We start from the raw sequence: 61,294 nt of genomic DNA, 5'->3' as shown, positions 1-61,294 counted from the left end.
GTTAGAAGGATCATTTGCTTACATATGTATTATCATGTGCAACGTCTCCTATTTGGAACTCTAGAACCTTTGTACACTTGAGAAAAGTCTAATATCTATATTCAAACATATTATTGTGATTTGTGAATAAGGTACTGCAAGTCCAAGGAAAAATCAAACACTGAATTTTCATTATTGATGAGTTGGTTTTTTTAACTTTTACGTTTGATTCATTGTTTCTAGATTTATAGATGTTCATTTAGGTGATTTTTGTGTAGTTAGTTCAGTTTATAGTTGTAGCAAATTTTGAAAATATTTCTCTTATATTTGGTTAGAATGGTTTAGATAATCCCAACTAAAAAGTGAAGCGTTGAGATTTTTTTCACTCTCTCACTATTTCCATTTCTCTCTTCTTTCTCACCATACCTCTTCTATCTTCTATTGACTCTTTCTCTTCTTTCCCTACACCTACAACACTGCCGTTCACCCCTAAGCCATCACCGACTCTGTTCACCTCACATGTGCCTCCTCCGCATCCCCTTCATTCCCTGCTAATGATGTCGCCACCAGTGGCAATGGATGCCTCCCAAACCTTTTTTTTTTTTGTTAATCTTTTTCCCATTTGTATCCTTTTTCCCATTTGTTTTCTTTACACCATACTTTTAGGTACGGGCATACACTAAATTTTCTTTACACCGTGCCTCCCAAACAATGTATGATGCTAAATTTTCTTTAGGGAATTGACCCACAATGCCTAAAATATTGTTCTGTTGCTATACATGGTGTAATTGGTATTGTTTATGCATTTGTATTTGTTGTATAGGTACTTTAACTCATTGCAGAGTGAATGCTTTTCTGCCTATTTCCAATCCGATGTAAATATGGTCATTTCAGCACCAACGAGAAGCGGAAAAACAATATTTTTTGAGCTTTGCATTTTGAGACTGCTCTCAAGGTTCATCTCTACAGAGGGAAGATTTATTCACTTAAAGCGAATGCTTAAAACAGTAGGCTTTCTACAATTTTGTATATGAAAAATTTTTAGATGTTTATTTAAACACTGAAAAGTGCAGAAGATTATTGATTTCACACCTACAGATGTTCTTTATTTCATTAACTTTGTATTGTTGGTTGGTTTTGGGAATAAACTCCTCATGTTGCGGAAGGAATTTTGTTATTATTTGATTTATATACAGATATATAATATATTTTTAGGGTCTATTATACCTTATTGTCTGACTGATGAGGTCTATTATAATTGTTAAATCCATAATTGCTTCAACAGTTGAAATCTTTTCCTGTATGCATTCACATTTATCAGTGATTAGAAAAGGGATGTACCTTACAAAACATTTACAGTAGTATTTAGTCCTTACATAGGTGTTTCCATGATTTTATATATCTGTTGTGTTACATAAGGTTTGAACAAAATATATATGGTCTCACTGCACCATTAGTAAGTTGTTGTACTTGATTTTTTCTTATTTCCATGTGGTGTAGATTGTGCTGAGAATATATTTTTTAAAATCTCATGTGACCATGTAGGCAAGTTAAATTTTTTTTTTCCCCTTATATTTTTTCTCGTGTAGTTTTGGGTTTATAATTTGCAAAGAACTATTACAATGTTGAGTTGTGGCAATAGCACTAGCAAGTGTGCATTGCTTGGTGTTTAAAATTAATTTTTTTTAAATTACAAAGTATTGGTTGGTGTGCATTTCAATTTTAATTTTTTTATAGATTATAGAGCACTGGCTGACATGCATTGTTTGGTATTCAATTTTAATTTGATTTTTTTTTTTGTAATTGTCAAGCATTGGTTGGTGTAATTTTTTTTGGATTATTGTGTTAACAAATGTACAATATCTTTGGTTTGTGAGTTTTATTTTGTATCTATAAATGTTTTTTTTTTTTTTTTTGACTTGCTTGGTAAGGATGCTTTTATTTTTAATTTTTGTGTTGATATGAAGTTTATGCTTTAGAGTCATAAAGTTTGTTAATAAAATCAAAATGTTTATGATTGAGTTACTTGTCGTACTTTAAATAGTTGATTAAGAAATGTTTATTTTCAAGTTTTTTAAAAAAAAAAACTTTTCAAAATTAACCAGACCTTGATTTATATTTTGACTTCAATTTTTTAGCAACAAATGGAATAAATTATATTTTAACCCAACAATTTTATATTCAATTACATTTTGATTTTATCATTATTTGCACCGTGCCTTTAGGCACGGGCATACACTAGTATTTTAATAAAGCATGACGATTTTTGAATCTTCAACATATTTTTGTCTTATTAGGACATTTGGATGGCTCAGATCTGTTCAAATTATAAAATAATGGCTGAGATATATTTTTCTAAAAAAATATCCTACATATACATTTTATATTTTCCCGCTTTCTCTCTCTTACTTTTTCCTTTTCTTACCCATATTTCCATGATCCCATGATGTCACCTTTCTCTCTATTTTCTTTTTATTTTCTCCCATTTTTATTTTTCTCTCTATTTGTTTATTTGTTTATTTTTTTATTTTCTCCTTTTTATTCAATATATTTTATACATATTTCCATAGAATGTATGTATGCCCGTAATACACTAGGACATTATGGGCATACATACAATTTTCGTATAATTATATAAGCAAAAACAATATTATATGTATGCCCGTGGAAATTGTATGTATGCTAAGCACATTTATCTATCTAGTTATATATTATATAAGCAAAAGCAAGTTTTCATGAAGAGTTTTGTGAGAACTCCAAAATTTTATAATAAATTTGTGATTTTATCAAATTAAAAAATAAATTTAAATAGTGTTGGGATTACAATTATATTCTAATCTTAACATTATTTACACCGTGGCACGGGCATACACTAGTAAATAAATAAATTACAAATATTTTTGGCCCAAAAAGATAGATATTGAGCCAAATAAGCCCAACCCAACCTCACACCACGCACCCAAGCCCAGGCCCAGCCCAGCCCAACCCGCTAGCCTGTCTGCCTGACCGGATGGACAGACGGCGGCGCGTGTAGTTTTTGTTTTGGGTCCATTGGGTCTAGCCTACTTTACCCATAACCTCACCTTTCCACAAACTTGTGTACTCCTTGGGGCCCATCTCAAGCATCTCAAGCTAGAGTATATAAACCCGCACATATCCATAAGCCTTTCCAATATGGGACAAGCACATTTCACAAATGTGTAAGAAACCCATTTAAAGCCATTTTCACGAACCCAAAAACACATGTTGAATTCTCATTCATCTGGAAATGATTTTGAGTAACAAAATACACGATTTTATTCACTATGCAGGATTAAATATGAATCTAATGAAAAACGTTAAAAATAACGCTCGGGACTCACCTTAATTAATGCTCAAAATTAGCAAAAAATAAAAAATTTTCAAAACCATTTTCCAACAAAATGTTATTGTTGGACACAATATAGGTTTAGTATGAGTTCTATTGGAAAACATATCCAACATGTACCAACATATGTGCGCTTTTTATTTTTAAACTTTAAAATTATATAACTTTTGATTTAGATGTTGGTTTTTAATAAAATTAATATTTTTAAAATCCTATCATCAAAATCTATCAAACAAGATTTAGGTTAACTATGAAATTCTTAAAAAAAATAAAACAAAATACCATCAAAATTGACATAGACAGTAAAATTTTATTGTCATTACCAGAGTAAGGCAAATTGTAGTGTCATTCAGGGTAAAATTTTACTCTGAAGTAGTGTAAATTTTACTATGATTCTAAGTAAAATTTTACTATCGTTAAGCAAATCGACAATCAAACTTTATTTTCGTTCACCAAAGTAAAATTTTATTGTTACGAAAAACAGAGTACATACTAGATAAAAGGAATTAGAGTTGAATTTTACTTTAGATCTATGAACAAACAAACAAGAAACTCTCAATTTTTCATTGCAATCTCTCAATTTAGCATTTTTTTGACATATCTGAGGTCATTTATCTCATATATGAAGTCACTGACCTCGAACATGAGTTCATAGGCATCAAATCTGATATGGTGATAGTTGACAATAAAAATGGTGGTCGTCGGCCGACAGCGAGGATGAGTGACGCCAACCAATGATGGAGATGGTGGAGGTGATAAACAACCATCAGCAGTGGAGTTGGCACAAAGAGAGAGAGAGAGAGCTTCTTTGACTTGTGATGGTTGATTCAAAAGAAATGACCGGTAGAAGATGATGAAATCGTTCAATAAATTCAAAACATTCGACAATGGTACTTGAAAATCTCTCATTATGTTTCAATTTTTGTTCAATTGAGAGTTTTCGAAGAAGGGTTTTTGAACTTCAATAGTTTTCAAACGAAGAAACAAAGTAAGAGAGACAAACAACTTAATTACTTACTATTGCCCATATTTATGCAAAGTTATTCCTGTCTTTTCATCTTATTTTTCAATTCTAAGGGGTTACAGTATTAGTTTATTTCATATCTTTTACACAAAAAGGCCCAATAAGAGAGGGTTCTCACCAAAAAACCTGACATAATGATAAGGCCCGTATGGGGCATTTGTCTATATATATATATGGTGACAGAGATTTTCCTTTTCTTTTCTTTTCTTTTCTTTTTTTTTCTTTCGGTAATGATACATCCCACTAAAAGTGATGCTCTAAAACACCACTAATGAGTTGGCAAGCACTTAAAAAAAAGAAAAAAAAAAAAAAACAAGACACAAGCAGTGGGTCCCGTTCATTGCCACATCACTAGTGGCATTTTTAGAGCACCACTTTTAGTCGTCTCAAGCATTATTGTTTTTCTTTTTTCCTTTTTTTTCTGAGTTTAATTGTTTTTATGAAAGACGTTGCTTTTGTGTCTGTCTCTTTTTGTTTTGAATGAAATAGAGAGCAAGATATAATGAGGATGGATAAGAGAAGTTTTGTTTTCACATGTATGAAATGCAAGTACGAGAGGTCATTCTACCTATTTTGTTTGTTCACAATTTTATTTTGAGAGCTGTTTTTATTAAAAAATGAGTCCTTTTGGTGGGGTCATAGGTGAGCAATTAAGTTGAGCCACGCTCTGGATTTTTATGGGGAGAGAGAGAGAGAGAGAGAGAACTTCATTCCACCTAATTCATCATCTGTGTATCCTTAATTTGAGACAGCACAAATTGCAGGACAAAGAAAGAAAATTGTCTTTGCTTCCAAGGTATAGTCATGATCCCCTCACTAACACTTCTCTTGTGGAACACAACAATACTGTTCCCAACATAGCCGGAAAAGAACTTAGATCTCCATATATGTATGTTCTGTTCAAGAAAATAAAGAAAAATTGAATTGTGGCTGTTGATGATCACTCAAAAACTATGGACACCCATGACCAAAACTTCAGATTTAAAAAAGCTTTTTTGGTCGCAGTTGCTGTGCTTTTCACCCAAAATTTGAGCTACACTGTTTCTGGGGTCTACGGAGATCAAAATCTGGAATTCATGGTGGAGACTTCAGACCATGGGTAGTACTCTTCAGAAACTTCAGTTCCATTAGAATTGTTGTACTTTCTTGGTATTCATATATGTACATATTCTGATTGATGTAGTTTATGGAGCAGCTTATATCTATATTTTTTAAAGCGGTAAAGATATGTGGACCATACATTAAATATTCTCGGTATTTTTCTAGATACGAATTTTGTGAGCATACCATTTCCTTTTTGATAATTTGTGCCAGAATACTTGGTATAGTTACAACATACGAGACAAAATAGTTTAAATCAGCTGGAAAAGCTGATTATTGAGAAGTTGAAGGAGAGATGTTTTTTAACTTTTGTTCAATGATTACAAATTTGACACATACTTCTTTAACATTGATATGTATTTGTTTATTGATGTGTGTAGGATATGTGGATTTGGCAAAACGGAAGATAATGATGATGATTCGTGGGGTATGGTAGAGAAGAAGGGGAACCAGTTTGTCGTAAATGAGAAACAATTCTATGTGAATGGATTCAACACATACTGGTTGATGGTATTTGGTGCAGATCAAGTGAGTGAGGTGTTTCAGCAAGCATCTTCTGTGGGTCTAACAGTTTGTCGTACTTGGGCTTTCAACGATGGCCAATGGCGAGCTCTTCAAATTTCACCCTCTGTCTATGATGAAAATGTTTTTAAGGTCATTCTTTTTCTCAATGACTGTAAATGTAGGCAATTAAGTAAGCATTTACTATGGAGTGAGTATATAAATTCCTTCTTCATTTCTTTTCTTTTATTTTTTCTCAATGAATTACAGGCCTTGGATTTTGTAGTCAGTGAAGCACGGAAGTACAAGATCAGACTCATATTATCATTAACCAACAACTGGGATGCATATGGTGGCAAAGCACAATACGTGAAATGGGGTAAAGCTGCTGGCTTGAATTTGACTTCAGATGATGACTTCTTCACTCATCCAACTCTCAAAACCTACTACAAGGCCCATGTCAAGGCATGTTCCTTAATTACTACTTTTAGAATAAATCTAAGTTTGCACATCAAGATTTCATAGAATGAGATACATATCTAAAACAAAGGTTCTTTGAATTTTGTGTGTTCATAGCACAGTCGCTGCTTTTATAACCATCCTTCAGTTTTTAATGTCAAATAAATTGCCTTGAAATTTAAGCTTGTCGTAGACATGTTCAGTGAACAACTTTGCAATAGTGAGGTCACCTTTGTGTTTTCAGTGTGAAGTCTAATTTTGCTCCCTCTCTCCCTCCCAATAGTTTGACTTCTAGATAGTGCTGAATAGAGTGAATACAATCCGCAACATTACTTACAAGGATGATTCGACAATTTTCGCCTGGGAACTAATGAATGAATCGCGGTGTGTCTCAGATCCTTCTGGGAATAAACTGCAGGTTTGTTTCCTTCACCAGTTAGGATTTTGCATAAAAGTTTCAGGTATCTGCAAGTAACAGAATCACAAAGATTGGTTAAACTTGTATGCAAGAAAATCACACTTTAACATGAAATGGAAATATGTCTTATGCTTATACTCGGTAATTGAACTATAATGTTTAGGAAATTAATATATTAGACGTCACTGTTTTGCAGGAATGGATAGAAGAAATGGCAGTGTATGTGAAGAGCATTGATCCAAACCACTTAGTTGGGATTGGGTTGGAAGGATTTTATGGTCCCTCAACACCTAACATGGTTCAATTCAACCCAAATACATTTGCTCAAGAAGTTGGAACTGACTTTATCAGGAACCATCAAGTTCTTGGTGATGATTTCCTCGTTTCGAAATGTAACATTACAAAATTTTAATTTGGAAGAATATGGATCACTTTATTTTGGCTGCAACTTATAAGTTGTGTATTTTTTAGGCTTATTTATGTCTTTAATGAAACAAAAATAAGCCAGCTAAAAAATTGAGCCAAAGGACTAGAATATGCAAACAAGCATGTTCTCCTGCGGGGCCCCCCACACCCCCCCCCCCCCCCCCCTCTAACATGGGAGAGGCTGCTTCTGATTAGAATATGAAATGTGTCATGAAGGATTTCAGAATCGATTTCGAATGCTCATATCCCATTTGTCGAGTCATGGATGCAAGCCCACATTGAAGATGCTGAGAATTTCCTCAGAATGCCAGTGCTGTTTGCCGAGTTTGGTGTATCTGCAAATGACCCTGGCTACAATTCGTCATTCCGGAACACCCTTGTCAGTACAGTGTACAAAATATTATTGGATTCTGCTAAGAAAGGAGGGAGTGGAGGTGGAAGCCTTCTGTGGCAGCTGTTTCCTGATGGAACAGACTACATGGATGACGGGTATGTTGGAAAAATAGTTTAATATACGCAAATTTGAGTGGGCTCCAAACGTCTTTTGGGGTGGGTCTGAAGAGGTGACGTGTTCCTTGTCGCGTGGCAAGTCACACGGTGAAGACGGAATGTCAAAACCATTTATGAGTAAATGTAAAGTTGACGTCGTTTTCGGGTCTAACATTAATTTTTTAGATAAAATTCTTTTGAATTTTTTCAATAAAAATTATTGTGAGAATTTAATTTAATTCTAAAATTCAAATTTTGGGTTCCTGAGTGGTTTCCTAAAATTTGTAATTGTGGGAATTTAATTTAATTCTAAATTCAAATTTTAGGTTCCTAAGTGGTTTCCTAAAGTTTGTACCTTTTCATTTATTTATTAAACTATTCAATTTGTTTAATATATATATATATATATATATATTCAAATGATTTAATATATATATATATATATATATATTCAAAATAGTTTATATAATTGACATGGACAGGCCCACGAGGCATACGGCCCACAGCAAACCACCCCGAACCCATCGCCTAGGACCCATAGCATAACCCGGTTGGCAAAACCCAGGGCAGCTGGAGGCCATTTAGACACGGGGGGCCAATGGTATTCGGGCACATGGCAGGTGAAACACGGGCCACATCAGCAGACAAAGATCTGCAGAGTTATTACCACAACACATCACCATTAATGCAACCCATCACAGCATTTATTACGACAACACCTCCCCGTCGGAACAGAGCCCCCCTCACCCTGAACAAGGTAAGCTACGGCACAGGCTTTCGGCGGAAAGGGGGCACGTCACAAGGGACAGTAAAATGATTACCAAAGGATATAAGCAAGAAGAGAAGCACAAGAAAAAGGTTAAGCTCTTTATCTCTCCATCTTTTTCTCTACATTTTCCTGCTTCCTCTACTAATTCTCTCGCCGGAGGGTTCACTGGGGGACTGCCCCGTTCCCCTTTGGACTTGCATGCAGGTCATTTGACGGAATCACCACCCGAAACCGGAACCTGAAGAACCTGGGCCAGCCTGACCCATCCACCCGGGACGGATAGTATCATCAGTTGGCGCCGTCTGTGGGAACCTTGTGGTTTATTCGCGCGCTAGTTGTGTTCGCTATCGCCGGAGCCCTCCTTTCTCACTATCATCTTTTTCCTCTCACCCGTCCAGGTGTATGGTCACGACTAGGTCCGTGGCCTCCCACCATAATGCCACCGATCATCAAACAAACCCTTCCCATCCAAACAACCCACCACAATACATCATCGAGCTTACCAACAGCATTAACCGCATGGCCGAGCAAAACCAGGCCCTGATCAATGCTTTGCTCCAAAGAAACCTCCCTGCTCCACCCCCAGACATTCCACCCAACCAAGAAAGAACCTCGAACCACACTGCTCCACCATCCCTTTCCCCCAACCCAGAAGGTTTACAACCCCCTCCTCCTCCACATATGAGCCTACCACCTCCGTCTCCACGCCCGCCAGTCGTGCCACTACCCCCTGAGGGGGAAACCAGCGGTGTCCAGCCCCCATTGACCGACCATGGAGACAACATTCCCCTCTGGGACGCAGAACTCCGAGCTATGAAACTCCAACTACAAGGGGTCATCCAGAACATCCAACACAAGCCCTCAACCACCGCCCACTCGCCTTTTGTTGCCTCCATCCGCGACAAACCGTTGCCCGCCAAGTTCAAAATGCCTACCATTGACTCATTCGATGGCACAACAGACCCCGTCGACCATCTGGAAACCTACCGCACCCTCATGATCCTCCATGCTTTCCCTGACGAGATCATGTGTCGAGCCTTTCCAGTGACACTAAAGGGATCAGCTCGATTGTGGTTTAGCCAGTTACCGGCGGACTCCGTCTCCACCTTCCAACACCTCAGTGACTCTTTCCTGAGCCACTTCATCGGGGCCCAGTGTCAGAGACGCCCAGCCACCCAACTCCTCAACATTCGTCAGACCGAGGGGGAGTCGCTCCACAGCTTCGTCACCCGCTTCAACACCGAGGCCCTTCAAGTAGTGGAGAATGACGACAAGGTCATCCTCACCGCCTTCATGGCCGGCCTGCGGTCGTCGGATTTCCTTTTCTCCCTCTCCAAAAACCCTCCAACCACCATGGCAGCCCTACTATCCAAAGCCCAGAAGTATATGAACGCTGAAGATTCCCTGGCCGCTCGACAAGAGCCCACCCCTAAAAATCCGACCCCTAGAGACAAGAGGAAAGACTCCAAACCAAGAGCCGCCCAGTATAATAGCCAAACACCCCACTATAATGACTGACCCCCCCGTGCCGACCGGACGACTCCGACCAGACCGCCCGGTCGGTTTGAGCGATACACACCTCTCAACTCCCCTCTGGAGCACGTCCTCAATCAGATCCAACGGGACTACCCCCTCAAGTGGCCCCTACCTTCACGAAACCCTTCCACTCGAAAAGATCAGTCCAAATACTGCCGCTTCCACCAAGACCATGGTCATACCACCGACGAGTGTATTAACCTCAAAGATCAGATTGAGACCTTCATACGCCAGGGCCGCCTCTGCCGATTCACAGATAACCGCCCTCCACAAAGACAAAGAACCGACCTCACCAGGAACAATCACCGACCAACACCACCCCGCAATCAAGGCCCACCTAACCAAGGCCACGATCGCCCACCACCACAGCCTCGGCCTCCTGGTAATCCCCCTCCACCAGTCGGAGAAATCCGAGTTATTTCAGGCGGCCTTGCTTGCGGGGGACCATCCCGCTCGGCTCAGAAGGCAGAACTCAGAAAAATCAGGCAGGGCTTAGACAAAGCAGTGGCGACGGTGGACCGACCTCCCAAACAGTCAAAACAATGGATCGAACCCATCACCTTCACCGACACCGACTGTGCAGGAGTCCGTTACCCACATGATGACCCCCTTGTCATTTCCGCCATCCTCTCCAACTACAAAGTCAGACGAGTCCTCGTAGACAACGGCAGCTCTTCAGACATTATCTTCCTCAATTGCTTCCGCTAGCTCAAGATTAGGGAAGAGAGCTTGTCTCCTCTCCAAACCCCTCTGGTCGGCTTTACCGGCGACCGCGTTACCTCCATCGGCTCCATCGACCTACCTATCACCATTGGCGAGCACCCGCGGTAGACCACTAAGTTGCTCACCTTCCTTGTGGTCGACTGCCCCTCTGCTTACAACATCATCCTCGGCCGCACAGCCCTCAACGCCTTCCAAGCCATCACATCTACATATCATCTTGCCATCAAATTTCCTACCGATCTCGGTGTCGGAACTGTCAAAGGAGAGCAGACCGTGGCCAGGGAGTGTTATATCGCCTCACTCAAGGAAGTCAAGCTAAAAGAGGCCATGATCATCGAAGGGCTTGACGTCCGAGACGAGGACGAGCTGGTCAGAGGTGAACCTGTAGAGGAACTTGTTGAAGTTAACATTGATCCCACCGACCCAATCAGAACCGCCAAGATTGGCAGCCAATTACCTGCCCAAGCCAAGGCCGACCTTACTGCTCTCCTGACCGAGCACAGAGATGTATTCGCCTGGACCCATTCTGACATGCCAGGCATCGACCCCTCCTTCATAACCCATCGCCTCAGCATCGAACCCCACTTTCGACCCCATCGCCAGAAGCAACGCATTTTCCATCCGGAGCGCAACACCCTTATAGCCACCGAAGTTGACAAACTCCTCGAGGCCCACTTCATCAAAAATGTGGACTATCCTAGGTGGTTGTCCAATGTGGTCCTCGTCCGCAAACACAACGGCAAATGGCGGCTTTGTGTCGACTACTCTGACCTGAACCGAGCTTGTCCCAAAGACAACTACCCCCTTCCCCGCATAGATCTGCTGGTCGACGCCACGGCCGGTCATCAAATGCTCAGCTTCATGGATACCTTCTCAGGGTATAACCAAATCCTGATGCACACATCTGACCAGGAGCACACATCCTTTATTACCGACCGAGGTACCTACCACTACTGTGTAATGCCGTTCGGATTGAAGAATGCTGGGGCCACTTATCAGCGGCTGGTTAACGCCGTCTTCCATCACCAAATAGGTCGGAATATGGAAGTCTACGTCGACGACATGCTAGTCAAAAGCAAATACTCCTCCGATCACCTTACTGATTTACGTGAGACCTTCGCCACCTTGCGCAAGTACCAGATGAAGCTTAACCCAGAAAAGTGCGCCTTCGGCGTAGGGTCTGGCAAATTTTTGGGCTTTATGGTCAGTCAGCGCGGCATCGAAGCTAACCCTGAGAAGATCAAGGCTTTGGTTGAGATGCAGTCGCCAAGGACGGTCAAAGAGGTTCAGAGACTCACCGGCCGAGTGGCGGCCCTCAACCGCTTCATCTCCCGTGCGACAGATAAGTGCTTGCCCTTCTTCAAAGTTCTTCGGCAGACTTTTGAATGGACAGCTGAATCCGAGGAGGCCTTCCAACAGTTAAAGCAATGCATGGCCAACCCCCCATTCTCTCCCAAGCAATCACAGGCGAACCCCTCTTTCTCTACCTAGCAGTATCAGGAACCGCAGTCAGTGCAGCTCTCCTCCGAGAAGATGGCTCAATCCAACGACCGGTTTATTACATTAGCCGAGCTCTCAGGGGCGCGGAGCAGAACTACCCCTTGCTGGAAAAACTGTCCCTGGCCTTGGTCATTGCCTCTAGACGACTCCGCCCATACTTCCAAGCCCACTCCATAGTGGTCCTCACCGACCAGCCCCTGAAGAAAGTCATGCAGCAACCAGAACTCTCAGGTAGACTGATGCAGTGGTCCGTAGAACTCAGCCAGTTTGACATCTCTTACCGCCCTCGGACAGCAATCAAGGGGCAAACTGTAGCTGACTTCATCATGGAGTTCACCAGGCCAACCCCAACCACTACACCTCTGCCCCTACCAGCTCCAACAGAGCCAGAAGATCCTCATTCTTGGACCCTTAATGTCGACGGTTCGTCCCGAAGAGAAGGAAGTGGTGCCGGCCTCATCCTCACCTCCCCTAAGGGTGGCTACTTCAAATGTGCCCTCCATTTCTTGTTTGAAGCAAGCAACAATGAAGCCGAGTACGAGGCATTAATAGCAGGACTCCACCTTGCCAGGGACATAGGGGTCAGCCACCTCCGAGTATTCAGCGACTCCCAACTCGTCGTCGGCCAGATGACGGGAGACTTTGATGCCAAGGAAGACACGATGCGAGCTTACAGGGACCTGGCACTCCCCCTTACTCGCCTCTTCAATACCTTCCACATCAGGCAAATTCCTCGGGCAGAAAACTCCAAAGCAGATGAGATGGCTCAGTTGGCCTCTGCTGACCATCCTACTCTCAGCCATGATGTCCGCGTCGAATATCTACACCACCCAGCCATTTCACCCGATCTGCAAGCTGTACAATACATCCAGAGCGAACCCATCCCTTGGGCATCCGACATTCTCCTATTCCTGACCACAGGAGCACTCCCAGATGACCAGCAGCAGGCTGCCAAAGTCCGATCCCGAGCATCCAATTACGTCATTGTCGACGGTATATTGTACAAGCGCGGTTTCTCCCGGCCATATCTACGGTGCCTCAATCCAGCGCAAGCAACTTATGTAATGTAGAAGATCCACGAGGGAATTTGTGGTAATCACTCAGGTGGCAGGTCCCTTGCCCAGAAGATACTCCGTACTGGGTACTTTTGGCCAACCCTTAATCAGGATGCGACCGACTTCGTGCTCAAATGCGATAAATGTCAACGCTTCGCCAACATCCCTCATGCTCCTCCTACAGAGTTAATCACACTCTGCAACCCTTATCCGTTTGCCAAGTGGGGGATCGACCTGGTTGGTCCACTTCCCACCGGTCGAGGTCAGACCAAGTTCGCGATTGTTGCCATTGATTACTTCACCAAGTGGGTCGAGGCTGAACCCCTTGCCACAATCACCGAGCGGAACACCACCAGGTTTATCTAGCAATCGATCATTTGCCGATTTGGCATCCCTCAAGCCATCATCTCTGACAATGGCAAACAATTCAATAACGCGAAGTACAGAAAATTTTGTGCAGATCTCCAGATCCAACCGTGCTTCTCCTCCCCCGGTCACCCCCAAGCAAACGGCCAAGTTGAGGTCACCAACCGTTCCCTTCTGAAAATCATCAAAACCAAGCTTGAAGCTGCTAAAGGCCTTTGGGCTGAGGAACTACCAAATGTACTTTGGGCTTACCGAACCACTGCTCGCACTCCCACTGGTGAAACCCCTTTTCGCTTAACATATGGCGCTGAGGTGGTTATCCCGGTAGAAGTCGGTTTGCCCACTCCCAGGATCTTACATCCGGATCTGGCCACAGCCGAAGAACTCCATCGAACAGACTTGGACCTCGTCGAAGAGCTCAGAGAGACCGCTGCTGTCAGATTGGCTTCGTACCAGCAGAAAATGAGAACACACTACAACCGCCGAGTCCGACCACGAGAGTTCTCCGTAGGGGACCTTGTCTTACGAGAAGTGATTCCTGCCACAAAGAATCCAACCGAGGGCAAACTAGCAGCCAAATGGGAGGGGCCCTACGTTGTGAAAGCCCGACCACGACCAGGCACTTACCGACTTCAAGACATAGAAGGCCGAGACCTGCCTCATCCCTGGAATGCGGAACATTTGAAGCATTACTATCAATAAATTCGTACTTCTGTATTGTCAATATTGTTGTATTCCCCTTTTATACATAATGCAAACCCCGACTGGTGACTTAGACTTTCATAATTCAACTGTCTCTATGTTGCTCCCATAACTTTTTCACTTGCAGCATTCAAAAGCCTCGGCCAGACCGAGCACTTCAAGAGCCTCGGCCAGACCGAGCACCTCAAAAGCCTCAGCCAGACTAAGCACTTCAAAGCCTCGGCCAGATCGAGCACTGCAAAAGCCTCGGCCAGACCGAGCACTTCAACAGCCTCGGCCAGACCGAGCACTTCAACAGCCTCGGCCAGACCGAGCACTTCAAAAGCCTCGGCCAGACCGAACACTTCAAAAGCCTCAGCCAGACTGAGCACTTCAAAGCCTCGGCCAGACCGAGCACTGCAAAAGCCTCGGCCAGACCGAGCACTTCAACAGCCTCGGCCAGACTGAGCACTTCAAAGCCTCGGCCAGACCGAGCACTTCAAAAGCCTCGGCCAGACCGAGCACTTCAACAGCCTCGGCCAGACTGAGCACTTCAAAGCCTCGGCCAGACCGAGCACTTCAAAAGCCTCGGCCAGACCGAGCACTTCAAAAGCCTCGGCCAGCTGAGCACTTCAAAGCCAAGCAGAACCACATTTTCAACACTTAGTCACATTCTGCAGCTTCTTCACGGTTCCAGGACCACGTTTTTACCTAGTTAAATTCCTCACATACTCTCACGTATTTTATTCACTAATTAGATTATTTGCCAACTATTTAGTTACAATTTGCAACCTGCCTCTTACTCCAATTTTTGAATTATCCTTTCAATTTTCATACAACTCCAATCGCACTCCGCAGGGAGAAATTTTTAACTTTCATTTTACACGATATTTTTATTGACCCAATCTTTACGACCAGTTTTTATCACAACACTTCATTCATTCTGGCAACATAAGCAAAATAAATAAAATTCAACTGGCAACATAAGCCACATAATCTTTGTACACAAATTCATTACAAGTAAATTCTTCATACATTCATTCATTCACTCACTCCTTTACAATGTGTTCACAAGTTCAAAAAAAAAAAAAAAAAAAAAAAAACATAGAGCACGCACAGCTTTCCTTCTCCTTGGCTATTCCTCCTCGCTAGATGCCAGATCCTCTTCTTCAATGCCTTCGTCCAGGGGGGTCTGGGCCACATCATCTTCCCCTATCGTCACACTACTAAGGTCCAAGTGTGGGAACAGCTCTTCAGCTCTGCGCTTGAACATTTTCCAACCGCTGTCCCAGAACTCGGCCATTTCGTGCTTATAGAAATCTGACTGCTGGAAGCTTTCAATCACCTCTGCCTCTGTCCTACCTCCAACAGTCTTCCTTGATGGGCCCACCCCCCCGACTCTTGACCAGCCAGACTCCTGGCGACAGCGGCGTCCACCACCATCTGAAATTCGGGGGACCTCTTATATTGCTCCACTGCTGCGACGCACAGATCAGGGTAGGCCGCCTTTTCAGACGCCGCCTCCGCCTTCGCCCTCTCCTTGTCCAGCTCTCTTTGCAGGGCCCCCCTTTCAGCCGCCGCCGTCGCCCTCTCCTCCTCCACCCCCTTCTTCAGACTCTCCAGCTCTGCCACCGCCTTCGCCTTCTCTATCTCCCACTCCCTCAGAAGCTTCCCCTTCTCCTCCTCTGCTCTGGCGCGCTCCTCCCCCAACTCCTTCAACAAATCTCCAATTCTAGAATCCGCTTCATCCTTTTGCCTGACCAGCTCTTCATTGCTGGTCATGGCCTCTTCATGCCGCTCGACTGCCACGGCGCAGGCCCTTTCAGACTCTTCCAACTTTTTTTGTTCACCAGCCAGTTGGAACTCGAGCGACACGACCTTACGGCGTGTGTCCTCCAGCTCCAACTTGACTGCTGGCAGATCGGCATGGGCAGTCTTCCAGTCGGCACTGTCCTTCCTCAATTTGGCCAACTGGGCCCTAGCCTCCTCAGCCTTCAACTTGGCAGCCCCCGCCTTCCTAAGGAGGGCCCCTGCCAAGGTAGTTACCTCCATTTGGGCGGAGCATAACCCCCTCAGCAGGTCGGCCTCGTTATACCCTGATGCCGCGCGCAGAGCCGTCTCCTCCACAATCTTCACCAGGCGGTCTGCCCCCGCCCTGGCTGGGCCTTCTTCTCCCTCCAACCTTCCAGCTACCGCGCGCGCATGATAGATCACCGTAGCCAGACGAACCCCTCCTTCCTAAGGGTCAGGCCTCTTCTGGACCTGTTCCCTTCCGCTCGGCACTGCCTCAGTCGACCCAGCCTCTACTTGCACTGATGGAGCAATCTCTACAACCTCCACCGTTGGGATGATCTCCACTACCTCTGGGGCGTCCTTGGCCACAGGGACCTCCACCTCAGTTGGGGCCACCTTAGCCTTCTTGGCCCCAGACGCATCTGCGGCTTCCTCTGGGGCACTCCTCTTCTTCTTCTTCTTTTTTAGAGCCTCCACCCCCTTTCTAGCCTTTTCCTTTACAGGGTCTACAGGCGGTGGCCGCGGCTCAAAACTGCTTAAGTCTTTTTCACCCAACGGCCTTGGGCGCGGTCGGATCCTCTCCCGCGCGATCGGTTGAGGCGAACAGTCCCTCTGCGCCTCCGTGAACTTCGCGGCCTTGGCCAGAATGGCCCGATCCTCTATCTCCTGAGCTTTTCTCCTCGCCTCCAATTCCGCCCGGCTGAGGTCTCCGCCTTCGGCTGCAGCCCCAGCCCCGCCTCAAACAGTGCAGACGGTTGGACAAGCTCGTCCCATCTGGCCTTCTCTCTCTCTCTCCACTCCTTCACCCTCTTCACCCTCTCTTCCGCCATCGCCCCCAGTCTCGACTCCATCGACCTGGTTGGCACCTTCCAGATGGTGCGCACCCCCATCCCCCCATTAACAGTCACGTAGAACCACCGTGGCCACCACCCCTTGATCGACGTAGGCAGCCCCGCCACCAATCCCCTCCCCATCACCGCCTGTAGGGTGACCCAAGTTTCTTGCTGCCCCGACGCCTTGTAACACGAAAAGAACTTGTCTACTGTCATGGCCTCCCCCCCATTCGCCTTAGGCCACGCACTCGCACAGGCCAGCAGAATCTTCTAGGCATTAGGCATCAATTGCCTCGGCGCTACCTCCAGGCGATTCAACACGTCAACCACCACTTGAGGCAGTGGCAACCTCAGCCCCCCTTTTAGCGCCTCCTCGTACAGGGAAAACTCCCCTGGCCTCGCAGTAGACGGCCTTTCCCCTGACGTTGGCAGCAGTAACTCTACCTGCGCCGGAATCTGGTACCGCTCCCTAATCACCTCCAAATCCGCCACCGTGAGTGTGGATTTGTCCGCCTTAGTGTGCCACTGCTCTGGCTCCACCTGGTTTAGTGGCTTTGGGGCCAATATCAGGGCCGACGCCTGCGATTCTCCCACCGTCTCACCCAGCCCCGCCCCCACTATCCGTGCCTCCGTCCTGTATTGCGCTGCTAACTCCTCCCCATCACCATCCCCCAACGGGTCCACTCTCACATTGACTACTTCTTCTTGTGCCATCTCTAGGGTTTGCTTACAAATCACTTCTGACGCAGGCGCAAGGAAGTTGAGAGAATGCTACACAGGTATGTCGTACGCAGTGAAGGAATTAACACTTTGATATTTCGAGTTTTTCTCAAAAGGTAGGTGAAACGCATTATACCCAACACCCACGGTTTACCCGTATTCCATGGATCCACATTTAATTTTCGCCCGTTTCAAAACCTTTCAAATCAGCCGCCAAAACCGCCTTCTCACAACCCCCCTCATGACCTATCGTTTCATTTCTGCACCAACGCTTCACTTCCCCCACGATATTACCACGTGTATGGCCACGATGCACTGTCCCCTCCCCTTCCCTGTCCTTTCCATTTCAAATCATCACATGGCCCCACCCTACCCCCTCTCTCTTTGAGTCCGCGCCGTCCCAGTCGGCGCGCCTCACGGTCGACCCCTCTCACTCGGCCACCCTCGCGGTCGGCATGCCTCTCGGTCGACCCCTCCCGCTCGGCCACCCTCGCGGTCGGCATGCCTCTCCTCCCGCTCGGCCACCCTCGCGGTCGGCACGCCTCCTGGCCGACCCCTCCCGCTCGGCCACCCTCGCGGTCGGCACGCCTCGCGGCCGACCCCTCCCGCTCGGCCACCTTCACGGTCAGCTTCTCCCGATTCAATCACCCTGGCGATCGGCACGGCTTCCCGTAGACCTCTCCACTCGGTTCGAACTTCCCTTCCTTATTACTATTCCCTTCGTTGGACTAAAGTTGCACTCGAAAATGGGGGACTACTGACATGGACAGGCCCACGAGGCATACGGCCCACAGCAAACCACCCCGAACCCATCGCCTAGGACCAATAGCATAACCCGGTTGGCAAAACCCAGGGCAGCTGGAGGCCATCTAGACATGGGGGACCACTGGTATTCGGGCACGTGGCAGGTGAAATACGGGCCACATCAGCAGACAAAGATCTGCAGAGTTATTACCACAACACATCACCATTAATGCAACCCATCACAACATTTATTACGACAACACCTCCCCGTCGGAACAGAGCCCCCCTCACCCTGAACAAGGTAAGCTACGGCACAGGCTTTCGGTGGAAAAGGGTCACGTCACAAGGGACAGTAAAATGATTACCAAAGGATATAAGCAAGAAGAGAAGCACAAGAAAAAGGTTAAGCTCTTTATCTCTCCATCTTTTTCTCTACATTTTCCTGCTTCCTCTACTAATTCTCTTGCCGGAGGGTTCACTGGGGGACTGCCCCGTTCCCCTTTGGACTTGCATGCAGGCCATTTGACGGAATCACCACCCGAAACCGGAACCTAAAGAACCTGGGCCAGCCTGACCCATCCACCCGGGACGGACAGTATCATCAATAATAAAGATGCAACAGTTTGAAAGATTTGCTCTAACGGACAAAATTTCAAATTTTCCACTAGCGGACAAATTGTTTGAATATTGGTATTCAAATGTGCTTACAGTAAGAACCTCTTTTTGAGTTCAAAATCTTTTGTATCGGTTCTGTCTAAATAGCACCTGTTCGGGCTGTGGATAATTTTTGCCTTTAAATAGAGCCATATTCCAGCAGTCTAGGGGATCCCAAAAAAATCAGTCTGAAATATTATTTGTTGTCCAGTTTGTTATCTTTGGTGTATTAGTGCATTAATCTTTATTTTTTAGGAAAAAATAATTTCAGAGAGTTAGAACATAGGTTTGGTTCGCCGAACAAATTGTTTGGAGTACTACTACAATTTGTGAAGATCATTGTATCCTGGGAGATAGACGCCGCTCAACCGTAAATACCGTAGCGGGGCGAATCTGTCTTAAGGACAGAGTTCACACACTCGATTTGGTCTTGAATTATTTATTCGGTTCAACGAAATAAATTCCGTAAGATTTATTTATTTTTGTTTGTTTATTTCTAGTTATTTTATTTACACAGAAGATTGTTCCAACAATCTTAAGACAGATTCGAATTATTCTATTTACAGAATTTTTCGTTTGTTTCCTCTTTTTTTTTTCATTCTTCGTAAATAATTTCGGAAGAAAATTATTTTCAGTGGATTTACAAAATAATATTCTGGTTCGAAAAATAAATAGTGATTATATGCTATTTGACAGATAGTAGTAATATGCTGTCTCTTTTCTTTGACAACAACTAGTAGTACGATACTGGTGTCATTAACAATTCAGAATATATTTTTGTGAAATTTTTCAGAAATTAATTTTGGGTTTTAGAAATTATTTTCTGAGTTTTCATTAATTAAAATTCTGTTTTCAGTATTTTAATTATTGAAGTGTTATTGAAATTAATTTTCTGTGTGGAATTAATTTGGTTAAATAAAATTTTATTTTATTTCCAAATTAATTGAAAAATAAAAGTTATTTTCTTATTTCTTTTATTTTACAGAAGTTAATTTCTTGTGTGGAATTAATTTGGTTAAATAAAATTTTATTTTATTTCCAAATTAATTGAAAAATAAAAATTATTTTCTTATTTCTTTTATTTTACAGAATTTAATTTCTTGTGTGAAATTATGTTGGTTAAATAAAATTTTATTTTATTTCCAAATTAATTGAAAAATAAAAATTATAGTTTTATTTCTTTTATGTTACAGAATTTAATTTTCTGTGTGGAATTAATTTGTTTAAATAAAATTTTATTTTATTTTCAAATTAATTGGAAAATAAAAGTTACATTCTTGTTTCTTTTATTTTTATAGAATTTAATTATGTGAATTTGGTTTAATTTTCTGTGTAGTGTAAATTCTAATTCTAATTTTGTTTTATATATTAGAATTGATGGCTACTAAAACTAATGCCCAAACAAGTACTACTGTGGTGGCTGCAATGACGCCAACCCCCTCTCCTGTGGTGACAATGCCAATAAATCATGGAGAAAAGCCAGAGAAGTTCTTAGGAACTGACTTTAAAAGATGGCAACTTACAACTCTGAACCTGCCTCGTTTCCTCCGTGAAGATGCTCATATCCTGAAAGAGGATGAAACCGACCGGCAAGTGATTGCTGCGGTTGATGCCTAGAAACATGCCGATTTCCTTTGTCGGAATTACGTTTTGAACAGACTTGACAACACATTATACAACGTCTACAGTCCAATCAAGACAGCAAAGGAACTTTGGGAATCGTTAGAGAAAAAGTACAAAACGAAAGATGCCGGCTCAAAGAAATTTGTGGTTGGCAGATTCTTGGATTTTGTAATGGTCGATTCAAAAACTGTAATAAGCCAAGCTCAAGATTTCCAACTCATTCTGCATGACATTCACGTAGAAGATATGTCTCTCAGTGAATCCTTTCAAGTTGCATCCTTAATTGAAAAATTACCAAAAGGCTGGAAAGAATTCAAGAACTGCCTCAAACACAAGCGCAAAGAAATTTCTATGGACGAATTAATTGTGCGTTTGAGAATTGAGGAGGACAACCGCAATTCTGAAAAGCGGGCTGGTAAGCATCCTATGGAGTCTAAGGCAAATGTGGTGGAACATGCTTCAAAAACCAAGAAACGAAAGTCTTCTGGAGAAAGTTCATCACAAGGCTCTAAAGGGGGGGATAATAAAAAGTACAAGTTTAATGGCAAATGTTACATCTGTGACAAAGAGGGATATCGGGCCAAAGATTGCCGTAGCAAAGGCAAAAGCAAAAGAAGAACAAGCAAGAAGCCTGCTCAAGCCCACATGACTGAAGTGGACAATATTTCCAATAGTATAGATGATATCAATCTTTCTGCAGTTGTTTCCGAGGCAAATCTTGTCAGAAATCCAAAAGAATGGTGGGTGGACACTGGTGTTACTCGCCATATTTGTGCCGACAAAAAGATGTTCACATCTTATTCTATAGTGGACAATGGTGAACAACTCTTTATGGGCAACTCCTCAACTTCCAAAGTTGAAGGACAAGGAAGATTGTACTCAAGATGACATCTGGAAAGGAACTCACTCTCAACAATGTGCTGCATGTACCGGACATTTGCAAGAATTTAGTTTCCGGATCTTTGTTGAGTAAGAATGGGTTTAGGCTAGCTTTTGAAAGTGACAAGTTTGTACTTACCAAAAATAGGATGTATATAGGAAAATGTTACATGTCTGATGGTCTTTTCAAGTTAAATGTAATGACCGTTGTACCCTCAGTTATTAATAATACTACATCTTCTTCTTACTTGCTTGAATCTTCAAATTTATGGCATGGTAGACTAGGACATGTTAATTATGGATCTTTGGGTAGATTAATTAATATGGAATGTTTACCTAAATTTAACATTGATTCAAATCATAAATGTGAAGTTTGCGTTGAGGCAAAATTATCTAAAACTCCTTTTCATTCAATTGAAAGAAGTACGGAACCACTTGAATTAATTCATAGTGACATTTGTGATTTTAAATCAATTCAAACTAGAGGTGGAAAAAAAGTATTTTATCACTTTTATGGATGACTATACTAGATATAGTTATGTTTATTTAATTCGAACCAATGATGAAGCTTTGGAAACTTTCATTCAATATAAGAATGAAGTTGAAAATCAACTTGGTAAGAAAATCAAGAAACTTAGAAGTGATAGAGGTGGTGAATATGAATCACCTTTTGGTGAGTTTTGTAAAGAACATGGAATAATTCATCAAACCACTGCTACTTACTCACCTCAGCAAAATGGAATTGCTGAAAGGAAAAATAGGACTTTAAAAGAAATGATGAATGCCATGTTAATCAGTTCTGGATTACCTCAGAACTTGTGGGGGGAAGCAATACTTTCTGTTAATTATATTTTAAATAAAGTACCCCGAAAGAAAGTGAATCAAACACCTTATGAAATGTGGCATGGTAGAGTACTATCCTACAAATACTTAAAAGTGTGGGGGTGTTTGGCTAAAGTGGCTATTCCTAGTCCTAAAAAGACTAAGATAGGTCCTAAGACAATTGATTGCATTTTCATTGGTTATGCCAAGAATAGTAGTGCATATCTATTTTTTATTCATAAATCAGAACATTCCGAAATGCATGTAAATACTATTATTGAGTCTCGGAATGCATCATTCTTTGAACATGTATTTCCAAATAAAACTGGACAAGAGACTAGTAATAATAAGAGATCTTTTGATACTATTACTAGTAATGATCAAGAACATGATTAAGAGCAAGAGTTAGACCAAAATGAGGAAGAAGAACCTAGGCGTAGTAAACGTGCTAGAACCTCAAAATCTTTTGGTCCAGATTTTCTAACATTTTTGTTAGAAAAATGAGCCTTTAACTTTTAAAGAGGCTATGTCCAGTCCTGAAGCTCCTTTATGGAAAGAAGCTGTCAACAGTGAAGTTGAATCCATCTTGCAAAATCACACTTGGAAATTGGTGGATTTGCCACCAGGTTGTAAACCTCTTTGGTACAAGTGGATTTTCAAAAGGAAAATGAAAGCGGATGGATCAATTGACAAATACAAGGCAAGACTTGTGGTCAAAGGATTTAGACAAAAAGAAGGTCTAGACTATTTTGACACATACTCACCGGTTACTAGAATAACATCCATTAGAATGCTAATTGCCATTGCATCTCTATATAATCTAGAAATTCATCAAATGGATGTTAAAACCGCTTTCTTAAATGGTGAGTTAAATGAAGAAATTTACATGGAACAACTAGAAGGGTTTTCTGTTCCAGGGAAAGAAAAGAAAGTGTGTAAATTGGTTAAATCATTATATGGTTTAAAACAAGCGCCAAAGCAATGGCATGAGAAATTTGATAAGGCAATGATGTCAAATGGATTTAAAATTAATGAGTGTGACAAATGTGTTTATATTAAAAACACAGATAAAGGTTATGTCATTGTATGTCTTTATGTAGATGATATGCTCATCATTGGTAGTAATAATGACATGATTAAAACTACCAAGAAAATGTTGAATAAGCATTTTGACATGAAGGACATGGGCATTGCTGATGTAATACTTGGTATGAAAATTACCAAAACATCAGAAGGATATGCTTTGTCACAATCTCATTACATTGAGAAAATACTTGACAAATTCAGCAAAGATGATGATCACCTTGTAAGAACACCTGTAGATATTAATTTGTATCTTTCTGAGAATGTACAGGAAAGTATTTCTCAATTAGAGTATGCCCAAATTATTGGAAGCTTAATGTACTTGATGAACGGCACTCGCCCAGATATAGCTTATGCAGTAAGTAAATTAAGTAAATATACGAGTAATCCGGGAGTAGAACACTGGAAAGCAATTATAAGGGTTCTTAGATATCTCCGATTTACTCGTAACATTGGGCTTAATTATACTAGATATCCAGCAGTACTTGAAGGATACTGTGATGCAAATTGGATATCGGATACAAGAGACTCAAAGTCCACTAGTGGGTATGTCTTTACTCTTGGTGGGGCGGCTGTATCTTGGAAATCTTCCAAACAGACTTGTATTACTAGGTCTACTATGGAATCTGAATTCATAGCTTTAGACAAAGCAGGGGAAGAGGCAGAATGGCTTCGCCACTTCCTTGAAGTGTCACGCCCCCAAACCGCCCCTAGTAGTTTGGTGCCGTGATGGCCAGTAACCCGAGGTTACCGAAGGCCGTCTTACAAAAATCACACACAATCAGAGTATATAATATGGGGCTTACAAGTGCGGAAGCAATATATATATATATATATACAAAATCTAAATAGTCCATGAGAGCCGTGCATAAGTCCAATGGAATGTCATACATCAAACATCTTTACAAGTCTTACAATTTAGATACAACAAGAATGAGATACAAAACACATCCTGACCAAAAGGCTTCTCAAGCCGACATATGCCAAAACAAACAAAGAAAACATAAGCCGAGAAGCATAATCTTCAAGACGATGCAAGACGCAAATCCAAAACATGTCGGCAATCACGTCTAGGCCTCAATGCCTTCTTGTTCATCACCTACATATATATAGAGAGGGTGAGCTTGGATACTCAGTGAATGATATTAGAAATAAAGGTTTTGCATGATTGATATCCAAGATTTCTTTCAAAACAATACATAGCATACTTTACAATCAAGAGGGAAATCAAGTTCATTGCCGGCCTTTCAAGTTCTTCGGATGTTATTACATCTACTTAATACAAGAGGGTGATGACATTCCCAAGACAAGAGTGCAGTTGCATTATAGTCCCCTGCAACTAAGGACTTTCAAGACAAGCTGTGCTGCGAAAGTTTATAGTCCTCTAGCACTAAGGACTGTCAAGACAAGCTGTGCTGCGAAAGTTTAGAGTCCTCTAGCACTAAGGACTGTTAAGACAAGAGTGCAGTTGCATTATAGTCCCCTGCAACTAAGGACTTTCAAGACGAGTCATCAAAACAAGATAGCATTTGATATACAAAATAGGGATAGTCATTCATGCTAGATCAAGTACTTTTCAAAACAAGGCAAGACGAGATTTATGAAAGCAAGTGTAACATAGCTTTATTAAAAATACCACTCACATCGTTTCTTCACACGTCGGGGTCGAGACAAGCCCAAGTCCTACAACACATGGCAAAGCCTATTGAATGCGCTTTCAAACAAGTCTCTCATGTACACAAATGTTTTCGGAAAACATGTTGGGCACCAATCAGGTCTAGGCCGAGGTTCCACACCTCCTTGCCGAGGTGTGTTCCCGAGGGCCACATGCAAGGAAAAGAGGTCGGGAAACTCTGGGTTTCCCTCTGTTGATGAACATGAAGAACATGAGTGTGAAAACATGAAAAATACGAATGTTTGACCATAATCTGCCATCACAAATCTGGGATTTTCGTGCTATGAGTTTGAAAACATGGACCTGGGTACCCGTACTTGAAATCCTTGCGGAAATAAACACAAAATCATGATTCTTTATGCAAGCTTTCGGATCAAACAAGACTTTTCTTGAAGAACACATGAATGTCATTTTCTCTTTCTAAAATCGAGCTTCAAAACGATGCATGGCTTACAAATCATTTTCAATCATGCAACGCAATAACATAAACATAAAGAACATCATGAGCAGATCAAGAATCTAACCTTAGAACGCGGATCTAACGGTTGGATCTCTAGGAATCAAGCTTGAAGATCTACTTCCTCACTCTAAAACTCTTTCTTCCTCCTAGAGCTTCTCTCTCTACAAGACAAGTTTATGATACTAAAATGATAGTTTTCTATACCCGGTTCTGGGGTTAACCCTCTGCTGAGGCACGTGGCGGCAACTGATTGGGTTCTACCTGAAAAGGTGACTGACAGACCAGACAAAGCATGGTGGAAGGGTGTTCAACAAGCAAGGCGGTATGGGCTCTCTGCCAGGGCAAAGACATCGGCTAACAACAAGGCGTATCTAACAAGCTACACAGAATGACACTCCGGCAAGGGGTGACATCGGCTAACAAAAGACTTCGGCAACTAAGGTGACAATGACCTCAGTTAGGAAGGACAACACTTGACTAAGCTGTGCCACATCTTGGCCTAGATGCACCACACCTCGGCCTAGGTCATACCACTCCAGGACGAGATCACTTGGGTGCAAGGTAACATCTCGGCTAATTTGGTCGAGGCAAGGACGGAGATCAACAAGGGGTTCCAAGATGCTGCTACTAGACTAAGGGTGACCTCGGCTTGGAATAACATCGGCTAGAGACAAGGCGCGACCTAAGTTTTTACATCAAGGAAGGAATGAGACAAGCATACCACACTTAGACAAATCACAAGGCTTCAAGACAAGGCATGGATCACATTAACTCAAACGAAACAAATCGCAACACACATATGCAAACTTAACAAATCATAATCACACAGATGCTCATGAACATGATGAGAACATGAAATGTGGGTCACTACATGAAGATATTCCAATATGGCCAAAACCGGTGCCTGCTATATGCATACATTATGATAGTCAATCAGCAATTGGTAGAGCACAGAGTCATATGTATAACGGTAAGTCTCGACACATTCGTCGTCGACATAATACTGTAAGACAACTACTCTCTAATGGAATTATGTCCATAGAATATGTTAAGTTTAAAGACAACATAGCGGATCCACTAACCAAAGGGTTAGCAAGAGAGTTAGTTGAGAATTCATCGAGGGGAATAGGATTTAAGCCTATTAAATAAGAGTTACTACAACGGCAACCCAACCTAGTTGACTGGAGATCCCAAGATCTAGGTTCAAAGGGACAACCGAGTTGCGATTGACTCAGAAGGATCACTGTGGAGTCCAACTCCTACCTATTTCTATGATAAAATAAGTGATGTCTGTAGCGATTTAGGTTAAGTAATACTTTTAATGATTCTTATATCTAGGTAAACCTAGTGGAGTATGGCAGGATACTCTTCATAAGAATTACCTATGTGAGTGTGAACTGGGCCGGTTCTATAAGATTTTGAAGGGCTACAAGTCTTTAGAGCACTCATGAGAGACCAGGTTGTTCAGGACCAAAATGAACACAATAGTGAGAACTAAACTGTGTCTGGGAATATACTGTGTGAGTTCTATTGTCTTGGTTTATACAAACGGCTGAACAGTTCAAGACATCATGTTCACTAGTTAGCTAGTAAATCCGATAGTGTCTCACAAGGGAAGGTTCAAAGCCAAAAGCTACCTATCCTTTGCAGAATATTTTCAATTTCTGTACTCTCTGAATTTAGATCATGTTGTTGCATTTTCTCTCCGTCAAATTCCATTCATGTGGGGGATTGTTAGAAAAATGGTTTAATATAGGCAAATTTGAGTGGGCCCCAAACGTCTTTTGGGGTGGGTCTGAAGAGGTGACGTGTTCCTTGCCGCATGGCAAGTCACACGGTGAAGACGGAATGTCAAAACCATTTATGAGTGGATGTGAAGTTGACGTCGTTTTCAGGTCTAACATTAATTTTTTAGATAAAATTCTTTTGAATTTTTTCAATAAAAATTATTGTGAGAATTTAATTTAATTCTAAAATTCAAATTTTGGGTTCCTGAGTGGTTTCCTAAAATTTGTAATTGTGGGAATTTAATTTAATTCTAAATTCAAATTTTAGATTCCTAAGTGGTTTTCTAAAGTTTGTACCTTTTCATTTATTTATTAAACTATTCAATTTGTTTAATATATATATATATATATATATATATTAAATATATATATATTCAAATGATTTAATATATATATATATATATTCAAAATAGTTTATATAATAAAGGTGCAACAGTTTGAAAGATTTGCTCTAACGGACAAAATTTCAAATTTTCCACTAGTGGACAAATTGTTTGAATATTGGTATTCAAATGTGCTTATAGTAAGAACCTCTTTTTGAGTTCAAAATCTTTTGTACCGGTTCTGTCTAAACAGCACCTGTTCGGGCTGTGGATAATTTTTGCCTTTAAATAGAGCCATATTCCAGCAATCTAGGGGATCCCAAAAAAATCAGTCTGAAATATTATTTGTTGTCTAGTTTGTTATCTTTGGTGTATTAGTGCATTAATCTTCATTTTTTAGGAAAAAATAATTTCAGAGAGTTAGAACATAGGTTTGGTTCGCCGAACAAATTGTTTTGAGTACTACTACAATTTGTGAAGATCATTGTATCCTGGGAGATAGACGCCGCTCAACCGTAAGTACCGTAGCGGGGCTAATCTGTCTTAAGGACAGAGTGTCACACACTCGATTTGGTCTTGAATTATTTATTCGGTTCAACGAAATAAATTTTGTAAGATTTATTTATTTTTGTTTGTTTATTTCTAGTTATTTTATTTACACAGAAGATTGTTCCACCAGGGTATGCAATTGTTCTTTCAAAGTCTCTTTCAACAGCAACCATGATATCTATTCAGTCCAAGAGGCTAGAGGCCTTGAACTCCTTTTGTACTTGGAAATGTCATTGGGGTTGCAAGAAGAAACATCCTTTGGAGACTGTCCTCTACCATGATGAGCTTTAAAAATGTATAGAATTATAAAAAGAAACGACTTCCACTTAATATATATATATATATATATATATGTCAATGTGTGTGTTTTAAAATAAAGCTATTGAGCAATGAAAGAAGTTATTGTTGCTGCTTAAATTGAGACTTGTCTTTTATGTAGGCAACTCATTTATTTTCTTGCCCACTTTACCAAACAGACTGTTACTGTTTTCAGCAGCATTTTAGTAACAAATATCAACTAGTTCATCTTAGAAAGCACTTTCTTAAATCAGAAGACAACAGAAATATAGGTTGTAGGTTATAGAGTTCTAACAATATCCTGCTGCCTTTGGCACCAACACTGCTAATAAGACTCATCTAGGAACTTTGTACAAGAGATGGAGAAAGGTATAGCAGATAAGGGAAAAACTAATTTCAATGCTTAGAAATTGAAGAAATAGCTTTTCCTATTTGGAAATAGCTCTAAATCCACCAAAAGAAATCAGAATCAGGAATCAGCATATTCTTATAGATGATTACTTTTATACTATATATTGCATTCTTTTGGCCAATTTGGTCTGAATTCATTCACCAGTAACAAATATAACTATTTGAGAAAAAAATATTTCTCTCAAAATGAACAAAAATCAAAGAACTAAGGAAGGAAAAAGATTTGCTACTCACATTACCAAGCACCTCATTACTTGGTTAAGCTAAGCTTTGAGATAACTGAGGCTGCTTGGTCACCGCCCAAGAAGAAATACGGATGCCTCAAAGCGGCTGCAGCTGATAAGCGGCCCCTTCGCAGGAAACCTCTCTCTGAAATAAGCTTTGTGACCAAATCCCACCCCTTGCCCGAATCAAGGTCAAGAATACTTAAGTCAGGCCTTGACCGAGTTCTCTCTTTCCATTTGTTCAAGTCATATCCAACTGTCTTTATTTCTAAATTGAAATTCTTTAACCCTGAAGTGGACCTCAATGTAGGTATTGCCATTTGCAGGAGCACAATCCCAGCAGAATACATATCAAACAGATCAGGACTGTTCAGCTGAAAGAACAATGAAAAATATTATAGTTTATACTTCAATCAACATTATGCTACTGTGTTTGGAAAAGACAATCAAATGTAATACCTGCCATAGAATTGGAGAAAGAAAGGCAGCGATTGGCTCAGGTGGCAGCTTAGGTGTTTCCTCAGGGAGTACATACAATTCAGGGGGACAATAATCAGGGTCAAGAAGGCCAAGTTTGGGTACAAAGTTTTTGCCAATACGGAGGTCTGCGGCTGCCCCGAAATCTATGAGCTTAATCCGTCCCTTCTTTGTTACCACTAAGTTGGCTGGCTTTATGTCCCGGTGAACAATCCCATTGTCGTGGATTTTCTTGAGTGAAGTAACAATCTGACGCATAATTTGCTTGATAATTAATGCATTTCGTTCAATAGAGTCCATGCCTTGCAAAACACGCCCAAACATGACCGACTCCAAGTTTAAAGGGAAGTTGCGATCTTTCATGTAGTCAGCAAGGTCTAGATCACCCTGTCACAAAGGATTTCACTTGATTAATGGCTATGCATTTCATAGAACAAGTCAAATTGAAAGAGTACATTAAAAGTAAAATACACATGATTATATGTATCCATAACAAGTCCACAACTTCATAATTGTGCATGTCCTTGATAATTCAATGTCATGAAAATCATTTTTGAACTAGTAATGTACTTGTGCTGGTTGATTTTAAGAAGTTGAATGTCAGAGAGAGGCTTTATGGGAGATTTAGAAGGGCTGAGTAAAACCAATTATCAAATATGTGGTAACTACTCTGGTGGAGTGAATTGATGACAGTTGGGCAGCATTTACAAAGTGTGATATTATGAGGTCCAGGCAAGAAGGGACTAAAAGTAAAAAATCACAGAACACACACAAGATTGAAGAAATAGATTGACTACCTCAAATTTCCAGACAAGCCATTTACCACCCTTTGTAAACTGTGAATCTGTTTTGTCGGCAATAAAACTTTCGAGGAACTTGGCACATGTTTCAGGAGCAGCTCTTGACAGCCTATAATTGAACCACTCCTCAAAATCACCACACTCTTCAGCACCTTGAACTCCAATCTTCACCTGTTAACGTTCATACATAAGCAATCTAAATAATCCAATCAAACGTCAGGAGAAGAAGGGGCAGGAGGGTTTGTGTTGAAAGAAAATCAAGAAGAACAACAAATAATGACAATAATAATAAAAGAAAGTGAAGCCAAATAAAAGGATTGCTCAACTGGATTCCAATTTCATTATGCTCTTCTTTTAATAAAAGACCCTGTCTTGCAGTGCAATGAAATACCTATGGCTTATCCGTATATAAAATAAATAAATAAAAATTTAACTCCACATCAAAAGCAATAACACAAAAATAAGAGAGAATAGAAAATTAAAACAAACGGGGCAGAATTTGAAATGTAAATCGTGAATATATTGCTTCCAACAACTATAAATTAAAATTGTTTTCTAGCAGGCTATGAGACATCTAAAAATAAAACGACTTCCAAAACATTCTTAAGAACCTAAAATAAATTGGACAAAAAATAAGAAAAATAAATGCTGTGTATAAACTATAGTGTAATGGATGGGCATATAGCAGCTGTATCCAACTAATGGACTATCAGATATCTTCAAGAATGCAACATTGGAGCAGCCAAAGGGAATAGAAAAAACTAAGTGCATATACGAACCGAAGAAATCGTCTTGATTATTTAGTGGATTTAGGTAATTGTCAAAAGTGGGAGAAAAAATGTTGATATACTAGGCAGTTTTCACATATTACTGAATCAAATAACCTAATTAACAAGGAATACAACCAGTCTACAAGTGTAAATGGAAGAAATTACATTTTTTTAAGTTATGACCAAAATGAAACTAGGAGGTATATGATCAATCACATTCTTAAAGTGTGACCAAAATAGGAACAATTCAGGAGTTAACATTCAATCACCGAGTTTACCTTTTTGAGAATAACCTTCTGCTTGAACTGCCCATCCATCATTGAGGCATTTCGTCGACCATTCTTCTGTAGTCTCTCTTCTGCATTCATATTCTTCGGCACAATCACACCAGAATAAACAACACCAAATGTGCCCTCTCCCAATCTATTCCCAACCAGAAAATCAGACATCTTCAAGCTCCTCCTCCCCGTCATACTGTCAAAACCAAATTGCAGAGGAGCAAGAAAATATGTATCAATGGCACCAATCAGAACACCTGGCCTAGCAGTCAAGTAAAGCCAAGTAAACCCTGCAAAAACCAGAATCCCCAACTTCTCCATCTCTGGTAATTCAGCCGTAGCACTCTGAAACTGCTCATACCCGGATCGGAAAACGGGGAATAGAGACAGTGATTGGTCCAGTTCAAGAGTGTTCTGATATGTTATCGAGAGATGCATTGCACTTCACTGGGTTTCTCTTGAAACAGGTAGTGAACGAGCAGAGTTGGTTGTGGGAGGTGAATCTCGTGGGAGAGAAGAAAGTGGTGGTGGGTTTATGATTCTGTTGTTGGAGAGAAGTGGCAGCTGAGGATAGCACAGAAGAAGCCATGGATACTCATCAAGAGGAAGGTTATGGCACGAGTGAGGTGGGTTTTTCTCAAAGTTTTAAGTGTCAGCAAAGGTGGGTTTTTTCCCACGCGTCAATCCTGGGTTTATCCATTGAGATGGGCATGTGTGGAGACTGAGAAAACAGCAAGTCAGCAAGCAACAGAGGCCTGTATTGCTGTTTTATGAAAAATGAAAAAGACATTGGTACCCTTTCTAATTGCCAACCAAAGGAGCAAAACCCAACTGTAACGAAGGGAATCCATGAGAGTTTCCTTTTTTTTTTTTTTTAATTATCCTTGATGTTTGGATTTAAGTTTTAAGGCTGCAGAATATAAATTTTATTCTATAATTTCTCTCATAGCAATTGTTAAAAAAAAAAATAATAATAAAATCCAGAAAGAAATAAATAAGATAGCTTCTATTATCCAAAATTTAAAAATCAAAGTATTTATATCATTACTTTCCCAACATGTCCTCCAACGTAATTCAGAACTTCCCCAAATCAGCAGGAAAAGCCATGTTGTCTCACTAATCAACAAAAAATTTAACTACTAGGAATAGACGAAAGATTTGACAACCCATGTTAATGTAAACCATGTACAGAACAAGGTTATATCAAATACAATCATAAGGTCCCACAACTACTCAAGGAATTTTCATATTCCAAGTGTCCATCTCTCTTTTTTTCCTTCTTTGCTCCTGCTTTTAGTAAGAGTACAGCAAGCCATTCCAATAACCAAGCATTCAGACATCCCACATGAACATTGAGGGGGCAAAAGAACTTCAATTGCTTCCCAAAGAATTTTGTGTTGTCTCTTACCTTTTCCTTTCTTTCACAAATTTCTACACAAACCCAAGATTCAAACTTACAAATTTGCAAAAGCAAACCTTGTCATCAAGTCAAATATTGAAATTTTGTTTGAAAAAACAAAAAGTATTTTGATAATAAGATTAATACATCAGAGCATGGTTGTTGGCCAAACACACAGTTTACCTTCTCTGGTAACACTTCCTAAGTAAAGTTTAATATTATACCCAACATGGGGATCCTAAATAAACCATCACATGGCACTAAAAAAAGGAAAAGCAATGCTTCCTAGAAAGTGCAGCTCATAGAAGCCATACTAGCACGCTGAACTGTTCCTCTGAAGAAAGGAAGCTGCAGGCCTCACATAAGTAAAGCCCTGGAAGAGGTTGCCATTGGCGGTTGGACTGGATACCGGAGAATCCTGAAGTGGCAAGTCAGTCCAACACTTATCAAAGTTGGCAATGCAGTGTTGTCCAGCAACTTCAGGGCGGAAACTTGGCTGGATCTCCCTAGCGTCCAATTTCTTCCAGTTGATTGGCTTGAACCATTTATGGCGCTTTACTTCTTCGCTCCCCTTGGGTCCACTGCCTAAGCGCTTGCTCGGGTCTTTTTGTAGAAGCTAAAATACAAGAAACAATTCATCTCAATCCTATGATTCATGAGATAATCAAAATTTGGAAAGAAACTACAGGCTGAGGATGGTTTTTTAAATGCATGCATACCCCTTTCAATAGAGAATGTGCATCACTTGACAAAAATGCTGGCAGCTTGATTTTATCCTTTATTATTTTTTGTTGAACTTTCTCGTTATTCCCACCAATAAATGGAGGCTGCACCAAAAGAAAGCAAAACGATAAACAGCGACATGACGAAAATGACAAAGGCAATAAAAAAATAATGCTGGCTAACCATCTTTTATGGTTTGAGTGGTTTGAAGGTTTATTCACTTCCATTCAAGAAAAAGGAGAATGAAAAATACTAGTATGAATTTAAAATGCAACGATAAAATATACAACCACCTCTGCAGAAGAGGCTTGGCAACTGCAGAATGAAAATTTTGTGTATGATATGATCCACATATCATTGTTGAAAAATAAATATAAGATGCTAACCTTCCCTGTGAGCATCTCAAACAATAAGATTCCAATGCTCCACCAGTCTGCAGCCTTATCATGGCCCTTCCCAAGAACAATTTCAGGTGACATATATTCTACAGTTCCACACAAGGAGTTAGATCTTGTATTCTCATCAAATTGCTTCGCCAAGCCAAAGTCAGTCAACATGGCCTAAAATAACAATAAATAAAATCGGAATTTAAAATTACAATTTTGCACAGAGAGAGAGAGAGAGAGAGAGAGAGAGAGAGAGAGAGTACGTGGCCATCTGCATCCAGTAGGATATTTTCAGGTTTAAGATCCCTATGCATTATGCCATTAGAATGAAGGTGACACACTGCCGAAACAATCTCTGCCGCATATATACGTGCCAGATCCTCTCTGAAACATAGAGTAAGAATTAATCAAATTAACATCTCCAGAATTTCAAAGAAATATACAAAGCAGAATGACAGAAGATACCTGAAAAGTCCTTGGTGGAAGAGCTGAAAAAATAGGTGTCCTCCATTCACAAAATCCAGCACAAGATAAAGTCTATATTTGGTCTGCAGGTCATGAAGAACTCAGAATTAATGTCAACAAATTAACAAAAGCTGCAAATATGCATATCAAATCCATATCTCATGTCCAAGAGCTTCAGTTTAAGTAGACCATTTTCACATTTTCAAAAAATACGGTGGAGGCTTGAAGCATGCCAATAGGAAGCTACAAGATTTTACTACTGTTGAGGTGAAAATTACTTGGAATGAGTATCTTAGCTGGACAACAAAGGGATGTTGTATCTTGGTCAAAATATCCCTCTCCGCTCTCATGTATTCAGCATGATTCTTCTCCATTATCTTATCCTTCCTCATAACCTTCATTGCATATATTTCTGATGTGCCCCTCTTCCTCACCTGAAATACTTTTCCAAATGCACCCTGACCAACAACCTTCATAAACTCAAAATCTTCAGGGCCTACACTCTGGACCTTAATGGAATTATCATCAGCACATTCCAGAGATTCCTTAACAATACAATCATTAACCAAAAGTTCCTGAACTTCTTTGACTGTCTCATGACTGATGCTCTCAACAAATTCCATTCCGTCTTCTGTCTCATGAATGGTGAGCATGCTCAGTTTCAAAGATTGACTGACACAAGTAGAGGGGCCAACCAAAGAATGTGATCGGCTGTAAATGACCACAGGGTCATCATAGATAAGATCAGTCACATCTGCCGTAGGCACTGAATTTTCAGGCTCCGCATTACTAATTTCAATTGAGGCCTGAGCTGGTAAAGGACCAAACACATCAGAGAAGTCTAACTCAACATTATCTGAGGAAACGACATCAGGAATGTTCACTGGGAAAATTAGCTGACTTTGGAATGATTTGGAAATGTCAGTTTTGGTAAGAGCAGGTAACTGAGAGGAAACCATGCTGCCAAGTATCAACCAGGGATGCAGATAGGAAATAATGACGTGGGATGCAGATGGCCAAATATCAATTGCTCCTATGGATGAAGCTCTTCAAAGGACTCCAAGTTGCATACAGCCAAAGGAGTCTTATCAATGTCCTTAATCAAAAGGAAGTTCTCGTACACAGTTGGAGTCTTGAAGAACTTTGACAGTAAGCAGACCAAAATCCAGCAAAAGAAGTCGTTCTGGTTTCCCGATTTACAGGAAACGACAGATACCACAGTGGTTGTTGAATTCATTAAGATCCAGTTATCAATCTGTTAGTCAAGGAGACCAGAATGCAAGGATGAAAAAGTTAGGACTCTAGAGAAAAAATACATCACTACTAACTGTATTAGTTCGTAACAAGTTATTTTCCACATACTAAACGACCAAGCTTGTGTTACAAGGGAAAAGAATACAGTCCTTATTTATGCATTAAGAAGGCAGATTCTTATTTATGCTGTGATTATTAACCTGAAAGGATTACATTTGATTACAAATCATGGACAAATAGTCCCCAACTACCATGTCCATGTCTTAATTTTTAGAAATTGCATTATGAGGGAGTTCAACATCCCATGTTCATACCCATGCTTGTAGCTTGAATGGTTAAAAATCAAATATTGATAATTGTATCATTGCTTAAACAAATACTTTGCTTCCAATCCATGCTTTAATTGAGAGTTTAGAGACCTATGGTAAAAGATTTAAGTCTAATTATAATGTGGAGCTGACCAGTATCAAAGCGCCTTAATTTATCTTTAAGTTGAAATAAATATAAAGTGCATACTAAATGAAACATTCTTAAAATCTCCGTAACTAAAGAAGGTTAAGATGGATGCTTAGCGAGATGAATAATGGATGCTAAGGGACATGAGTAAGAACAAAATAAGGAATGAATGCTGACAAGGTTGTGAGAAAAGACAAACTACAATTTACAATAGATATGTACCCATATAAAGCAAATTTACATAATCCAACACAAGTAATGGGAAATGTCTCCCACAGATAGTTACATTGCAAGTAAAACATATATATATATATATTAAAAATATTAAAAAGGGGGCAGGATTAAAAGCAGCCCACCTTAGATAACTCTTTATTATTGGAATTTCATAACTTAGTATAGTTGCAGGTAATGCCTCACTATTAGAAACCAAAAAATGGAGCAAGAAAAAAAAATGGTAAAAACTCACTTTAATTTAGTTTTTGAAGATATTTTTACAATCACCCCCCCCCCCCCCCCCCAGATGAACTCATGAAACCCAAAAGTGAGAATAAATTACAAGATTGCATTTTTTTTTTTAATAAAAGAAAAAGGAAAAGAAAAGGAATAATCAACAAAGAGTACACAATAAACAGATGCCATGAGTCAAAATCCGTTTTTTACGTAACAAATTCCAACAAGAGCATAAAATTGTTAAATGTCAGCAAAATCACCTGAGTTTGTAGACAAATTCAACAATACTACAACTATGTAACTTTTATTCTGTCTAAACAGATCCGGGAGAGATTCAAATCAAACCCTAAAAGAGAAAATCGTGAAGTCCCATCAGCCTCGAAGGCCAATTTTGAACATGGAAAATCAAAAAATTGAAACGAACAGATCAAGACACCAGATTCGTTTCAGCTCAATGTAGAAATCCCTAACATAAATAATACAAAAACAAAACTACGGATACGTTCAACATAAAATTGAATCTCTTTTCGCAAATCACTCAAAAAAAATCGAATAAACAAGGACAATACAAAAGAGAATGCTTGATTGCCCATAAAATAAAAAACCTCTCAACCCATCAAAAATAACACAAAAAAAACGAACTTATTCACTTTGTTTGTCATAAGATTTTGGGTTTTCTTTCCTTTCTTGGGTAAAACTAACCATAAGCGTTCAAACACAGAAAAAAGATTAGAATTGAAAAGGAACAACATAAAAGAAGAAGAAGAAAGAGATCACAAAAAGGAAAAGAGTTTGGTTTGAATGCATATTACCTTAGGAGGATCAGAAGAAGAAAGCGAAGCGGAGGACGATTGTTGACAGAGGCGTGTTTTGACGAATCCTCAAAGGAAAATACGATGATCTCGGGTCGCCACTTATATATATGTATTTCCCATAAAAGCATAAATGCATGATTTTTTTTTTAATATTTTTTTTAAGATACTGAAAATTGACCAATTCGAATCCTCGGTCGCCTTTCCCTGTAGCCTTTCTGCAGCGTCTCAAAACGATGTCGTTTTAGGATCAAATTTCAATTAAAAAAAAAGAAAACCAGAGACAGAAGAGGAGAAGAAGGAAGGCCTAGTAAGAGAGGAGGAGGAAGAAGAAGAGGAGGAGGAGAGGAGAAGGATCGTAGGAGGATCGCAACCAAAAAAAAAAAAAAATCTTCACACCCCTCCATTGCTGGCCACTTCTCCACCAGCTTCGGCGAGCCCCTAGCCCCTCCCTCCTCTCCGGCAACCCTTCCCCAGTTTCTCCCTCCCTACGGCGACCCTCCTTCAGTCGTACCACCCATCACTACACCATCTCTCAATTTCTTCATTTTCTATCCAAAACCCACCAAACCCATCTCCCTTTTCTCTCAGGTGTATTCTCCTCTCCCTCTCCCTCTGTGTTTTTTTTTTTTTTTTTTTCTAGATCTAAAAGAAGAAAGAAAAGATGAAGAAGAAAAGCAAGGAGGGGGTGATGTGGCTGGGGGAGGATCGTCGGAGGGGGAGGAGGGTTAGGGGGGTCGTTGGAGCTGTTGGGGAAGATGAAGCATGAACTGTAAACAACAGTTCTGTGTTTTTTTTTTTTTTAAATTGAAATTTGGCCCCAAAACGATGTCGTTTTGGGGCACCACAGGGAGGACTGCAGGGGAAGGCGGCTGAGGATCCGAATTCGAAAATTGACACCTACCACGTGGTGAAACTGTAGTCATTGATTGGTGGTTAAGTTTAATAGTGGTAGAGTCCTAACAAAATTGGGATTTTGTTTTTGCAGTTGGGACCATGAGACCAAACTTGAATATGCCTTATACCATCGAGGAATTTTGAATTGGGGATAGAATTGCAAGTTGGGTTGGCACCCCATGCTAAGTTAAAGACGTGTAAAATATGTTGAAAAATTTGAATTAAAATTTATTCTATTGGTTGTGTCTTCTTGAGATGAAAGAGTGTGTCATTTTAAAGGATCACAACTTTTCTGAAGAATCACATAGAAATTTATATATTCCATTTCCTTCACTTCATTTTGAATGATGAATTGCAATTCTTCTTCACTTTGTATTTATTTTTCATACTTCCTGAGTTTAATTTTCCTATAAAGAGAGTACATGCACAGCAAAGTTCGCTAGGCTTGCAATAGTAGTATTGCTAGTGCAAGATATTGATCGTTGTATCTTGGGAGATAGACGTCCATTGAATCTTAAGCACCGGTGGAAGGACTTAAGGAAAGAGTGTCACACACTCGACTCGATCAAGTTTTATCTATTTATGTGCTGTAAGTTTGGTTACATTATTTTGTCAACTTCTTTTAGTTTTGGTTTTGCCCAAAAACCATTTACATATTTATAAATTATATGTTTACATATAGTTTGGTACTATTTTTTCTAACAATCTTAAGACAGATTCTTGTGCCTGTTTATGGTTTTTGGGAAAATATAATTGATTGATTTTGTCCAAACTGTGTTTTAGTAAATGAATATGTTGTTTCTGTATCTTTTCCAAAACATGTTACTAAATATGGACCTTTTGGGAATATGTCTGGGACTTCAATTTTCATTCCAATGGAAAGTGCTATAGTCATTGGATTTCATAGGAAGGAAAAAAAAAAATTTCTTCTAGTGTTCGATAGATAGTTTGGTATTGAATTTCCTATTTTGTTTAGGAAATTGGATTCAGTTTTTTTCTGTTTAATTGTGGATAAATTAATTAGAATAATATAACAAATTTTATATGCATGTTGTTTGATTCTGATCTGAATCGTTATCGTTTTTTTAGATTTTTGAAATGATTAGTTTGATATGCCTTAAGCACACACTATAAACACTCTCTGTGTCGATCAGATCTAAATGAAATTCTTCTTCTGCTTTGAAGATCTGAGAAGAAGGTTTTCGGATTGATTTTCGGCATTTGAATCGATGAGTGTAATGTACCAAGGGATGGTTTAAATTACAAGACTTTCGTAGAATGGTTTCCCTTTTCCCAAAAAGTTCTTTCCACTAACAAAGATGGGAAACCTATTTCCAGATATATATACTGGAAGTGGCTCCGGGAAGAGTTTGCTTGGTCTTCATGGCTACTGGAAGTAGCAAATCATTTTTGTAAAAAGTTACTGTTTTCTTATATTATGCTTCAAATTTGTTCTTGAAGATCTCTGTTATTTGGTGGATAAACAAGTTTGTTATTAAACCCTTTTGTTTGAATCATGTAATTAAAGTAGAGCGTGAATTAAAAAAAAAATTAAAAATTAAAAAAAGTGCAGATAAATTTTTTAACTAAGAAATATTTTGAATTTACTATAGTTGATAATATATCTGTTTTGGATCAAGTTCTTGAGTTGCAAGTTTTGGTTACTAATCTTAAAGATCTTAAAATTGAAGTTTAAGAAACATAGTGAGGGTTATGCTCTATGTTATTTTTGTGACAACCCTCACCTCTGAATAGTGCTAATCTGTGATTTAGCATGATAAGTAACTGATTAAGCTGAAATTCTGAACTGATTGCATAAGTGTATTGCATTAGTTGCATTTCTATCTGTTTGTCATTAAATGATCTGTACATGTTTTTAATTTTGAACTACGAATTGAAGGTCTTATCGGCGACCAAATCCGAAATTGATTAGTGTTATATGCTAATTAGAATTTATGTGATTTTATGGTAGGTTTAATGAAAATTTGATTTGGAGGGATTAAATTAGATTAGATAATGTTAAATCACATTAGTTCAAGTAAATTACCTAATTGCCACTTAGTGGATCTATTCAAGGCCCATTCCTTCTCGCACATTACACTTGTTGACACACCACTATTCTTCATATCATCTTTTCTATTTGGAGACCAAACCGTATAAGAGAGGAGAGTAGGAGAACAAGGTTGAATTCACCTAGATTTTTGCTTGAACTTAGAATATTTGAAGGAGAATTGCACATTTGAGCTATCATACCTAGAATTCAAGGCCTAAGGTAGGAAAATCATCTTCTTAATTGTGAATTCAAGTTATTCCTTGCATGGTTCATGGGAATTTGGAGTTTATAGTCAAGAATTAATGTAAAGAGTTGCATTAAGAGTTCATTCATGCATGCATGTGCACATTCTTGAATTTTGAGGTTGTTTTCATGGGAATTCCCTCATGCATGATTTGTTTTGGTTGTAGTCCATGGATTCACCATGTTTTCCTACCAAATTATCTTTTTAATCTTGGTTTGAAGTGTTGGAATCCAAGGAAGATCTTGCATGTTGTGTTTAAGTTTTATTCTTGGAGTTTCTTTGAATTTTGTGTTCAATTGGTTTACCTTTGGGCTTGATTTTACAAATTGATCTTTGAAACATGTTATATTATGGGTTTTTAAGTGTTTTCCAGAAAATTAGCCCAAAAGAATCAAATTTGAGGCTTAGATGCTTGAGTTTTGTGCTTCGGGATCAATCTAGAAATTCCAGATTTTGGATCCACGCTCGAGCGTACACTCTGAGTACATGCACTTCCGTTCGAGCGTAGGAAATCACGCTCGAGCGTGAAATGCATATGCCCAAAAGTTCATGTTTTTGCAGTCCGCTGGAGCGAGGGACTTCACGCTCGAGCGAGGGTCTGAGTCTCACGCTCGAGCGTGGGTCGAGCGTTTATCGAGCGTGAATATCGTGCATCCAGTACTTTTCATGAGTTTGCAGCTCGAGCGGAGATTCATTGTCTGTAAGACCTCTCGAGCGTCTAAAGCCCCGCTCGAGCGTGGACCCCTGTTTCAGCAAATTTTGAAAAGTGTTTTAAAGTGCATTTTTGCATCCTCATTCCATCCTAGGCATTCCTAGGCCTAGTTTAAGGCATCTTATGAGGATAATGCTATAGAACCACACCGAGTCAAGATAGGGACTAAGTTATTGTTTCCTAAGCGTGCAACTTAGTGTGTGTCCATTCTGTAACTGTGTAGGGTTGGCACCCGAGGACGCTCATCAGCCTATCTATAGCCCAGTGCTCTGTGAGTAACAATGTTGTAAAGATACGTTCAATTATGATTATTTCTAAACGATTGACTGTACCGTCTCTGAAATGATATTTCCTACTGAATGAATGTTTGTCCTATATTCTGAACTGTATTTGTGGCATCCTTAGCAATTTACTGTTACTGTTACAGAGATCTCTGTCGGTTCCAATGTTTGGAACCACTACTGTTTATTGATATGATGGCCATCAACTGATTGTTCGGTCTATTAAGACCTACTGTACTATTTTGCTATTGGATGTACCACATATGACTATTATGGTTTCTAAATGACTGATATGGCATGAAGTACGAGCCACTGACTGAATAATTGATTTACTGATGTAAATGACTGTTTTAAATACTGAAAGGACATTCATTCTTAACCTCTTTACGCATATGTTATTCACTGGGCTTTAGCTCACTGTTTATATTTATATGTAGGTGTCCAGGCACCGGATCAGAGTTAGAAGCGTCGAGTTAGCTCCCTTTTTGTCAAGCCAACCATCGTGCCTCACTTCGAGGTTCTATGTCAGTCCAAGCCAGGGCTTTTTGGGGTGTCTCAGTTCACCCTTTTGCTTCTGTTCTGTAATACTGTTTAAGACTTGCACTGTACAGTTATGATGAAGAGACTTGATCCCTAACCTGGATGTTATGTGCACCTGTTATGTAAATATGTTTTGGTTTTGAATGTGATTATGTTTCAGAAAAGTCTTTTTGCATACAGACTGTCACAGCTCATTGGACATCTCTTTTAATTACTGTATGGCTTCCGCCAGCCTATCTACTATGTATTACTGTTCTTATTGTTAAGAAGGCCTTCGTTAATCACGGATTACTGGCCGGTTACGGTGCTAAACCCATAGGGGCGGGTTTGGGTCGTGACAATTTTAAAGTTTGACATTTTCAGAATTTGCAAATTTTGAAAATATGTCTTTCAACTTGAAATGGTGCCTTTATAATTTGTAATTATCCGTTATATTTTTGCATGAGAAAAGAGATTAAGTCTTTATTTTGTGTCATAATCATTAATTCATTTTTGTGGTGTGAATTAATTTAACTGTACTGTATCTTTATATTGATTAGTGGATATTCTGAGAAAGTCAATCACCATTCATAGAGATATCAAACATATATAGTACTTTGATGTCAATTTATTATTTAATTATGATGACTTATGGACATCATGTAGTCATGAAATTATTATGGAAAATGGTGAATTGCCCAAATATTTTTGAATGAGTTATTATTTGTGACAGTGACACTTGTCTGGAAATGAATCATGTTGTTTGTGCTAATTTATGTATTATCATAAATGTGGGGAAGAGAGATTAATTGGAAAATTATGATTATGATTAATTTATTAATCTTGTCCATGTCTACATATGTTGTAGAGTTGACAATATATGATGTCATTAATATCAATTTGGTATGTGGTGTATTATAAATGAATGTCAATTATTTATCAAAGTATTGATAAAAATGTGAACTTATATGTTTTGACATAAAAGGAATTCTAATTATTCTTTGAAATAATGACTAAAATTAGTGTGGTGACTGATAACTCCGTAATGAAATATTATATAAGTTAAAATATTTCATTATGAAAGACACTTTGATAATTGTTGACATAGTCACCAATACTAGATAAGACAAATAAGATGTAAATGTATTTATACAGTGATATTTATATTCCATGTGGAGATTGGAATTAAGGGTTGCAGTAAACAAAAAGAAATTAATCATGGCTAAAGAAATGTTATTTGACAAAGTGTTGTGGCTACAATCGGTTTTAGTCATATCTTCTTTGTACTGCAAAAGCAAGTTATGAAGTCTAATTGTTTTTAGAAAAATTAGTATTGTGATTATATTCACAAAGCAATTTACATCCTGTTATTTAGTTCAAGTACGCCAATTAATGATATATTCTGATTTATCTCAGAATTGTGGGGGTGTATTAATATTTTTTGTAATTATACATCAACAAGAGAAATTAAGTTTTCTTGGAATGCTTAAAATGTGGGGGGTGCTTGGTGTATTTTACCAAAGTAACGGTTCCGATTGTAGGTCCACAAAGAATCTCAATTCTTTCTATAGGACAAAGTTGGAGTAGAAGTAAAAATGGTTTCATTAACTCCTAAGGAACAACTCTATATTTATTATTTTAAATTTGAAAATGGGAGTGACATAAAGTAACGGTAAGTCTCGATGTAATCAAAGACTTAATACTGTAGGACATTTGCTTTCAGTTGTGAATATTGTCTGAGGATAATATAATGGATCCACTAATGATATATAATTGAGAAGGTCAAACGAAAAATAGCGGCCGCTAAACAAAAAGTTTGACTAGAGAGCAAATGAGGGAAAGTTCATCGAGGGGAATGTGATTAAAGCCTATTACACCAGAGTCATCATAATGGTAACCCTACTTAGATGACTGGAGATCCCAAGAACTAAGTTCAAAGGGACAACTAAGTTATGTGTGGCTCATCAGAAATCACTAAAGGAGTCTATCTCCTATCTATTTCTATGATGACAGTGATATCTACAATATGTGTTGTATGTAAGGGATTTAGGGTAAGCTATGCTTTTAATGATTACTTATATCTTGAAAAACCTAGAGGGGCATCTTTCAAAAGGCGTATTTAAGAGACTCGAAATAAGGATCACCTATATGAGTGTGAAGGGGCCGCTTCTATGAGAATTGCCATGGCTAAATTTTCTAAAGCATTCATGAAACACCAAGACTTGCCCAGGGCCAAAACGGGCACAACCGTGAGAACTAAACTGTGTCTGGAGATATGCTGTATGAATTCTATTGTCTTGGCTTACACGAACGGCTGAACAGTTCAAGGCATCACGTCCATTGATTAGCTTGTAAGTCCGATAGACTTTCACTAGGGAAGATTCAAAGTCGAAAGCTACCTATCCCGACGCAAGATATTTCCTTAAATGTACTCTCTCTTTGTCTGCATGTTGTTGCATGTCCTTTCCGTAAATTTCATTCATGTGGGGGATTGTTGGAAAATTTGAATTAAAATTTACTCTAATGGTTGTGCCTCTTGAGATGAAATGGTGTGTCATTTTAAAGGATCACAACCTTTCTGAAGAATCACATAAAAGTCTATATATTCCATCGCCCTCACTTCATTTTGGATGGTGAATTGCCATTCTTCTTCACTTTGCATTTATTCTTCATATTTCTTGAGTCTAATTTTCCTATAAAGAGAGTACATGCACAGCAAAGTTCGCTAGGCTTGCCATAGTAGTGCTGCTAGTGCAAGACATTGATCGTTGTATCCTAGGAGATAGACATCCATTGAATCCTAAGCACCGGTGGGAGGACGAATCTGTCTTAAGGAAAGAGTGTCACACACTCGACTCGATCAGGTTTTATCTATTTATGTGCTGTAAGTTTGGTTACATTATTTTGTCAACTTATTTCAGCTTTGGTTTCGCCCAAAAACCATTTACATATTTATAAATTATATGTTTACATATAGTTTGGTACTATTTTTTCCAAACAAAATATTGTCTAACCTACATGATTCATCTATTAATTTCAGGTTGATTTTAAAATTTATAATTTGTTTGTCTTTAAAATTTATCTTGCCATGTTGTAGTTATGTGTATATAAATATATATATATATATATATATATTTATAATAAAATATTAAAGTAAAAATTTATGTAAAAGAGATTTAAGATGTGAAATTTAATACAAATTAATGTTATATATATGAAAAATTTGTGTAAAATTAATTAATGTTATATATGAAAAATATTATTGAAATTGGTATTATATATAATACAAATATTTGATAATTGTTTAGGTTTATTTTCAATCTATTAATACGCTCAAATTACGATTTGATTACGGATAAAAAATTTATTAATTTGCCATGTATGATTTAATTTTAATTTTATTCTCAAACCACACCGAATTACACCACGTATACCCCTAAATTTTTAAGTGATTAAAATTAATTTTTTTTCCTTGACAGTTTTAACAAAATAAATTTTTTAATACAATAAATTACCTTTTAAGTCATTATCAAATAATGTTCTCCCTCCAAATAAATTAATTTTTTTAGTAGAATTTCCCTTTTTTTTTTTTTTTTTGGTAATAATTAGGCCGAAGCCAAAGAAAGAAAGACTACAACCTAAGAACACACTACAAGAATTAACACTTTTGGCAACAAAAAAAGTGGTCGCTAAAAGTCCATTTTTGGTCGGCAAAAATTATTCGCGACCAATTTTTTTGGTCGCTACTTTGGTCGCCAATTGAGGGTCGGCAAAAGTAATTCGCGACCAAAATTTTGGTTGGTCGGCAAAAGTTGGATTTGCCGACTAAATTTTTAGTCGCTAAATATTCAATTACCGCGACTAATTCATTTTGTCGCTAAAACACTTTGGTCGCGAAAAGTGATATTTTCCCGACCAAATATCTTAGTCGCTAATTGACACATTTCGCGACCAAAAAGTTTGGTCGCCAATTATCACATTCAACGACCAAAAAATTTGGTCGCCATTTGTTACTTTTCGCGACTAAAACTTTTGGTCGGCAAAAGTGAGATTCCACAACCAAGAGCTGTTTGGTCAGCAATAGATGTATTTTTTGCAACCAAAACTGTTGGTCGGCAATTGTCATTTTTTGTGAAAAAAAATTATATATTAGTCGCGACTAATAAATTGATCGCCAAAGTAGGAAAACAATACACCTATAATTCCTAATAATGCATTCAATCCATAATAAACCTATAATTTTAAAGTATCATTCAAATTAACTAAATCATTAACATTCGACACAATACATAATTCATTGACATTCGACACAATACATAATTTTAAAGCATCATTCATATTAACTGAATCATTAAATATTTTCTTACTTTCTAATTTCCCAATAGGCAATAACATAGCACATAAATTCAAGGAATGGCACAAGTGACGTTCCATACAGTGGTAAACCCAACAACTACTGATTCAATTCCTCAGGTGAGTCAAATGAGATTAAAACAATTAGCCACAGTTCTTGCTTACTATGCAGCCACCAATGTTTCTTTCCCTAAAACACAAACAAAACTAAAAGCTACAAATAAACTAAGCAAGAAAAAAATTCAGAGATCTCGAGAGAGTGAATTGTCAGCAGAAAACCACAACGGTGCTCTCCCTCCCTACAACTTATCCTGCAAATACAAAGCAACAAACAAGATATATCAAAGTGGATCCTTTGTGGAATTGATATTTTTAAACAATTAAAAGTACAAAGAAATCCTACATGTGCACTCTCTTATGTAATATCAGCATCTTTGTCAGTTTCATCATCATCAGCCTCAGTATCATCATCATCACCTTCAGCCTGCAAAAAGATTTGGCCAATTTATGGAAAATGTCTTCAATAGTTCACACATGATAGCAGCTAAAGAAAAACACAAAAGAGACCACTTACAGTCTAATGGTTTTACATGTTTAGTATGTTTGGAAAAGCACATTCAACTCACAAAGCATTGTCTCAACTGTTTAGAACAGAGTTAATTACTGTCTTATACTGAAAGATTATTTAGAACAATGTCTTATATTAAAAATGTGCAACAAGTGAATTCTTTTCCTAACCCATAGAACAGAGTCAATTACTGTAGTCTCTCAACAGCCAAATCTAATGTAAACATGTATTTATGTTCTTAACAAACAAGTTGTTTGGTTTGGTGCCCTAAACTCTAAAGTAATTAATCAACTCTACAGAAAGTGAACAAACCTCCATGAATCTCCTCTAGTATTCACAGTAGTACTGACTGGCAGTCACCAGATCATTTAGTGTTCCACAGGATAGCAGCACAGCCCAGAGGACTTAAAAGCCCAATTCTACTCCTGAACTACACATCAGAACAGAAACCACAACTTCACAGCAGCAACTCAGATCATCACCAATTTAGATAGTTAAGGTTGCTTAACTATCTAACAAATTGACTTCTAAGTTAAACCAATTCAAACCCTGACCATAATGAAGTTCCACCCAGCAAGCAAGGACACAATCACTATCAACAGATCCAGCAGCAGCATAAATATCAGAAACCCAATTCTACTACTGAACTACACATCAGCACAGAAACCATAGCTACAGCAGCAATATCACAAGCAACAGCAACAACTTCACAGCAGCAACTCAGATCATCACCAATTCAGAAAATAAAAAATTGAAACATAAATTAAGGTAGCTTAACTATCAAACAAAATGACTACTAAGGTAACCCAATTCAATCCCTGACCATAATGAAATTCCACCCAGCAAGCAAGGACACAATCACCTACCCCCCACACACCTACGAACCTGATCCAGATTCTCAACCATATCATGGACTGAATAATGCAACAACCTAGAATTATATTTAATCCACAAAGCAATTCTGGTTTTGATCAGATCGCAGACTTCCTCTAAGGTGCAAAATTTATTCAGTCCGTTACTTCTGGTTTTGAACTACAAAGAACATTACTTCATAAACCTTTTCCAGCTTACCTTTTTTTGTTTTTTCAATTATAACAAAAAACATCTAATCATATCTCTTTACCTTTTTTATCTTTACCTTAATCTAATCTAGACCTTGACCTAGTCAAGGTCTTCATATCTGCTGAAGACCTTGACTAGATTAATATCTAATCATATCTCTTTACCTTAATCTAATCATATCTGCTTTTTACCTTAATCTAGTTAAGGCCTTCTAATCTAATCATATCATTACCTTAATCTAATCAGAATAAATGAATAAATGTAACAAGAATAAATGCATAAACTCTAAGGTTATAACAACTATTGATGCAATGGGAAAAACTTCCTGATCAACACAATTATGACACATTTTCTTCAAGTATCTTGATCGATCAAGAATAGCACAAGGCGAGCTATTGAATGGACTCATCTGAAAGTTTAACGTGGAGATAAATGTCACAATCTGAAGTCAAAAATCAGTACATGTAGTTTGCATCTTCAAAAAAGATAAATACGTATCAAAAACTTGCCTTTTCAAGATCACAAATGTAGTGAACTTCAATATTAACTAGTTTTTATTTTGAAATAAGATATTTCCAAATTTCACAAGATACATATATTAAAACAAATATTCCAAAATAAATAAATTTGGCACCACTCATTTATGCACAAACTCCATCATAAACAAACAACCCGATTCTGATTAAAAAATGACTCCAGCAATTTTAATTTTACATGAATATAGCAAATTAATGTTACCAGCAATTTTATAGTTGATAGTATTGGACAACTATGAGCAAAAAGAAACTCGTAGAACTTTAATTAGCATGACTCATCACTTCTACCAAAGAAATCTAACTATATAGCAATGGATAAAATATAACAAGTAATGCATGAATATTGGGATTAAATATTAGTAAAAAGGGGCATAGTCAAATGTTAATTATCGATCTTGTATTGATCATTTAGAAATCATCAAAACAAGGTTTATAATTGACTTAGAAGAAATAATACCAAATGAATCAAAGTAGAAATGAAGGTATCTGCTTTATATAATCAGGGCATCAAGTTTTCCCATTTCTGTGAGTAGCTTGTGCAACAATAAATACAAGTTATTCTTTTATTCAGTTGCATCAAGATCCTCCTTACAGAATGCTCCACTTCATAGATAATATATAATACCAACTGTCATGGACATAAGAAGAAGAATAAGAAGAAAAAGGTACTGATAGAGGTCTAAGCGCATTCTTGTGACTATTAAGGAAGGGAGGCTGCAACAGATTCAAATAACCAGAAAGCATCTGATCCTTTCAAGTGGGCTCAATGTTTCATAAATCAAAACAAATTGGCTCACAGGAAGTTCACAAATTGACATCAATAAAATTTTAACAGCAGCTAACAAGCTCTCACGATAGTTGAAGTGGGGAACTGAATCTAGCAAAGTACAGATACAACGAATAGCCACACGCTCAAAATGAGGCCTGCTGTTCTAAGGCTATCAACCTCTGCAAGTATCCCTGCACATGTACATACGGAAAAAACTTCAAAACAAGGAAGCAAATACCATAGCTAGAGTTCAAAGCTTAAATTAACATCAACACTCCATTTCCATTAGCCATTCACAAAGTGCCAAGCCGAACCTTGTATGTAGATAGGAGGGTGGATTCATAGTACCGCATTTTCTTAACAACCTTTGAAACAACCATTTCCTGCTTCTTCTCAGTGGGCAGCCTAATTCGATAGCTGTAACACATATTCAAAAAATAGCAAAAGACTTGAATGGTAATGAAAACAGAAAAAAAAATTAAAAATAAAAAAATAAAAAAATAATAATAATAAGTTCATAGAACACTGCACACAGAGCACTATGGAAGGAAACTAAAATGTTTTACCCAGGTATAATGTCTTTGAAAACAGCCAATAAAGACTTTAGCCCAAGGACTGCTATAGCATGATCTCCATCTTTAGAGATTTGCAACATTTCTTTAAAGGCAATTATCAACAAAGCATGAGATTTAAAGACTTTAAAAAATTTATTTAGAATTTTACTCAAAAAATGTTCCGTTCAAGTATGTTAATATTAACTCGGTAGAGTACAGATTGTATATGTATATTAAGCAGAGCAGAACTGAGTTTGTGAAAATGACAATTGGAACTAGGAGGAATGTAATAAATGTGTGAGGGAGAGAGGCAGTGGTTATACTACTTCAAAGCAAAGACGCAACAGTGGTCAAACCAACCATTCAACTCTTATCAGTCACATCAAAAACCTACCCTGCTCGCTAAATCTCAGTCGATCTCCGCAATATCCATTATTACTATTTGTGTCCCCTGCCGATCAATTACAGAGACAGAGGTGATTTCTATGAAGTTTCTCTCAAACTCCTTAGACTCACAGTTTGTCTCGACTACAATTATTAAGTTCAACTTGTAATCAGTTCGATTGAATTCAAAATCATAACTTGAGTCAGCTTGACTCGAGTAGATTTGATAAGATTTTAAACCAAATTTGAAATTTCACTATTTGATTCAAATTTAACTCAGCTCATTTATTGTTGTAACAATTACCATATGTGCATCATGGAGGAACACAAATTTATTCAACAACTCTTTCAATCACAAATTTTAATGATGAAATAATTTTGAGTTAGGCTTCTGTCCATTCTATGTATGGACTAGAGATCAAACTCAATATTGAGTTTGTAAGTGAACAAAATTTAAACTTCTAAAGTATAGCGGACATAGCACAATTTGAGAGTTCAGACTAAACTCTCTAGTCCATACCCGGACATTTGTCGCCCAAGCCACCTTAGAGCAATAGGTTTCAATGTGATCACGGTTCGTCCATCCATAGCTAGAGTTTTCAGGTAATTGGATTGGGAGTGTCCACCCCTACGCTAGAAGGACAAAAAAATAAAAAGTTTATATACTTGCATGATCCACTTGCTGATTAAGAAGTGAACTGTTGAATCTTCCTACATAATCAGAATAATTTTAGTTCCTAGTTGTGGACCAGTGAGTAGGTCAATGGTAAAATCAACACGTCATGAGCGCTGAAACCATGAAGAGTACATTTCACAAGTAACTGACAAATTCTTAATCACTTTACACCGTCCAAACTAAACCCCCCATCCCCCACAAAAAAAAAAAAGAAACATGACAAAAAAAATTGCCAAAATTTATGGAAATGAAACATATTGTTGCGGAGTCAATATGGGTACACTGCACAAGTTTCCTATGCTTTTGAGGTCAACTAAACAACACAAAAACAACACTTCGTTTATGCCTTCGTTTACAAACATCTCAACCTTGTACTACACTGTCTCAAATTACATACCGGCATGTCAACGATAATCAAAGGGCTACAAAAATATACATCCTCCGTCCCAAAATAATAGTCTCTTTTGGGAAATCTAACTTTTTTTGATAGTATAGTTATTGCACTTTAAAAAAATTGATTTTTCAAAATTATCATTTGATAGTATATTTTTTTGAGAAATATCAATTGTCATAATTGTACTTTCTATGTTATTAATGAATTTAAAAGAAGGGTAAAATAGGAAATTCGTATTACTTTTGTTCTTAATTTTTGAAAGGGGCCTAATATTTTGGGATAATAAAAAATGGAATAAGGGACTAATATTTTGAGACGGAGGGAGTACTAAATTTCATAGCATACTGAATAATTCCAAACCAATTCCCAAAATGAGGCTCTACAGTAGCATCTGATCGATGTCTGAAAAGGGTCCAACGGGCAATCCTCCAATCACATTCTAAATTCTATGCCTTTGCTTAACAAGTGCTCTTTTTTATAATATGTAATTACCAATTACATATAGCAGGATCAAGGAATAAAATACCGAATAAAAGGATATATCACAACTTCAAAAATATGAATATAGATAAATTGGAGAAATTTATATAAATATTGAAACCTATCAATGTATCAAGGTCTTGAAAATAAGGGTGTATCGCCAATATTGATGATATTTATAATAACAGTTTAGGATTTATTACTGTACCTCTTTCCGATTGAAAATGCCAACAGCAAGAGCAGCAGATGCATTTGTTTTAGTGAAAACCTCCGAGAAGTGTTCAAACTGCTCCTGCACCACTACTAGCGATCACAGGGATGTTCACAGCATCTGAGATCAGATTTATAAGATCTTTATGGAATCCTTTCCCTTGATCTGAAAGGAATCAATTAAGCAATAACCTTAGAAATGAAAAACTAGTTTGTCAATGAAAATAATACAATTCAACTGATGGAACTAAAAAAAAATTACATCCTCAGGACATAAAGAGATGAGTCCAATGGTACTGGAAAATAACCCATCAATGATTTTATCGGTGGATCCAAAAGATGGCTTCATAAGATAATGAACTTCAAATAAGACCATGCTTTCAAAGGCAATTATCAATAAAGCATGAGATTTAAAGACTTTAAAATGCCGTTAGATCCTTCAAGTTAAAAAATAGAACGAAATCTGGAAAAGGAAAGTAAATGACAAATAATTCAAGCATATCAACACTAACACAATGACTTCATAGGAAAGTAAACTTAAGAATGAGTTGATCCTAATAAAACCTCTAGAGCTCTGTACGAAAGAGTAACAATCTGTGGAACAAAAAAAATAACAGATGCAACAAACAGAAAAATTAAAGAGCATAAATGCATAGGGAATGAAACTGAGATTCATCCACCGGACAATTGACATGTACAGATTGATAAATCAGATTTTATAATTATCCAATCCTGCTGCTCAACAAAAATAAAATAAAAAAATAAACAAAACAATGAAGAAAAAAATTAGCCATTGTGGCATTTTATCAAACACCTAGTAGACCCATAATCAGAAGCATGAGACTTTACTGTGTGTAGAATCACCAATAATTCATTCACTTCAATGATTATATTGGGTAGAATATAAATATCATAATTAGAATACATAACATGCTAATCATTATATTTTCTATATTTTTTCCCCAAACTAAAATCATTCAAGTTGTTCATAGAACCCTTTAAAGTAGAGAAGTTTTGGAGATGTTAGAAATAACGAATGGAATGACTTTAATCTCAACTTAACAATGAATTCCATTTACGCAAACATGTCCGAAGACAGAGTGAGGGTAGAGAATGAGAAACCCAGAGACCTGAATAGAGAGAGGGGTAGAGAAAGAGAGAGAGAGACAACAAACTGACTTGGAACTCACGGTGGTGCTGTAGCTTGATGTCGGTGCAGGATGAACTCACGGTGTGGAGGACGAACCGTCCTGACGATGGAGGATGAACTCACGGTGGTGGATGAACCGTCCTCACGGTGGAGTATGAACTCACGATGGTTCTCTGTTACAGCTTTGTGAAGGAACTATAGATAGATTAGGGCACAAAGTTCTAATCAAGGAGATGAAAAGTTTTTTTGGGACTGAAATTTTGATATTATTCAATTTAGGCGCTAAATCAAAAAAATTTTGGCGCTGTAATTTTAGGTGCATGTAAAGACATAGAAAAATATGAAAAAAAATAAAAATAAATCATAATTGGGTAGTAATGTGAAAGTATTCTCACTAAAAAATAAATTTAGGTATTTTATGAAATTTTGTAGTTACCAAATTTGCAATTTGTTGTAGTGAGAGAGAGAGATATAAAAGGAAAATTGATAAATACATACACACACAAAAAAAAAAGGAAAAAATTAATAGTCTATTTTTTATCATTACAATCCAATTTGTCAAAATTTTCCATCCAAAATTAGTGACAAAATAATTTCCTCACTAAAAGGTCTCAAAATATTAAAAATTATTAGTAACGGAAATATATTTCTCACCAAATAATCTTAAAATATTTAAAATCAAGTTTTTTTTTTTAAATGTAAAATTAATGGTGACGAAAATATATTCCTCACTAATAATTTTATAATTAATGACAAATTTTTTTCTCACCAAAAGTTTTAAAATTTTGACGCCACTCGGAGCTTGGAAAAGTGAGAAGAGGGAAGAGGGAGCACAGAAAAGCGAGAAGAGGGCAGGGGAGAGAGAGTGAGATGAAAACAGGCCACGAGAGAGAGAGAGAGAGCGCCGGCTGGTGACGTGCGGGTTGACCGATGCGATAAAGATGAACGGACGGTGTGAAGGAGATATATGAGTGAGGGAGTGACAGAGAGAGATATCTATGGTTCAATTTTATTTTTTATTGATTTTAAGCATTTGGAGACGAAATTTGGTTTTCCTCTCTAAAAATAATACATTTGGAGACGAAATTATTTCCTCTGTAAAATTTTTTACAATGGTGACGAAAAATTTTGTCTCCAAAATGGCACCTAATCTTCCGCCAAATTCTCCAAGGGCGGGAAATTGTTTTGTGACGAAAAATAAAATTTAGAGACGAATAAAATTTTCGTCACCTATTGTTTTGTTTGATTTTAAGCATTTGGTGATGAAATTTGATTTTCGTCTCTAAAAATAATACAATTGGAGACGAAATCTTATTTTCATCACTAAAACATGCATATTTGGAGACGAAATATTTTTTCGTCACGCGTTTTCGTCACCATAGACCTTTTTTGTTGTAGTGGAACGACCTCGAACTAGGGCTAAGACTCCCTTCAACCCCCATCGTCAGTCTGTTAACACTAATCGAAGGAACCTCCTCAGAGGATATTTTCGATTCCCCTTGCTCTAAGCTTAAACCCTGATTCAATTTGCCCCAAACCAAATAACGCTGGTGATTTCGAATCCCTAACTACATCCTTAGCCCTAGACGAAACCCCTTTGGTAAACTGTGGAGACTCCATCGACATCAATGAGCTATTGAAACCGTAGAATTTTAGGAATTCCAGAGAATGGAAGAGCTTCTCTCACTAACCCATGCCACTAATGGCGTTCTTTGTTCTTCCTTTATGATTAGAACCATTGGCTATAGATTGATCTTGAGAGTCAGGGCTTTGATTTTTTTTATTTGTTGATCTTGGGAGCAAGGGCTTTCATTTCCACCGCCACGTTTCAAATTTCCCTCCCAAACTTTTGGCGACCAAAGACCATATTAGTCGCAGAAAATGTACCTTCGCCGACAAACTTTTTTAGTCGCTAAATCTCAATCAACGGCAACTAAAATATTAGTCGCTAAATGTGAAATATTTGGCGACTAATTTTTTTTAGTTGCTGAAAATAAGTTTTTGGCGACCAAATTTATGGTCGCCAAAAAATATGTGACATTCCGCGACCAAATTTGTAGTTGGTCGGCAAATGCATACCACTTTTTGCGACCAACTCATTTTTTGGTCGCCAAAATATAACCTTCTGTGACCAATAATATTTTGTCGCCAAAATTAATGATCATTCGCGACTAATTAATATTTGGTCGCCAAACGTCATTTTTTTGCGACCAAAATTTTTTTTGTCGGCAAAAGTGGTCGCAAAATGTGTAAATTCTTGTAGTGACACTGGAGGAACTAACCCCTTGCTTATCACTCTCAATAACTGTTGCCAACATAGGCGAGGCATCTATCATAATTTTCATGTAGGCCTTGCAAATTAAGAGCATCTTTCGCAATGATATCAGCACAGACATTTGCTGCATGCTAAATTTGTTGCAACTCACACTGCAAATTTTTCCCCAACAACTCCCTAACTCCTAACCAAGATTGAAATTTGGGTGGGCAATGTTGATATATTGAATAGCATGGATTGTTTCGGCAGAATTCGATTCAATGATAACATGGCGGTGTCCTTGAGACCAAACCATATGTAAACATTGCCAAATAGCCCATAGCTCAGCAATGAGAGTAGTCAAACAACCCACATAATGCATTAATCCCCTAATCCAGTCCCCTCGATCAGACCTAATCAAATCTCCACAAGCAGCTTGCCCATTCTGCGTGAGAAATAGCCCCTTCAACATTAACCTTCACCCAACCAATAGGGGAAAAGTCCAAGCAATGGTGATGGTAAAAGGGTTCTTGGCATGCAGAAGTTTATCTCGATTCAAATAAAATTCTCTCACTACTCCTTTAATATATTCAACAAGTCAAAAAGTCTTCTTAAAGTCAGGATCATGCAGCTGATGGTTATACCAATACCAAACAGATGATATGGCAGCCATAAAAAGCAATCCCCAATCACAAGAACTTACATGGCCCAAGGAGACTTGTCCAAATTAAAGTCAATCGACTATGTCACAGGTAAAGTAGGAGTGCTCGCGGTTCGGTTTTGGATGATTCGGTTTGCGGTTTTGACCTACTCGTATATGTGTGGTTTGGGAAAAATTGAACCCGCAACCGCCCGCAAAGCGGATTGCTGTCACGACCCAAACCCGCACCTATAGATTTAGCGTTGTAACCGGCTAGTAATCCTCGGATTACTGAAGGCCTCCGATTTGATTAGCAAATTATAAGAGGTTAGCGGAAGCAAATATAGAAACATACATAGTCCATTGAGTTGTGTAGACATATATAGGACAAAAATTTCAAAACTTTATATACATATACGTGACGTCATAAATATAGTAGTCTTACGTCACATTCATTACAGATATAACCAAAAAGGGACTTAGCCCAATATATAGATAAACAGAAAACTTGTACGTATTCCAGAATAAAAACAAAGTCTTATATATGTTCACAAAACATGACCACTTGACATTTGGAACCTCCTCGGGAGGCGCAAAGGCTAGCTGACAACCAAAACTTTAGGTTATCAACTTTGAGCCTGGTCACGTGTCTGGTCACCTATATACATAAATAATAGAGCGAGCGGAAGCCCAGTGAATAATAATAGAGTAAAGATTTTAATGAATAATGTTCAGTTTTATATCATATCATATCATATCAATCAGAGAGATAAATGTAGACACCCAATTTTTGACCGCTCTTAAGACTTGGACGCGACTGATGGTTTACATAGTGGAGAAAGGTGTGTAGGGCAAAGGTTCAATTTCTTCAGCAAGAGGAGAGTCAAAACCCAACCTTACACCCCATTTTGGACCAAAGCTATTTTGAATGGTTTTTAGACCTTAAAACTCTCTCTTTCAAAACATTTTTTAAAATAAAGTTCCTACGATGTTTTGACGCTTGCATTTTGTTAAATGTCGCGCTTTTCGGTAAATTGAGCAAGGACAAAGTGGAAATGAATGAAAGAGAGATGAAATATTTGAAAAATATTTCAAAACACCTTGTTTAGGGATTTGGAGTTCAAGAAAAGAGGAGAAGAGAGAAGAAAACTAGTTTGGGAGAAGTTCGGCATGAATCCGGGAGGACCGAATCTGCGCGGCTTCACCAAAACAGGCATAACTTTTTGCACAATTGGAATTTTGATGCAAATTTGGCGCCATTGCAAAGATAACTTCTGGGGCTTCAATTTGGCCACATGGCCGACCAGAAAATCAGATGTAAGACCACTTAGATGGTCACAAATGGTTCGGCATGAATCCGGGTAGGAGAGGGAGGAGCAGCCCTCGCTGAATCGGGCTTATTCATTTGCATACTTGGATTTAAGATGTAAGGCCATTACCGTTGGAAAGAAGACTTCTGGGGCTTCATTTCACAATCAAGAATCTCCTAAAACCAATTTCGGGTGGGGGAGATATGGTTGGTTGAAGTAGGGCATCAATCCGGTTGGACCGAATCTGCGCGGCTTCACCAAAACAGGCATAACGTTTTGCACAGGAGGAATTTTAATGCAAGGTTTGCGCCATTGGAAAGCTAAATTCTGGGGCTTCATCATAGGGGATGGCCGACCACCTTGAATGCTTTTACCTGGTCGGCCGACCAGGTCAAGTGGTCGGCCGACCACTTGAACTAGTCGACCAACTCCCACCTTGTTTGTCTCAATGAGTGTGTTCCAGCTGTGCCAGCTGGAAGGCATTTGCTGCATCCTCCATATACGTGTATGGAGGATGTTTAACTTAGCTTTGAAGCTTCTTGGAGAAGCTTTAGACCCTCTCCTCTATAAAGGAAGAGCTGGTCTTCCATTGCAAGGGTTCTGAAATCCCAGAGGCTTATACATACACTCTCCTCCATATCTCTCTATTTCAAGCTTCAAAACTCCATAGTTCTTGACCCTTTGCATACCAACTCACAACCACACCTCTCCATCATCCATCTAAGCATCTTGGAGCTTGTTTTCAGAGGCTAAGGAGTCACATTGTTGGTCTAGAGTTGCTGGAGTTCTTGGCTACAAGGGTAACACACTAGTTCCCTTTTTTGGTCCTTATTTTGTTTCATTGTTTTGCCATACTTGCAAGCATATTTATGCTTTGTCATAAACTGATTTTTTTTTTTATTTTGAGCTTATAAACATGTTTTTTTAGGGTCATTTCTCTGTTGGGGGTCATCTACCCCCTTGCATGCTTCATTTCCTCATGTTTTGAGCTATGCATTAGAGCATTTGTGTTGGCCTTGGTTTGGCCTTTTAGCCACTGAAATCCAGTGAATTTTCAGTGGCTAACATGTGTTTTTGAGCCTCAAAATTAGAGAGGGGTGACCCTTTCACCCCTTATTTTGTTTACTAGCTTTATTGGCCTTACAAAGGAGCTCCATTTTGCATGTTTTGAAGCCATGTTTCAGGCCATTATTTGTGAGTTTTATGACCTGCATAAGCTCTGTCTAGAGCCCTTTTGGCCATTTTGAATGTCTATTATGCATGTGTAGAGTAATCCTATTCAAGGCCTTTCAAAGGGGCTTTTACTTGCATGCTTCCTAGCCTCATTTTAGGCCATTTTTGATGAGTTTTAGGGCCCTCATAACCTCTGTCTAGAGGTGGTTTTTCCATTTTGCATGTCTATCTTGCATGTGTAGAACAACCCTCTTATTGGCCTCTCAAAGGAGCACCTCATTCTAACATGTGTTGACTGAGCTTCCATGGGTTTTTGGGCATATTTTAGCATGGAATACTCCTTTTTTTTGGCTGGTTTGGTGACCTCTCATGTGCTTCATATAGTTGTAGTGCAAATCATGGTTCACTAGCTTACTTTGCATACTTTGTTGACCCTTGATTTTAGCACTTTTTGGCCATGCCTTAAACTGATCTTGTGCATATTTTGGACTGCCTTAGCTCTGTTTTTGGGTCTCATGGTTGAATGATGCTTGTTTTGCATGCTTGTAGTTCAATGTCCATGCCTAGTTTTGAGTTTTGAGGTCTATTGCATGCATGTACTGAGGTGTTTTCATGATTTGGGGTCATTTTGCATCATATTTCAGAGCCTATGTGAATGCCATATTCTCATGTTTTCTACTCTTTAAGTGTGCTTGAGAGTGGTGCATGAATGCCTTATTTTTCGGACCATTGAATGAGCTCCATTTCCTTGCATGTTGAGCCATCATTTTAGGCCATTTTCCCACTGTTTCAGACTTGCCTAGGGTCTGTTTGGGGTTGGTTTTTCCATTGGTGCATTGCTTTATGTACCTCTAGTGTAACGTACTTTATTAGTTTCGCTATTCAAGCCATCTAGCTTGCATTGTGTGACATATTTGCATGATTCGGGACTATTGTTTATCATATTTCAGAGCTGTATCATGTTCCATCCTATGCCATAGTTCATTCCTTGCCATGCCTTGTTAGAGTTGCATGTTGTGCCTTATGATCGATCCTTTGCATTCGTGCATGTTTGCATGTATTTCGGTTGTCTCATTTTCATTGTATGGCCACTGATGTGAGTGCGGCTGAGGTCCACTCATATTGGTGTAAGTCTATCTTGCATTGTATATGCCATTTTAGTCCATAGCATTGCGTATGCTAGGTTACGTGTTAGTCGCATTATGTATGCCATGTTATGTCACGTACATTGTGTATGCCATTTTAGTCCATAGCATTGCGTATATTAGCTTGCATGTTAGTCGCATTGTGTATGCCATCTCATTGCATTGTGTTTGGAGTAGGGTTAATCCAAACACGGGAAACGAGGGACGTTTCATACTCAAAGTGAGGAAACGTGCCTCAATTCCCGGTCGCCGACACTTTGGATTACCCATGATGGAGTTTAGGCCTTGTTGTGTTTATATGTGCATTCATTTCACATCGAGTCGTGCAATTCGACTCCTCGGCCATCGTGCATCGAGATACGTGATTAGTGGCATGAGGATCGAGGTGTGCATACATATGTGAAAATACTTTGCCATGCCCCATTCTTGCTCTCTGTTGCAGCAAACCAGAAATCAGCAGCCTTCTAGAGCTTTGCACAGCATTCCGGGATTAATTGCAAATAGAGGCAAATTGGGCATCGCGAGGAATTTTCCGACGAGGCGACATGAGCATGCATGCATCTTTCATCATTCGGAATAGAGCTGAGGTGGTCCATGGATTTGCATACTAGTTTATTTTGCTTTCCTAGTTAATTTGTTAATTAATTAGGGTTTTGTGATATTTAATTATTTATTCAGACTGTAATTATTTATTCGGACTGTATTATTTATTCGAACCCTCCGAGAGAGGGCAATGTTGTAATAAGTGTGCATGTGTGTGATGTATGTCTTCCAACCTCACGTCTTTCTCCCTTTTATTTACCAGCTTATGATGGTTAGATTAGGGCATGTTTCAATTAGCATACTTATGCCTGCATGTTTGCATTCATTCATCTGTCTTGCATGCACCGGGCTCGGCATATCATACTAACTGCATTGTATTTCAATTCCAAGTTGAATAAGTGTATCAGTTGTTGCATTTCATATGCCATTTTAGAATAGCCGAGCCTATCTTAGTTGCATTTTTGCATGTGTTGCATTAGGCATTTCAGCATAGTTAGGATTCATGCATGATTTCTAATTAGCTTCTTTCTTTGGCTCGGAGTACTCGGTAAGTATTTATGCTTTAGCATCCTCGCATGTGTGTGAGTGACTGCCATGATAGCATGCTTACCATGAGGCTATGTGCT

The 61,294-nt window shown here is 38.8% G+C and overlaps 3 protein-coding genes and 1 long non-coding RNA gene across 5 annotated transcripts; 1 reads left to right on the top strand and 3 right to left on the bottom strand.

Annotated features, from left to right (window-relative positions):
- Positions 1–4,927: 4,927 nt before the first annotated feature.
- Positions 4,928–7,280, top strand: LOC145822303 (mannan endo-1,4-beta-mannosidase 6-like). Its single transcript, XM_082918969.1, has 5 exons — positions 4,928–5,469; positions 5,852–6,125; positions 6,243–6,437; positions 6,727–6,849; positions 7,046–7,280. The coding sequence occupies exons 1-5, from the start codon at positions 5,324–5,326 to the stop codon at positions 7,259–7,261; spliced, it is 954 nt and encodes a 317-aa protein (XP_082775095.1). The 5' UTR covers positions 4,928–5,323; the 3' UTR covers positions 7,262–7,280.
- A 21,955-nt stretch (positions 7,281–29,235) lies between these two features.
- LOC145822302 (serine/threonine-protein kinase STN8, chloroplastic-like) lies at positions 29,236–32,473 on the bottom strand. Its single transcript, XM_082918968.1, has 4 exons — positions 31,817–32,473; positions 30,766–30,939; positions 29,951–30,355; positions 29,236–29,865 (listed from the first exon to the last, which is right to left on the bottom strand). The coding sequence occupies exons 1-4, from the start codon at positions 32,252–32,254 to the stop codon at positions 29,518–29,520; spliced, it is 1,365 nt and encodes a 454-aa protein (XP_082775094.1). The 5' UTR covers positions 32,255–32,473; the 3' UTR covers positions 29,236–29,517.
- A 718-nt stretch (positions 32,474–33,191) lies between these two features.
- LOC114277757 (serine/threonine-protein kinase AtPK2/AtPK19) lies at positions 33,192–37,863 on the bottom strand. 2 transcript variants are annotated; one of them, XM_028219699.2, is made up of 7 exons: positions 37,762–37,863; positions 35,068–36,044; positions 34,790–34,872; positions 34,588–34,708; positions 34,325–34,498; positions 33,935–34,042; positions 33,192–33,831 (listed from the first exon to the last, which is right to left on the bottom strand). In XM_028219699.2, the coding sequence occupies exons 2-7, from the start codon at positions 35,746–35,748 to the stop codon at positions 33,529–33,531; spliced, it is 1,470 nt and encodes a 489-aa protein (XP_028075500.2). In that variant the 5' UTR covers positions 35,749–36,044; positions 37,762–37,863; the 3' UTR covers positions 33,192–33,528. The 2 variants fall into 2 exon arrangements, with proteins under 2 accessions (XP_028075500.2, XP_028075502.2); XM_028219701.2 differs by lacking the exon at positions 33,935–34,042.
- Positions 37,864–49,821: 11,958 nt separating this feature from the next.
- Positions 49,822–54,001, bottom strand: LOC145820904 (uncharacterized). The gene is made up of 4 exons (XR_014362943.1): positions 53,633–54,001; positions 52,452–52,619; positions 50,070–50,172; positions 49,822–49,946 (listed from the first exon to the last, which is right to left on the bottom strand). It is a non-coding gene; the product is annotated as an uncharacterized LOC145820904 (long non-coding RNA).
- Between the last annotated feature and the right edge of the window lie 7,293 nt (positions 54,002–61,294).

This window comes from Camellia sinensis, chromosome 3, assembly GCF_055761805.1.
Source record: "Camellia sinensis isolate YWXY chromosome 3, ASM5576180v1, whole genome shotgun sequence".
Taxonomy (NCBI): Eukaryota; Viridiplantae; Streptophyta; class Magnoliopsida; order Ericales; family Theaceae; genus Camellia; species Camellia sinensis.
This window is presented reverse-complemented; position numbering and strand designations above follow the sequence as displayed.

What these genes read in the sequence shown, in the direction of transcription:
- LOC145822303 (XM_082918969.1), top strand. Translation starts at nt 5,324, where the DNA reads ATGGACACCCATGACCAAAACTTCAGATTTAAAAAAGCTTTTTTGGTC. An exon ending in ATGATGAAAATGTTTTTAAG is followed by an intron (nt 6,126 to 6,242) that starts GTCATTCTTTTT and finishes AATGAATTACAG; the next exon opens with GCCTTGGATTTTGTAGTCAG. An exon ending in ACTACAAGGCCCATGTCAAG is followed by an intron (nt 6,438 to 6,726) that starts GCATGTTCCTTA and finishes TTTGACTTCTAG; the next exon opens with ATAGTGCTGAATAGAGTGAA.
- LOC145822302 (XM_082918968.1), bottom strand. Translation starts at nt 32,254, where the DNA reads ATGCATCTCTCGATAACATATCAGAACACTCTTGAACTGGACCAATCA. An exon ending in GGCTTGTCTGGAAATTTGAG is followed by an intron (nt 30,356 to 30,765) that starts GTAGTCAATCTA and finishes CCTTTGTGACAG; the next exon opens with GGTGATCTAGACCTTGCTGA. An exon ending in TTTCTCCAATTCTATGGCAG is followed by an intron (nt 29,866 to 29,950) that starts GTATTACATTTG and finishes TTGTTCTTTCAG; the next exon opens with CTGAACAGTCCTGATCTGTT.
- LOC114277757 (XM_028219699.2), bottom strand. Translation starts at nt 35,748, where the DNA reads ATGGTTTCCTCTCAGTTACCTGCTCTTACCAAAACTGACATTTCCAAA. An exon ending in TTCCACCAAGGACTTTTCAG is followed by an intron (nt 34,709 to 34,789) that starts GTATCTTCTGTC and finishes TCTATGTTTCAG; the next exon opens with AGAGGATCTGGCACGTATAT. An exon ending in TACTGGATGCAGATGGCCAC is followed by an intron (nt 34,499 to 34,587) that starts GTACTCTCTCTC and finishes TTGTTATTTTAG; the next exon opens with GCCATGTTGACTGACTTTGG.